The sequence below is a fragment of the Triticum aestivum genome, chromosome 2B (assembly GCF_018294505.1).
Source record: "Triticum aestivum cultivar Chinese Spring chromosome 2B, IWGSC CS RefSeq v2.1, whole genome shotgun sequence".
NCBI lineage: Eukaryota > Viridiplantae > Streptophyta > Magnoliopsida > Poales > Poaceae > Triticum > Triticum aestivum.
The window spans coordinates 699,622,794-699,686,637 of NC_057798.1; the positions used below are offsets into that span (position 1 = coordinate 699,622,794).

Consider the following 63,844-nt stretch of genomic DNA (forward strand, 5'->3'; position numbering starts at 1 on the left):
GATTTGTGACGGAACACTCTACACTAGTAGAAAAGGGCCTAATGTGAAGCTCATTAGTCCCGGTTTGTAACTGAACCGGCACTAATGTGACCATTACTGGCGGTTCCAACGGCTAGGCGGGCTGCTTTCTTTAGTACCGGTTCGTGGCGAACCTTTACTACCGGTTCGTGCAACGAACCGGTACTAAAGGGGTGGTGGCAGGCTGATGTCAGGCCGGGGCCCCACGAGCCCTTTAGTCCCGGTTTGTGACACAAACCGGGACTAAAGGTCTAACCTATAATCCCGGTTTGTGTCACAAACCGGGACTAAAGGGGTTTAACCTTTAGTCCCGGTTGGAGACACAAACCGGGACTAAAGGGCAATTTTCAAACTCTACCCCCCGGTGTATCGCCTTTTCAGTTTTGAAAAAAACAAAAGAAAATGATAAAAACTTTAAAAATTAAAATACTTCGAGATGTAGTTATGTTCCTACATCTACTAGTTAGAAAAATTAAAAAACTTAAATTTGGACATGTTTTGCCAAAAAGTGTGATGAAAAAGTAAAACGACCATATCTTTTGCATACGATGTCGAAAAAAACGTATAATATATCAAAATGTTCATCACGAAAATCCGCATCCAATTTTGATGGCCATAGGCTATTTTGCAAATTTTTAGAATCATCAAATTGTAAAAGGAAAAAAAGATATGCTCAAATTTCAGTTTTTTTGAATTTTGGTCAAACTGTGGTCAAACTACTTATTCAAAAATATTAGTGTTACTAAATAATTATTTCAGTTTTTCGAATTTTGGATAAATCTGGTCAAACTATGGTCGAACTACTTATTCAAGAAATATTAGTGTTAGTAAATAATTATTGTTTTTTAGAATAATAGTTTCATACTCAAATGGTGAAACGTGTGACTTCATGCTCAAGCTAAACTCCTGAGAGTTAATAGGATTGACAGCTTACTATTGTCAGGAAAACAACAAGTGCAGACTTGGAAACTAGTGGGATTAGAACTCGAAAGTTAATCGTGCTCAGGCTGGAGTAGTGAGAGGATGGTTGACCGGCCGAGAAATTAGACGATTTGAAATGAGTGCTCCACACTTGGGCAGTCCCGGTTGGTGTTGCCAACCGGTACTAAAGGTCCCCCATACCACGGCACAGGCTCATGCCGCCTGGTGGGCCTTTAGTGGCGGTTTGTGTTGAACCGAGACTGGGGGGGGGGGGCTTTAGTCTCCATCCTTTAGTGCCGGTTCCAGAACCGGCACTAAAGGCCCTTACCAACCAGGATTAAAGCCCCGTTTTCTACTAGTGCTAGCACTTCTCTCGCACTAAATTGTCCAACAGGTAAGCACGGTGAGGGACGCCATCACCTTCCTGTTTGTCGTATTTATCTCAGACATATTGATCTACCAATCCTTGATGGAACGATCACCTATCCAACAGAAGTGTCAATGTTGTCTGAGGTTGAGACAAGCCTTCATCATGCCCCATAGTCTCATGGTGAACCGACACTTGAATAAGATGTGGTCAAACGATATCTCGATTTGTTACATAGAGGGCAAAACCCACAATTTGGCCATCCACACTTCTCGAGTCTATCCACAGTCCAAATCTGATTTTGAATTGCAAGACAAGTAATTGACCTTGGGAGGTGCCAAAACCTTCCAAATGGCATAGCTCATGGATGAGCGGATTGTGTTGGTGAATTGAGCTTGTTATGCGGAAGTGGGAGAGTAATTCTCGCACCATTCACCTTGAGGGCGATATACCGAGGATAACATCACTTGGAAGCAAGGGTAAAATTGACCTTGGGACACTTCATTTTCGGTCGAAATGATCTACTCCTGCAAAAGAAAACGATTGGAGGGACGGCCCCGCGCGAGACCTGCCTTCTTTCCCCTATAAGAGACCTAAGGGCTGGAGGAGAAAATATCAACATTCACAATATCAATTCAATATCATTAGGTGCATCATGGAATTCATATTGTAGATCTTTAGTACTGTAGATGTTGATATTTTCAGTATAAATTTGATCAAGCTTTACAAAGTTTGACTTAAGGCAGATCTTAAAAGCTGAGTAAAAAGAAACAGCTCGAATATCTTTTTAATAAAATCAAATGGTTCTACACCTGAGAATGCAAAGACGAACATGAGGCTTTATTAACTGGTATGCTGAGGCCGTTTTCACGTGTCACTTTCATTTATTGCCAGTTCAATGCAATTTTCAAACTCCGAAAAAAAACACAGCGGTAGGCATAAAACGGTCAGCATGGTTTCTTATTGTAGTTTTTTTTTGTTGATTGTTTGTCTTTTTCTGTCCGTCATATTCTGTGTTCCTTGGTATTATCTGATTTAAGATGCTTTGGGTGTCTTTTCTTAGGAAAAATATTTTTGTACAACGCCAGGTACATGCATTAAGCAAGGGCAGTTCGACCCTTGTATACAAAAATAAATAAATAAAGAGAACTTTCTTCTGCCATGTTTTCCTACTCGAAACAAAATTGCTGGCCCATCTAATCCAGGGCCAAGCAAACGCAATCGAGGGCCTGATCCGTGCCAAGAATTTCATGGGCGATCGAGACCCGTTCGGCACGTCCGAGGAAGGCGCCGCCATATGGCTCCCGGTTCCTGACGGCACTGCCGCCTGCCGGTGCCTTGCAAGTTGCAACCCCAGCCGCTCCCGTACCCTACGTGAACTCTATCCTTACAGAATTTTGAAGGATTATATTCCATCTATGTGTCCGTGCGTACGCGACGTGAACTCTGAACACTTTTGGCATAATATATACATAAGCGACGCGGATGTCACGAACCTGCAGCACCAGCCCGTCGCCCTTCGCCCTTCGCTCGATCTCCTACCTATTCCGATGGGAAACACCATCGGTTCTTCTTCTTCTCCGGTGAAGCAGGATGTGCCCGAGACGTGGTCGACGAGTTTTACCGAGGGCGACACCGCGGCACACAATTTCGAGGTCACGGGCTTCTCGCTGCTCGACGGCATGGGCGCCGGGAACTTCATCTCGTCGAGCACGTTCTGCGTTGGAGGCTGCGAGTGGGACATCACGTTCTACCCCGACGGGTTGAAGGAGGACGGAGGCGCCCACGCCTCCGCTTATCTGCGTCTATGCAATGGAGAACTAGGGTTGCAGACCAACTACACCCTGAGTTTATTGGGCAAGGATGGCCAAGTGCTTGTGCATGGGAGCATAGAACATACCTTCCAGTCCGCAGGTATTTTTTGGGGCTTCGAGCACTTTGTCCAGAAGTCCAAGCTGCGACGGCTGCTATCCGACAACGAGGACTGTGTAACGATCAGGTGTGTTTTGACTGTCATGAGGAAGCATGACACTTTGACCATCCCGGCCCCGCCGTCGAATCTGCAAGAGGATTTTGCAAGGATGTTGAAGGACGAGGAAGGCGTGGATGTAACGTTCATCGTGGGTGACAAATCGTTCCGTGCTCATAGACACGTGCTGGCGGCACGATCACCGGCCTTCAGGGCAGAGCTTTTGGACCCGACGAAGGAGGACCCTACAAAACCCGTCAAGGTTGATGACATGGACCCCGTCATCTTCGAGGCGCTTCTTTATTTCATGTACACGGATACGCTCCCACATGGTTGTGATCTTGAGAAAAACGCAACGCTGCAACATTTGTTCGTTGTCGGAGTTCGATATGGCCTGGACAGGCTAGCGACGATGTGCGAAGGAAAACTATGCCAAAACATAAACGAGCAAACAGTGGCAACCACCTTAACTTTGGCAGAGTGGTATGACCGCGTCCTTCTCAAAAATGCTTGCATCGCATTTGTGTCGTCGCAGGATGTGCTCGACGCCATGAAGGAGACCAATGGATTCAAGCACCTCATGACACGCTATCCGGGGGTGATGGTGGATATTTTGAAACAGAATCTGCCGTCGTCAATAGGGGTACGTGTAATTTATGGTAGAATTGTCTTTAAATAAATTTATGTTAGAACTTACTGGAACATAATCGCAGTCGGCCAATGTTTCTCATTATTTTGACCAATATTTCCTCATGATGGTTTGCACTATGAATTCTACAAACATCCGTATCCATCATCTTTCGCCTAGTTTTTCAATCTGCACCACATGGTTTGGACTTTGAGATGAATCAACATACCATTTGTGCTCTGTTATTACTACTTTCTCTGTTTTGTGTTTGCATTTTAGAGATGTATATAACTGTTTTTATGCGCTGATACTGGCACCCAAGGGCGTGTGATCAGACCAGGCATATGCAGTGCCAGTGGGAACAATTTAATCTCATCCGAGAAATTTTAAGATGCAATTTGATCTCAACTGTCAAGATAAATTGAGATATATATGCTACTACATGCTTGAAAATAAAATATTATTCTATGTGTGCATATATATTATAAGTTGAAATATGATTCCAATGCTCCTTATCACGTCCTACAGTTTTAGAAGGAAAATATATGTGCATCATAGAGACACTTCAAGTTGAATATCTTATATTTATATTCTTGTACTTATTCCGTGTACTACAGAATTATTCAAATATAAATATTTTATGGCTATATTTTTAGAATTAGTATGCCTATCTAAAAATTTTGGTAATAGATTGATAATATATTTATTTACTTACAAAAACACACCTACTCTTATATGTGTATTAATGCCATTCTCTTGTTCTAAATTACTCAAGTGTTTCTACAACATATATTTCTTAAGTATTTTATACCAACAATCTTTGTTCGTACTGGTATATATTTTACATGCCAACATTGAAAATTGTTATACGCAACCAAATATGGAAGATAGAGAGAGCATTAATTGATATTGCTATATCTTCCCTTATTTGATGCTAGATTTTATTAGTGATATATAGTTTGTTTCCTGGTTTGCAATGTAGGATGTTCATATTAGCCCTACACCACCATAGATATCGTTTTACCCCCAAGAGGTAAGAGTAATATTAGACGTTAAATGACCCATATCTATTTTGGACCATGTTAAAATAGCTCAATCTGGCCTTATTGTGCTTTGAAGTTTACAACATTCTTTTTACAATTTACAATATCACATATCTTGATTCTTGTCAGGTTCGCAAGCAGGTCGTACGGATGCAGCGAGGCAGGACTCCTATATCACGCAACATGAAGCGACGTGCCTCGCGAGTACGCCATGCGGTTTTGCCCTCGGTTTGCGTCCTGGCGCTGGCCTGCGGTTTTGCCCTCGGTTTGCGTCCTGGCGCTGGCCTCGGTTGGCTTCTGTTTCCACATCCACAGCGGCTCCTAACAAGCCAACCCATGCTTGGCTTCTTGTAGTGGCAAATATCTAGGGTGAAAACGAAGGGTCGTCTGAAAGAACCAACGTACAACAATGTCTCCAAGTATTGGAGAGCTCACCAACGTTTTCAGAAGACAAAGTCCAGTTGCTCTGGTCATCTGATATACGAGGCTTTGTATCTAGTTTTACTACCATATACTCTTACATAAAGGAATGAAGGGAGTAATGCTTTCTTTGTATAAAGCTCACCAGATTGGAATTTTTGTTGAGCGTCATATTCTAGACCAAATTCCATTATATTTAACTTGTGCTATCAACGTTCCATGGACTATTACTTACGAAATAGTTATCGTATGTTTCTTACATCATTTGGTTGTCAAACGAGAGAAATTGATCGACTTAGGTTAGTCCTCGAGTTGTGATGTTGCGAAAAAGGTCCAAATTTCATGATTGCATCGATTTAGTATTTTCAAAGCAACATTGTTCTAGTTAGTTTGTTGTGTTGTTAGATACTTGTTTGCACTTGCAGTTGCACCATGTGTTTGTGTGAGAAAACCTTCATAATTTTTTAGAAATACAGTACAAATGCAGACGTTCACATACACACACGTACACTCATCCACATGGACATGCACATGCACGCCCTATACCTGTGAGGACCTCCAAGAGACAGAGCCGCCAAATTTGGCATGCACTTGGGCATCATCTTCATCTAAAGGATTGGGTGAGCTTTGCTGCGTCGTTGATGTTGTTGGATTTTCATAAATTTTCTGCTCCATGTGTTTCAGAATATAAGGTGTATTAGTCTTTGAAAAGTCAAACCTGTTTTAGTTTGACCAATTTTATAGATAAATGTATCAATATTCATAATACCAATCGGTATTGTTAGATTTGTCGCGAAATGATTTTACGTATGTTATTTATTTAATATTGCGGATGTTGATGTTTTCAGCTCTGAACTTGGTTAGTGTTAAATAAATTTGACTATTTTAAGAAACTAACATGCCTTATATCTTGAAACTGAGGAGTATTTGGTTTGGTGAGTGGGGGATATGATGAAGTGTGTTTTCTTTTTATTTATAGTGTTGTATTTCTTTCCCTTTTGCCAGGTGATTCAGTGTTATGTGCTAATCAATCCATATTTATCTGGGGACATTTTTAGGTTGGTGGTTGCATGTATTATATTGGTGTTACAGTATCGCATATTGATGTTATTATAGGCTGGTTGTTGTCGATTGATTTAATAATTCATTGACCCTGTCAAAATGGTGAAACAAATTCCAAATTGAATACCCCATTTGAATGGGAGAGGTCCAAAATTAGGGAGCATAACAAATTAGCTAATTTTTCTAAAACAACAAATTTTCTATTAATTTACAAAAATAATACACGGTTTAGATATATTCCACAAATAATACAGCGTCATCTTTGGGCAAGACAACTGGAACTAATCGCTTACTGGTAGATGATTAGTGTCGAGTCGTCCTCCCAGAAGATGACAGGACTGTCGGCTGAACAAGGGACAGGACTGTCGGATGAACAAGGGCTTCCAGTCGCCCTCCAAGAAGAAGATTAGCTCCAGTCATCCTCTCTGAAAATGATTGGAACATAACCGTGTTCCGGGGAACCCTTTCCCGCCAAACCTGCCTTTCCCGTCATCTTCTTTCCTGCCATCGTCTTTCCCGCCAACCCTTATGTTCCCGCCAACTTCTTTCCTGCCACCCTTCTGTTCCCGCCATCTTATTTCCCGCTACCCCGCATGTTCCTGCCATCTTCTTTCCAGCCATATTTCTCTTCTTGACTTATAAAACCCCCCCTCCCATACAGAAAGGTTGGTAAGCAGTGCATTGTAGTCTCGTCAAGATGTTCCATTATACTCATTATCCTTTCGATCGTAGTTTCCACCCGAGTATGTCAAAATGTCTTCTGAGGTTAGCCAACAATTTTAAGATAGACAATAGGATAGTTCAATGGGACGACCGGACGTACGTGCTGACGAGCCTATGGATGTATTTCACTACCACTACCGGAACAGGGCTCTACGCCGACAGCCAAATATATGCCGACGGCTGCCATCGGCCTAGTCCGAGCTATGCCGACAGCTAGCTCCTGGCCGTCGGCGTACAACGGCCGTCGGGCTATCTGTGTCTACGCCGACAACAGCCGTCAGCATATATAGGCTGTCGGCTTATCCCAGACTACGCCTACAGCTGCCGTCGGCATATATAAGCCGTCGGCATAGATGCGGGCCCGCTGACACGGCCGGCTAACAACGTCAAATCTATGCCGACGGCCGTGACGGTGGTCATCGGCATAGATACGGGTAACACGTCACCGATCCAGAGCGCACCGACCAGGAGCTATGCTGACGGCAGCTGTCGTCATAGCCGACACGTCATCGATCCGCGCCGCTGTCCATCTGCCCTCGCCGCACCTATGCCGACGGCTTTGCCGTCGGCATAGTTTTTTTCTTTTTTCTTTTTTCCCATATAGTATTATTATTATTATTAAGCATAGAGTGTGTGTTAATAAGCATACCTATAGATTGTGTTAATAAGCATATAGTATATGTTAATAAGCATACATATAATTTTTTTCTTTTTCTTCACTGTTTTCTTTATTATTTTTATTTAACTAACTTACATACAGTGTTCAACCGCTCCAGGGTTAGGCGGGATGGGGGCCCTGGGGGGGGGGTAGCAATGCCACCGGAGCGTCGTATTGGGCCCTCATATATGCGGGATGGTGTTGTGGCATGTCCAAAGAGGCGACACGCATCTCCGGGGTGTGCCCCCCGTCACGGACGGCGCCGCCGCCGGCACCTGGAGGGGGGAAACTGCCGCGTCGGGTCTACACGGAGTGGATTTAGCTGTGGGTTTGGCCCGGATGTTGCTCCCCGGTGTCCCTCTGGGCCGACCCGACACAACCGGGTGGAGAGGTCCACTGGTCAAAGCCCGTCCGTGCAAAGTCAAAGGGCTAGATCTCGACGTCAAACGCTACAGGGTTAGGCGGGACGGGGGCCCTGGGGGTAGCAATGCTACCGGAGCATCGTACCGGGCCCTCATACATGCGAGGTGGTGGTGTGGCATGTCCGAAGAGGCGACACGCGTCTCTGGGGCGTGGCCCCCCTCACGGACGGTGCCGCGGCCGGCACCGGGAGGGAGGAAATGGACGCATCGGGTCTACACAGAGTGGATGTAGCTGTGGGTTTGGCCCGGATGTTGCTCCCGGGTGTCCCTATGGGCCGAACTAACACAACCGGCAGGAGAGGTCCACTGGTCAAAGCCCGTCTGTGGGAAGTCAAAGGGCTAGATCTCGTGGTCAACCGCTCCAGGGTTAGGCGGGATGGGGGCCCTGGGGGGTAGCAATGCCACTGGAGTGTCGTACCGGGCCCTCATACATGCGGGATGGTGTTGTGCCATGTCCGAAGAGGCGACACGCATCTCCGGGGTGTGCCCCCCGTCACGGACGGCGCCGCCGCCGGCACCTGGAGGGGGGAAACTGCCGCGTCGGGTCTACACGGAGTGGATTTAGCCGTGGGTTTGGCCCGGATGTTGCTCCCCGGTGTCCCTCTGGGCCGACCCGACACAACCGGGTGGAGAGGTCCACTGCTCAAAGCCCGTCCGTGGGAAGTCAAAGGGCTATATCTCGTGGTCAACCGCTCAGGGGTTAGGCGGGACGGGGGCCCTGGGGGGGGGGGTAGCAATGCCACCGGAGCGTCGTACCGGGCCCTCATACATGCGGGATTGTATTGTGGCATGTCCGAAGAGGCGACACGCATCTCCCGGGCGTGGCCCCCCTCACGGACGGCGCCGCGGCCGGCACCGGGAGGGGGGAAACGGACGCGTCGGGTCTACACGGAGTGGATGTAGCTGTGGGTTTGGCCCGGATGTTGCTTCCGGGTGTCCCTCTTGGCCGAACTAACACAACCAGCTGGAGAGGTCCACTGGTCAAAGCCCGTCCGTGGGAAGTCAAAGGGCTAGATCTCGTGGTCAACCGCTCCAGGGTTAGGCGGGACGGGGGCCCTGGGGGGTAGCAATGCCACCGGAGCATCATACCGGGCCCTCATACATGCGGGATGGTGTTGTGGCATGTCCGAAGAGGCGACACGCATCTCCGGGGTGTGCACCCCGTCACGGACGGCGCCGCCGCCGGCACCTGGAGGGGGGAAACTGCCGCGTCGGGTCTACACGGAGTGGATTTAGCTATGGGTTTGGCTCGGATGTTGCTCCGCAGTGTCCCTCTGGGCCGACCCGACACAACCGGGTGGAAAGGTCCACTGGCAAAGCCCGTCCGTGCAAAGTCAAAGGGCTAGATCCCGTGGTCAAACGCTACAGGGTTAGGCGGGACGGGGGCCCTGGGGGGTAGCAATGCCACCGGAGCGTCGTACCGGTGCCTCATACATGCGAGGTGGTGGTGTGGCATGTCCGAAGAGGCGACACGCGTCTCCGGGACGTGGCCCCCCTCACGGACGGGGCCGCGGCCGGCACCGGGAGGGGGGAAACAGACGCGTCGGGTCTACACGGAGTGGATGTAGCTGTGGGTTTGGCCCGGATGTTGCTCCCGGGTGTCCCTATGGGCCGAACTAACACAACCAGCTGGAGAGGTCCACTGGTCAAAGCCCGTCCATGGGAAGTCAAAGGGCTAGATCTCGTGGTCAACCGCTCCAGGGTTAGGCGGGACGGGGCCCCTGGGGGGTAGCAATGCCATCGGAGCGTCGTACCGGGCCCTCATACATGCGGGATGGTGTTGTGGCATACAACCCTCTCATGGGGCCTTGGGGTGGGGATGAGATGACCCTCATCTGGAAGCCGGTGCGCGATGTCGTCAGACAAGTATCCCGCCTTCCTCAACTTTTTGATTTGGCCCTCCATGACGGAGGAGACCATCCATCTACCTCCCGCTTCGGACATGATTGGATAAGGTCGAGGTGGGAAGTGCGGACTTGGGCATTGGAGCTCGAGTGCGCAGGGACGGATAAGCAAAGGAGGAAGAAGGCGTAAATGGAAAGGGTAGATCCTTATCCCCTTATATGGGCGGCCGAAACTACGAGCCCCCACCGGCCTAATAAAATTTGCTTATCTCCCAAGCACCGCGGTTAATGGCGCGGTTGGGTTACCCACGCCCGTATTGATGAGAATCCCGGAATAAGGGGACACGATTTCTGCTTTGACAAGACGTGCCAAGGAAACCGCCTCGCTAAACGCGCTGAGGTGGAACAGTAAAATGATTCGAATAAAGGCCTGGCCGCGGTGTGATGTCACGCTGTGGAATACGTCAGCAGATTGGATTTGTGCAAATATTATTCTCTCTACGGTGGTATGTGGAACTTATTTTGCAGAGCCGGACACTATCCTTGTGTTCAACATCTTCTATGAAGTATTCGGAGGAGAAACCCGCCTTGCAATGCCCAAGACAATTTGCGTGCTGGACTCGTCGTCATTGAAGCCTGGTTCAGGGGCTACTGAGGGAGTCCTGGATTAGGGGTGTCTGGATGGCCGGACTATGACCTTTGGCCGGACTCCCGGACTATGAAGATACAAGATTGAAGACTTCGTCCCGTGTCCGGATGGGACTTTCTTTGGCGTGGAAGGCAAGCTTGGCGATACGATATGAAGATCTCCTCCCATTGTAACCGACTCTGTGTAATCCTAGCCCTCTCTGGTGTCTATATAAACCGGAGAGTTTTAGTCCATAGGACGAACAACAATCATACCATAGGCTACCTTATAAGGTTTAGCCTCTCTAATCTCGTGGTAGATCAACTCTTGTACTACCCATACCATCAATAATAATCAAGCAGGAGTAGGGTTTTACCTCCACCAAAAGGGGCCCGAACCTGGGTAAAAACATCGTGTCCCTTGTCTCCTGTTACCATCCGCCTAGACGCACAGTTCGGGCGCCCTACACGAGATCCGCCGGTTTTGACACCGACACATTTGATGATATATATTTATATATATGCGGTTCTATGTGAAAACCTATTTATATATATGCATAACGTGTATAATATGTAGTATCGTAAAATACCACCAAACAAAAAAGAATTAAATGGAAAATACAAAATTAATGAAAAATAAAAAATAAAATCAAACCCCCCCAAACATTTAGTACCGGTTGGTGTTACAACCGGTACTAATGGTCTACCAGCACCCAGGCCTGACTCGTGCCACATGGTGACACTTTAGCGCCGGTTTGTGCCGAACCGGTAGTAAGGGGGGGGGGCTTTAGTCTCCACTCTTTAGTGCCGGTTGTAGAACCGGCACTAAAGACCTTTACGAACCGGTGCTAAAGCCCGGTTCTGCACTAGTGTTAATACCAATACCACTAATTCATTATTTTGATCCGGAGAAGTAGAGATATCATGGATCAAATACCAATGCCACTAATTCATTCTTTCTTTATATAATTTTTTTTTGCGAAAAATTTCACTATTATATGTTTATTCTTGCATATTATAACAAAGCGCATTTTTTCTTCTAAGCAAATCGGTCGTTTCCAGCGAGGCAGGCCCGCTCGATGCACTTCATGGCTATCACATATTTTTCTTCTAAGCATCTCTTTAATCTCGTTCATCCAATCTACACAACCGTGCTTCGATTCGCCATAAGCTGTACACGAAAAATATGCACCTCGATGTTCTGATTCCATTCAGGTTATCGGATAAAGTTTCGTTCCCTCTATTTGAAACTTTCGTCGTCGTTTGCCGTCGGCTCCGCGCACAGGAACGACGTTGTCGCCACGCACTTGGACGCCGGCATCACTCTCCTCGACGTCTGCAATGCCATCACCGTCCGTGTCGACCACCTCCGCTGCCACCCATCCCCGTCCCCATCTGACCTCGTCTCATCGTCACCCTCGACCTTGTCCTCACACCGCCGGGCGCAGCCCGCCCTCTCTGACCGCGGTGCTCTGGGGGGGCGCTCCCTCCCCTGACCCTCCGTCCTCGCTCCATCGGGCGCGGGCCGCCATCGCCGACTGCGACGGCCGTGCCGCCCCGGGGACCTTTCCCTCCGCTGGCCCCCGTCCCCGCTCTGCTTGGCACATGCCACGCTTGCCGACCGTGATGGCCGTGCCAGGGCCACTCCCTCCCCTGCACTGTCAGCGCTCCCTTCCATCCCGTTCGTCGAACCGCCCCGTGGCTGCCGCTCACCCCTTTTCCTTGTCGTCCGCCGACTTTGCCATGGGAAACATCATCTCTTTCTGGGGAGAGGGGTGGTCGATGTGCCTGACGGAGGCCGCCACCGGTGCACACAATTTCAAGGTGACAAACTACTCGTAGCACAACGGCACAGGCGCCCTCAACCATGTAAGCTCGAAGACGTTCAGTGTCGGTGGCTATAACTGGTGCATCGATTTCTACCCTGACACGTACGTTGGCCACGCGTTCGCCCAACTGTCTCTCAAAGAAAGGGTGGAGCAACCGGGCGTCAAGGTGAAGTTCACGCTTAGTTTTCTGGGGAACGATGGCAAGGCGTACAAAGGCACGGAGCCTGTGGCGGCAACACGAGCTATTCTGTTCAAGGATGGTGCTGGGACTTTTCGTGGTTGGGAAGATCCGCTGACTATTGAGAAGTGCATGCTGCAGGACGACGACTGCTTCACCATCAGGTGTGATCTGACCGTCCTGAAAAATAGGGTTGCATAAATGATGTACCAAGCAGCAGACCGAGTCGATTGGAGTGATGGTCTAGTTAGATGCTTTCGAATTTGCTTGTAGGAGATGGCTTTATGAACTTCGATAATCTTATGCATTCAATCTGTCTATGTTTCTTCGGATCACTACTTTTGTATCCCTATAGTTTATGGCATCTCGATCCTCAAACCGTCCGCCTCCGATACGAACCACACGGTCTAGGCGTATTATGTCATCCAATACAGTCCTCCATCCATCCGTTGATTAGTCTGAAAGTCCGTTTACTCGCAAATTTGAAGCAAGCGGGGGTGGGGGGGGGGGGGGGCTCGAGATCACAATCGTCGCATTCATGCCGCGACCTCTCTTTGGAGCCAACAATGAAGTGTTGCACCGGCCGAGAGCGCCGCCTGTGCCATGCCCCATCGTACGCGCCTTCTCACAGTGAATCGTCTTTTAGCTACACCGGAGATTGATTCCAAAATAAATTAGTAGAGCATGAGTCAATTTTGTAGCTCAGGTTGAAAATGAGCCGAGTTTGCGCCAATGTTAGCTCTCGCATGATTTTGGTTGACATAGTATACATTATACAACCTATGCTTTGCAATATATTGATGTTTTTCTAGTTGATTGTTTGTGTCTTTTCTCTCTCCGCCGTACTCCATGTTCGTTGATAATTATCACATGGACTGTGCTAACCACCAGTCGACTGGTGGTTAGCAACAGATCCGCACGACCTTCGATCGATCGTTCCGTTTGTCCCGCTGCGTCGTTCCTCCCGCTTCCATTGATTTTTTTCCTTCTCTCAAAGACCGTAGTAAATTGCTAGTGAATTTTTCTGGTTTTTCGCTGCATAATATGAAAAGAAAATAAAAGTGCTTGAAAGAGGATTCAAACCCAGGTCTATGTGATACCTATCGAGCCTAATAACCAAATAAGCCACCTTTTGTTGTTGTCTATTTTAGAATGACAATGTTATTTGAACCTTTCTTATTTCTGCCATATCAAAAGAAAAAATAAAGTTTGGCTTGGTAACTTTGGCAATGACCAGCGTGATAACTATGGTCTGAGTAACATGATAACTATACCATGATAAGGCTGATAGCTACAGTACGAGAAGGATAAAAACATGGAAAAGTATGGTAATTTAACATAGAAGTTACCTGTGAAATGTTTCAAAAACTTTTTTCCCTTGAATGAAAGACACCATGGTATTTAAACGTAAAATATTAGTTATCAAGTCTGCGATGATACATCATCATGTTATTTACACAGAAATTATCTAGTGTATGTGTTTCAACAAAAAAGTTTCAGGTCAAAAGTTACAGTGGCGTTTGTATGGGAGTTATCAATTTTGTATGTTTCTATTACCATGTTATTTACACAGAAATTAGCGGGGCATTACCCCCCCTCGCCACAGTCGCCATATTACCAGGATCGGGTACATAAGTTATCAAGTCTGCGATGTCTGAATTATCATGTTATTTGCATAAGAGTTATCGTGGTATGGTTCAACAACTCCTCCCACCCCTACCCCCACCGACAAAGTTACCAGAACTGGGTACATAATTTATCATGTCTATGATGTGTGATTTATCATGTTATTTGCATGGAAGTTATCGTGGTATGTTTCAACGACTCCCCCCACCCCTATCCCCACCGACAAAGTTACCAGGACTGGGTACATAATTTATCATATCTACGATGTATGAGTTATCATGTTATTTGCATAAAAGTTATCAGGACAGTGATGCGTAAACTATCATCATATTTACACAGAAGTTATTGAGAGTATATTTCATCACAACCCCTCCCTCCGGCGGAGGGAAAAGTTATCATGTTTGCGGTGCGTAAATTATTGGGGGTATATTTCAGCACCCCTTCTCGCCAAAGTTACCAGGACCGGGGTGCATAAGTTATCGGGTCTCTGATGTCTGAGTTACCATGTTGTTCACATCAGAGTAACTGGGGATATTTCATCAACATCACTTCCCTCAAAGTTATCAGGAAATTATCGGGGGGGGGGGGGGGGGGTACTTTTACACGGGTATTTATGCGTGAGTGATCAAGTTCTATGATGCGTGTATTGCCAGGTTATTTATTTGGAAGTTACGGGAGTACTACAGTATTGTATGTAAGTTATCATTTCTATGGTGCGTAAGCTACCATGATATTTACACAGAAGATATCGAGGTATGTCTCAATAATTTTTCCCAAGTGTAAGTTACCACAGACCATCATACACCTGTTAAAAACATATATACTCCATTGAAAAATTCAACATGGTAATTTTACCATAAGCAAGTGTGATAAATATATCATTAGCACCCTGATAACTATAGAATTAGCACCATAATAATTACATAAGAGTCGTGTTGGTAATCTGAACAGTGGAAGATTCAATGAAAGACCCTACATCAACTGTTGTAGAACAAAAAATGTGAGCCATGATGGCAAAGGGAGTGGTGACGGACGCACTCGTCGACAACGTGGTCTGATGGGGCACGCCATGAAGCTTCAGAATTCTGTTTGTGAATGCACCTATGCGCACCTTGACACCCATGTTGTATCTTGTCTGAACCTTCCTTTTTGTCTGTCTGATCTTGCTAAGAAATCTGCAATCACTTCAAGTCCATTATCCTGCTTTGACAAAAGTCTGAAACTAGTAGCAACATGTTTAAGCTTCAGATTTGAGAGTCAAGTCAGGAGTGTGCCAGAAATATATGGAGGGGACAAGTGTTAAACAACAATCACCCTCGTCCAAGAAATTCCATGGAGAAAATTTCGAGTAGTTACCAGTTGCAACCTACTCCCTCTGTCTCATAATGTAAGACATTTTTTGACACTACACTAGAGTCAAAAAGTCTTACATTATGGAACGGAGGAAGCAGCTCACAAGATGATGCGCGTTAACGGTACTAAAGCAATATAAAAGTAGTTAACCACCAGCAAAAAGGCAAAGCTATTAGTCCGACTGAAAGAGGACCAGGAGCAGGAGATCAACAAGGAGAGAAGGGAGGAAACAAACGACAACAATGGCGAGTGTCGAAGGAGACGTGAAGCTGTTGGGCCAATGGCTGAGCCCATTCATTGCACGTGTGCGCATGGCGCTGGACGCCAAGGGCGTGGGCTACAAGTATGTCGAGCAAGACCTGGCTGCCAAGATTTGACAAGTACTTGTTCACACCGTCTACATTCTCATTCTTCCATAATAGATCAGGTAATAACCGACCATACATGAGCTTCAGTGAATGTAGAACTAAAGCCAGTAAAAATATCACTACAATCTTTCCTTTCCCGAAGGCAATGGCATGCAGTCCAGCCAAGATCCCAAAATACAAAAAACAGAAGTGGAGCAAAAACAACATGTTTCCATTAATCACTGTCAAACTCATTTCTACCAAGTGATAGTCCAGCGCCGTCTCATTTCTAGACAAAAGTGCAATTCAGAAAGCCGGCCCGCATTTCACCAAAAAACACACACATAATTCACCCAAAATTTGAGATGATACGATATGGAGCCTACAATAATCTAGTCTTTACATAGGCATAACAATGTGCATGCGGGGGCAGGTACAGAAACGAATAAACCATGCCAGCAGCAGTGATTTTGAATATTGAAGAGGGGCAAGATGGGAAGCATTAGTGATTACCAGGAACTTGTGGTAGACGAACGCCCTGGGCTCCCACGAGACGAACTCCGTCCACTGCGCACCCCACTCGCCCGGCCCCTCGCGGACAACAACAGAGACAACCGTTGGGATCAGATCAGCTAGCACCGGATCGAAGAAAATATGGAGAGAGACTAGTGCATCGGAAACCACTCACACACTCACCTCAGGTCGCGGCGGGCGCGCGCGGGGCGGGAGGAGTCGCCGGATTCAGATGCGGTCTCGTCGTCGCCGGATGACTCGGTCTCAGCGCCGGTGGTTGGGAGCGTGGGGGGAGACGGGGAGCGGGCCGGCCAGGCGGACGGGATGGTCGTGCTCCTGGAGGAGGCCTTCGAAGAGTGCTCGGACGGCGGCGGCTTCTTCCGCGGCGGCCGGGTTGGGAGGACGCTGTGTGGGGATTCGAAGAAGAGAGACGGACGAAGCAGTTTTTTCACTAGGCGGTGGCAAGGCTTGTAAATATTAGTGAACTACATGTTTCGGTGCGCGATGGTCGTACGATCTATAACGGACGGCATCCAGAGCGTTCGGATCTGTTGCAAAAATCCAGCCGACTGGAAATTAGCTTTGTCGTTATCACATTAATAATATGCTTTGGTTCTCTTTTCTTAGAAAAGTAATAATTTTGTAGAACGCCAGGTAATGCATTAGGCAAGAGCAATTCGACCCTTTTGTATAGAGAAAGTTTCTGGCCATGTTTTCTTTTGGAGACAAAATTGCTGGCCCATCTGGAATGCAGGGAGAGTGAGCACACACAATCGACGGCCTGGTCCGTGGCAAGAATTTTCATGGCACGACCCTCTCGGCACATCCGACCAAGGCGCCGGCGTTGGCTCCTGGTTCTGACGGCACTGCGCGAACTGAATTCTTAACACTTTTGGTCCAATCCCAGCCGCTCCGGTACCCTACGCGAACTCTGTCTTTACAGAATTGCACCAGATAATATATCAGGAAACCATCTTTGAAGGATTATATTCCATCTTCTTCCATGCGTACGCGAACTGAACTCTTAACACTTTTGGCATAGGTACCCTGTTCCTGCTGAATACATAAGCGAGGCGTATGTCACGAACCTGCAGCGCCAGCCCGTTGCCCTTGGCTCGATCTCCCACCTTTTGCCATGGGAAACACCTTCGGCTCTTCTCCGGCTAAGCAGTGCGTGCCGGAGACGTGGTCGACGAGTTCTACGGAGGGCGACACCGTGGCGCACAGTTTCCAGGTCGCGGGCTTCTCTCTGCTTGACGGCATGGGCGCCGGCAACTTGGTCTCGTCAAGCACGTTCAGAGTCGGCGACTGCGACTGGGACATCACCTTCTACCCAGAATCCCAGATGGGTGGAAGGTGGACGGAGGTGCCCACGCTTCTGCCTTCTTGCGTCTGTCGGTCTGTGCAAAGGAGAGCCAGGGTTGCAGACCAGCTACACCCTGAGTTTATTGGGCAAGAACGGCCAAGTGTTTGGGCATATCTTCAAATCCACAGGTACCTTTTGGGGGTATGAGCGCTTCGTCAAGAAGTCCAAGCTGCAACGGCTAGTATCCCGCAACAACGACTGTGTGACGATTAGGTGTGTTTTGACTGTCATGACTCATGAGGAAGCATCGCACCGAAGAGGTTCGCGCCTTCACCATCCCAACCCCACCATCTAATCTGCACGAAGATTTTGGAAGGATGTTGAAGGACGAGGACGGCGTGGATGTAGCGTTCGTCGTGGGTGACAAATTGTTCCGTGCTCATCGACACATTCTGGCGGCACGGTCGCCGGCCTTCAAGGTAGAGCTTTTGGACCCGATGACAAAGGAGGACCCTACAAAACCCGTCAATGTTCATGACATGACGTCCGACATCTTCGAGGCACTTCTTCATTTCATGTACACTGATACACTCCCACATGGTAGCGATCTTGAGAAAACCGGGATATTGTGGCGTTTGTTGGCAGTTGGAGATCGATATGGACTGGACAAGCTGGTGACGATTTGCGAAGGGAAGCTATGCCAAAACATAAACGAGCAAACTTTCGCGACCACCCTAACTTTAGCAGAGCAGCATGATCACGTGCGACTGAAAAATGCTTGCATCACATTTGTGTCATCGCAGGATGTGCTCGACGTCGTCAAGGAAACCGATGGATTCAAGAACCTCATGAGAAGCTGTCCGTGGGCCCTGGTGGATATCTTAAAACAGAAGCTGTCTTCACCGGGGGTATGCGTAATTTATGCTAGAATTTTCTCAGAATAAATTTCTTTCAAAACTAAGTTGAACATAACAAAAAATTATCGCATTCGGTGTCTGTTTTTATTTTCTGAGCCTCTCCCACGATGGTTTGCACTATGAATTCTCATTCTAAAAACATCCATATCCATCATCGTTTGCCGGGTTAGTTTTATCTGGACAACATGGTTTGGATTTTGGACTTTGGGCTGAATTAGCATAGCATATATATCTGCTCTGTTTTCATGCGCTGATACTGGTACCCAAGAGCGTATTGTCACAGGAGATGCCTAGATGGTTTTCTCAACCTGACATTATTGTTCTTTACACAGTTTTCAACTTCTTTTTACAGTTTGTTACAACTTTGCGTATCTTGTTTCCTGTCTTTGGGTTTGCAATCAGGTCGCACGGAGCCAGCCGGATAGGACACCCAGATCACGCAATAAGAAGCGGTGGGCCTCGCGAGTTCGCCGTGCAGTTTTGCCCTCCGTCTGCGTCCTGGCGCTGACCCCCTTTGCTGGCCTCTATTTTTACATGCACAACGGCCGCTGTTTTACAAAGGATGGGACCGAGGCAATCCGTGCTTGGCTCCTCGGGCTCCGCTCGTACGATCTTGTACTAAATTTGTACTTGCTCAGCTCCGATGTATGATGAGTATGACTGAGCTGGAAGGGGGCCTCGGCACTCGAACCGGGCACCAAATGTTCATCTTTTGTAGCGCAACCAGCGTTCGATCTACAGCCAGCTGCAGAAAGGGTAAAAATAAAATAAAATTCAAAACAGAAGGCCAAAGATTTGGCTCATCCATTAATTAAGAATGAGCCTAGAGTTGCTTTTACAAAAAAAATAATACTAGAATATTATTAAAAGAAAGCTTTACGCCCCACTCTATATATAAAATAAATGACCGCAAGCACAACCAAGCTCCAACAAGGTGCCAGCACACACACACACACAATAACAGAGTACACAATCCGGTCGTAACAAAGAGGGCAGAAAGCAAGGCTAAGGAAGGAGCCACGAAGCTAGTCAGGCTCCGGCGGTGGTGGGGGGAGGGGCGGCACCAAGCGGAGAGCCAAGGCCCTGGCCTGAATCATGAAGTGGGAGCATTAATGGCGCTGTGCTCGGGGCCATGGCTAAGCGGCTTCCACAACTACAAAATATACACAATTTATAGATAGCATCAGAAGGATGCCGCAAGGGAGTAATCTCAATGACTAGCTTGTTGCGACGTCCACCGCGGAAGCTTGTAATTCGTCAAAGAGGTCATAGAAGTTCGTGTACAAATCCTTTACTTTTCAGACATCGGACATGATGTTTCCCAAGTGATTTGCGCCAGCGATGACTAATGTTTAGCTTCGTTTTTTTATGTTGGATAGAATGATGGTTGGTATTGTTGATTTGTGACGGAACACTCTACACTAGTAGAAAAGGGCCTAATGTGAAGCTCATTAGTCCCGGTTTGTAACTGAACCGGCACTAATGTGACCATTACTGGCGGTTCCAACGGCTAGGCGGGCTGCTTTCTTTAGTACCGGTTCGTGGCGAACCTTTACTACCGGTTCGTGCAACGAACCGGTACTAAAGGGGTGGTGGCAGGCTGATGTCAGGCCGGGGCCCCACGAGCCCTTTAGTCCCGGTTTGTGACACAAACCGGGACTAAAGGTCTAACCTATAATCCCGGTTTGTGTCACAAACCGGGACTAAAGGGGTTTAACCTTTAGTCCCGGTTGGAGACACAAACCGGGACTAAAGGGCAATTTTCAAACTCTACCCCCCGGTGTATCGCCTTTTCAGTTTTGAAAAAAACAAAAGAAAATGATAAAAACTTTAAAAATTAAAATACTTCGAGATGTAGTTATGTTCCTACATCTACTAGTTAGAAAAATTAAAAAACTTAAATTTGGACATGTTTTGCCAAAAAATGTGATGAAAAAGTAAAACGACCATATCTTTTGCATACGATGTCGAAAAAAACGTATAATATATCAAAATGTTCATCACGAAAATCCGCATCCAATTTTGATGGCCATAGGCTATTTTGCAAATTTTTAGAATCATCAAATTGTAAAAGGAAAAAAAGATATGCTCAAATTTCAGTTTTTTTGAATTTTGGTCAAACTGTGGTCAAACTACTTATTCAAAAATATTAGTGTTACTAAATAATTATTTCAGTTTTTCGAATTTTGGATAAATCTGGTCAAACTATGGTCGAACTACTTATTCAAGAAATATTAGTGTTAGTAAATAATTATTGTTTTTTAGAATAATAGTTTCATACTCAAATGGTGAAACGTGTGACTTCATGCTCAAGCTAAACTCCTGAGAGTTAATAGGATTGACAGCTTACTATTGTCAGGAAAACAACAAGTGCAGACTTGGAAACTAGTGGGATTAGAACTCGAAAGTTAATCGTGCTCAGGCTGGAGTAGTGAGAGGATGGTTGACCGGCCGAGAAATTAGACGATTTGAAATGAGTGCTCCACACTTGGGCAGTCCCGGTTGGTGTTGCCAACCGGTACTAAAGGTCCCCCATACCACGGCACAGGCTCATGCCGCCTGGTGGGCCTTTAGTGGCGGTTTGTGTTGAACCGGGACTGGGGGGGGGGGGGGGCTTTAGTCTCCATCCTTTAGTGCCGGTTCCAGAACCGGCACTAAAGGCCCTTACCAACCAGGATTAAAGCCCCGTTTTCTACTAGTGCTAGCACTTCTCTCGCACTAAATTGTCCAACAGGTAAGCACGGTGAGGGACGCCATCACCTTCCTGTTTGTCGTATTTATCTCAGACATATTGATCTACCAATCCTTGATGGAACGATCACCTATCCAACAGAAGTGTCAATGTTGTCTGAGGTTGAGACAAGCCTTCATCATGCCCCATAGTCTCATGGTGAACCGACACTTGAATAAGATGTGGTCAAACGATATCTCGATTTGTTACATAGAGGGCAAAACCCACAATTTGGCCATCCACACTTCTCGAGTCTATCCACAGTCCAAATCTGATTTTGAATTGCAAGACAAGTAATTGACCTTGGGAGGTGCCAAAACCTTCCAAATGGCATAGCTCATGGATGAGCGGATTGTGTTGGTGAATTGAGCTTGTTATGCGGAAGTGGGAGAGTAATTCTCGCACCATTCACCTTGAGGGCGATATACCGAGGATAACATCACTTGGAAGCAAGGGTAAAATTGACCTTGGGACACTTCATTTTCGGTCGAAATGATCTACTCCTGCAAAAGAAAACGATTGGAGGGACGGCCCCGCGCGAGACCTGCCTTCTTTCCCCTATAAGAGACCTAAGGGCTGGAGGAGAAAATATCAACATTCACAATATCAATTCAATATCATTAGGTGCATCATGGAATTCATATTGTAGATCTTTAGTACTGTAGATGTTGATATTTTCAGTATAAATTTGATCAAGCTTTACAAAGTTTGACTTAAGGCAGATCTTAAAAGCTGAGTAAAAAGAAACAGCTCGAATATCTTTTTAATAAAATCAAATGGTTCTACACCTGAGAATGCAAAGACGAACATGAGGCTTTATTAACTGGTATGCTGAGGCCGTTTTCACGTGTCACTTTCATTTATTGCCAGTTCAATGCAATTTTCAAACTCCGAAAAAAAACACAGCGGTAGGCATAAAACGGTCAGCATGGTTTCTTATTGTAGTTTTTTTTTGTTGATTGTTTGTCTTTTTTCTGTCCGTCATATTCTGTGTTCCTTGGTATTATCTGATTTAAGATGCTTTGGGTGTCTTTTCTTAGGAAAAATATTTTTGTACAACGCCAGGTACATGCATTAAGCAAGGGCAGTTCGACCCTTGTATACAAAAATAAATAAATAAAGAGAACTTTCTTCTGCCATGTTTTCCTACTCGAAACAAAATTGCTGGCCCATCTAATCCAGGGCCAAGCAAACGCAATCGAGGGCCTGATCCGTGCCAAGAATTTCATGGGCGATCGAGACCCGTTCGGCACGTCCGAGGAAGGCGCCGCCATATGGCTCCCGGTTCCTGACGGCACTGCCGCCTGCCGGTGCCTTGCAAGTTGCAACCCCAGCCGCTCCCGTACCCTACGTGAACTCTATCCTTACAGAATTTTGAAGGATTATATTCCATCTATGTGTCCGTGCGTACGCGACGTGAACTCTGAACACTTTTGGCATAATATATACATAAGCGACGCGGATGTCACGAACCTGCAGCACCAGCCCGTCGCCCTTCGCCCTTCGCTCGATCTCCTACCTATTCCGATGGGAAACACCATCGGTTCTTCTTCTTCTCCGGTGAAGCAGGATGTGCCCGAGACGTGGTCGACGAGTTTTACCGAGGGCGACACCGCGGCACACAATTTCGAGGTCACGGGCTTCTCGCTGCTCGACGGCATGGGCGCCGGGAACTTCATCTCGTCGAGCACGTTCTGCGTTGGAGGCTGCGAGTGGGACATCACGTTCTACCCCGACGGGTTGAAGGAGGACGGAGGCGCCCACGCCTCCGCTTATCTGCGTCTATGCAATGGAGAACTAGGGTTGCAGACCAACTACACCCTGAGTTTATTGGGCAAGGATGGCCAAGTGCTTGTGCATGGGAGCATAGAACATACCTTCCAGTCCGCAGGTATTTTTTGGGGCTTCGAGCACTTTGTCCAGAAGTCCAAGCTGCGACGGCTGCTATCCGACAACGAGGACTGTGTAACGATCAGGTGTGTTTTGACTGTCATGAGGAAGCATGACACTTTGACCATCCCGGCCCCGCCGTCGAATCTGCAAGAGGATTTTGCAAGGATGTTGAAGGACGAGGAAGGCGTGGATGTAACGTTCATCGTGGGTGACAAATCGTTCCGTGCTCATAGACACGTGCTGGCGGCACGATCACCGGCCTTCAGGGCAGAGCTTTTGGACCCGACGAAGGAGGACCCTACAAAACCCGTCAAGGTTGATGACATGGACCCCGTCATCTTCGAGGCGCTTCTTTATTTCATGTACACGGATACGCTCCCACATGGTTGTGATCTTGAGAAAAACGCAACGCTGCAACATTTGTTCGTTGTCGGAGTTCGATATGGCCTGGACAGGCTAGCGACGATGTGCGAAGGAAAACTATGCCAAAACATAAACGAGCAAACAGTGGCAACCACCTTAACTTTGGCAGAGTGGTATGACCGCGCCCTTCTCAAAAATGCTTGCATCGCATTTGTGTCGTCGCAGGATGTGCTCGACGCCATGAAGGAGACCAATGGATTCAAGCACCTCATGACACGCTATCCGGGGGTGATGGTGGATATTTTGAAACAAAATCTGCCGTCATCAATAGGGGTACGTGTAATTTATGGTAGAATTGTCTTTAAATAAATTTATGTTAGAACTTACTGGAACATAATTGCAGTCGGCCAATGTTTCTCATTATTTTGACCAATATTTCCTCATGATGGTTTGCACTATGAATTCTACAAACATCCGTATCCATCATCTTTCGCCTAGTTTTTCAATCTGCACCACATGGTTTGGACTTTGAGATGAATCAACATACCATTTGTGCTCTGTTATTACTACTTTCTCTGTTTTGTGTTTGCATTTTAGAGATGTATATAACTGTTTTTATGCGCTGATACTGGCACCCAAGGGCGTGTGATCAGACCAGGCATATGCAGTGCCAGTGGGAACAATTTAATCTCATCCGAGAAATTTTAAGATGCAATTTGATCTCAACTGTCAAGATAAATTGAGATATATATGCTACTACATGCTTGAAAATAAAATATTATTCTATGTGTGCATATATATTATAAGTTGAAATATGATTCCAATGCTCCTTATCACGTCCTACAGTTTTAGAAGGAAAATATATGTGCATCATAGAGACACTTCAAGTTGAATATCTTATATTTATATTCTTGTACTTATTCCGTGTACTACAGAATTATTCAAATATAAATATTTTATGGCTATATTTTTAGAATTAGTATGCCTATCTAAAAATTTTGGTAATAGATTGATAATATATTTATTTACTTACAAAAACACACCTACTCTTATATGTGTATTAATGCCATTCTCTTGTTCTAAATTACTCAAGTGTTTCTACAACATATATTTCTTAAGTATTTTATACCAACAATCTTTGTTCGTACTGGTATATATTTTACATGCCAACATTGAAAATTGTTATACGCAACCAAATATGGAAGATAGAGAGAGCATTAATTGATATTGCTATATCTTCCCTTATTTGATGCTAGATTTTATTAGTGATATATAGTTTGTTTCCTGGTTTGCAATGTAGGATGTTCATATTAGCCCTACACCGCCATAGATATCGTTTTACCCCCAAGAGGTAAGAGTAATATTAGACGTTAAATGACCCATATCTATTTTGGACCATGTTAAAATAGCTCAATCTGGCCTTATTGTGCTTTGAAGTTTACAACATTCTTTTTACAATTTACAATATCACATATCTTGATTCTTGTCAGGTTCGCAAGCAGGTCGTACGGATGCAGCGAGGCAGGACTCCTATATCACGCAACATCAAGCGACGTGCCTCGCGAGTACGCCATGCGGTTTTGCCCTCGGTTTGCGTCCTGGCGCTGGCCTGCGGTTTTGCCCTCAGATTGCGTCCTGGCGCTGGCCTCGGTTGGCTTCTGTCAGCGACTTGATGGACGATGCGGGATACGTCGTGTCAGCGACTTGATGGACAACCATGGAGCATGGAATATGGACCTAGTTCGAAGCATTTTTTTGCCTGCTGATACGGAGGTGATAGCAACAATCAAAACCTCTCCTAGGTTGGGGGAGGATATGCTGGCATGGGCACCAGAGCGCAGCGGGTACTTCACTGTAAGGAGCGCGTATCGACTTGCACTTGAGGATCTCCTCCGATTCTCTTCAGTCGCGGTGAGCAGGGCACCAGACGGGCGACGAGCCGTCTGGACTTTTATTTGGAGGTGCCCCGCTCCTTCTAAGGTTCGAAGCTTTACTTGGCGGCTGCTCACGGATTGTCTGCCCACTTGGGTTAATAAGCGTCGCCGAGGTCTCGAGGTGTCTGACAAATGCCCTCTCTGTGCCTTGGAGCCGGAGGACACGTTCCATGCCTTTTGCAGGTGCCCGTTGGCGGTCGCGCTCTGGCAAACAATGGCGAATACCGGACGTTGCCTCCTTTCGCCAGACGGGAACGGAGTGGCTTGCCCAATGCCTTTGCGATCAGCCGGATATGGAGAGGATGGATCTCATGATGACATTGTGGCGATGTTGGTACGTTTGCAACGAGCTGGTGCACCACAAGAAGCCGCCGTCGATCGAAGTGTCCAAACGCTTCCTCACCAGCTACGCCGACTCATTGGTGGGGCTTCAGAACACTCCGGAGGCGGACCCCAGCAAGGGGAAGCAGGTGGTGGATACGCTTGCCCCGAAACGGCTCATACAGCAAGCCGCTTGTGCCGCTGCACTAGTCCAAGCCAGCCATGGGGTGGGCAAAGCTCAACGTTGATGGCTCCTTCAGCGCCACGGGTGGAGAGGCCGGAGCGGGCATGATCCTTCGCAGCTATACCGGTGATATCATCTTCTCTTCCTGCAGGGAACTGCGGACGTGCTCTGACCCCCTTGAGGCCGAGCTGCATGCATGCATGGAGGGGCTCAACCTGGCGCTGCAGTGGACTCCGTTGCCTATTGTGATGGAAACAGACTATTCGGTAGCACTACATGTAATATTAGCACCGGTGCCAGACAAATCTCGTTTTGCTATGATCGTTGACCAGGTTAGACGATTGATGTCAGGAGGAAGAGAGGTAAAGCTAGTTCATGTACGTAGAGAGCAGAATGGTGTGAGCCACTATCTTGCGAACTACGGTAGAGTCCATAAACGTACGGTTGTATGGCTTGGATCGGGACCGGAGGAGGTCCCAGATTTGTGTAAGGCCGAGGCCCTTTATGTGTGAGAAATGAAACTTTATTTCACCCGCAAAAAAAAGAAAAGAACTTGGCTGCCAAAGTATATTTCGCACAGCCCCACCCCACGCTTCTGGCCCAAATAGCTACAAGATCTGATCTACAAATCATAAGTTCACGAATAATCCTACACCTAGGAAGGAGTAAATTGCAAAAAAAACACCACAATTGCGAACCCTAATTCAAAAAACCATCACGTTTCGTTTTTTTTCAAAAACCCACCGGTATTGTGCTGACAGTTTGCGGAAAACACTAATTGCTTGTATTAGAGCGTTTGACGCTGGAACTGACAATTGAGTCCCACTATAAGCGATGATGTGGCAATAAAAACAAACGGTGTTTGACTGAACTATTAGACTGATGGAGGGCCCACCCGTCATCCTCTCTCCCCCATCCTTTCTTCATCCTCCGGCTAAGGGATGCACAGAGGCCGTGCTCGCCACTGCTCGACCACGGGCGCCGCCCCTCCCCGCGTGCCTCCGTGATGTAGGTTGCCGCCCCATCCCGGCGCTCCTCCCCACCGCCAGTGGACAGCCAGATCTGGTGCATCGCAGCCATCTGGGCACGTCGCCGCCCGTGCCGATCCACCCATGGCGCCGCCCGCGCTGATCCACCCAAGCCCCAGGAACCCTAGCTTCTACACTCCAAACCCTAGTCTATCCTCCCTCCAACGTCGCCTCTCTCTTCCTCCCTATCCTCTGCCGCCGCTCAAGCTCGCGCACAGAGCGCTGCCATGGCCACGAGTCATCAACCACCATGGCGAACGACCTCGAACAACCCCGCCTCGTTGCCTGAAAACCTCAACTCGATGCACTACTTTGAAAAGCCACGCAAATAGAACGGAGGAGGCCCGACGGCGACGAGTTCGTTGTCTTCCTCCGGCTCGGCCGTCGCCGCGTCTCCTTCAAATTCGCTGGCTCCACCGCACCCCGACGACTTCCGTTCGCCTGGTACGCTATGAGACATCTCTGGTGAGCCTTTGGACAGCGCAGACACGACTGGCGGCGTCCATTCTATACGACAGCTTCGGCCGCATCTCGCAGCTGACACGAAGCTGCTCGTCAGGCTAATGCACAGTCTTGAGGCACCGGGCTCATGCGCATCTCGCCGGAGTCCGTTCGTTTTGGCCATCAAGAAGGCCAAGGCAGCCACGGCGGCGCCGCCGTGAGGAACCTGCTGCCGCCGCACGAACAGGTAAGTACGTAATAACCCACAAGTATAGGGATCGCAAACAGTTTTCGAGGGTAGAGTATTTAACCCAAATTTATTGATTCGACACAAGGGGAGCCAAAGAATATTCTCAAGTATTAGCAGTTGAGTTGTCAATTCAACCACACCTGGATAACTTAGTATCTGTAGCAAGGTATTTAGTAGCAAAGTAGTATGATAGTAACGGTAAGAGGAGCAAAAGTAACGATATCAGTTTTGTAGTAGTTGTAAGAGTAGCAACAGTAAAGTAAATAAGCAAAGCACAATATGTGAAAAGCTCGTAGGCATTGAATCAATGATGGATAATTATGTCGGATGCGATTTCTCATGTAATAGTTATAACATAGGGTGACACAGAACTAGCTCCAATTCATCAATGTAATGTAGGCATGTATTCCGAATATAGTCATACGTGCTTATGGAAAAGAACTTGCATGACATCTTTTGTCCTACCCTCCCGTGGCAGCGAGGTCCTAATGTAAACTAAGGGATATTAAGGCCTCCTTTTAATAGTGTACAAGACCAAAGCATTAGCACTTAGTGAATACATGAACTCCTCAAACTACGGTCATCACCGAGAAGTATCCCGATTATTGTCACTTCGGAGTTGTCGGATCATAACACATGATAGGTGACTATAGACTTGCAAGATAGGATCAAGAACTCACATATATTTATGAAAACATAATAGGTTCAGATCTAAAATCATGGCACTCGGGCCCTAGTGACAAGCATTAAGAATAGCAAAGTTATAGCAACATCAATCTCAGAACATAGTGGATACTAGGGATCAAACCCTAACAAAACTAACTTGATTACATGGTAAATCTCATCCAACCCATCACGTCTAGCAAGCCTACGATGAAATTACTCACGCACGGCGGTGAGCATCATGAAATTGGTGATGGAGGATGGTTGATGATGACAACGGCAACGAATCCCCCTCTCCGGAGCCCCGAACGGACTCCAGATCAGCCCTCCCGAGAGAGATTAGGGCTTGGTGGCGGCTCCGTATCGTAAAACGCGATAAAACTTTCTCTCTGATTTTTTTCTCCGCGAAAACAAATATATGGAGTTACAACCATGCTTGCCGCTGAAACGTTCCGTGCAGCTACGACCGGATATGTGCGTTCAACGCCGTTCATGTGCTCACGCTGGGGGAGGCCGAGTGGCGGGAGGTGCCGGTCGAGCCCGGCGACTCGATTACCATGCTTGCCGCTGGTATCGTAAGCGTCGATGGTACGACATACTGGGTTAGGGTCACCAGGGGTGGCGCAGCAAAGATCATGTCGTTTGACCTCAACGACGAGCGTGTCGTCTCCACCACCATACCGTTGCCAGTCCGACGTGATCACTACCGCCTGTCGGAGGTGCATGGAAGTCTGGGATTTGTGGCCTGGCCTAACGTATGGGTTTTGGAGAAAGGACAACGGTGGAGTCACCGGTACAACTTCAAGCAAGATATCCCACGACGGCACTTTGTGTATGGCAAGTACGTCCTAACATATGAACCACTCTTGTATTATATAAGCACATGCCGTCTTTAGGCCGGACACCAACGAGCAATGAGGCGGTGCGTGTTGGCCATTGGGATAAGGGGACACTCATTGCAAACATGGCGCTGTGTGAAGACAGCTCCTACAGAAGTTATGAGGCGTTCACCTATGTGGAGACCACGGAGCCGCTCGGTGTTTACGCAACAAATTAAGCAATTTGTTTCTTAATTTTGTGTTAGTTTCATTGCTCGTTGAGTTCATCTCCGATGGACTGATGTTTTCCTTTATATGAAATAACGAACTATATGTGTCTCAGCAAATAAGACAGCCTAGAGACAATGATGAAAAGGGGTCATGGCCGTGAATTTTGGGATGCCACTGCATTACTCCTCTGTGGTATATATTGCTATACTATTCCTGCTTTCTTTTTTTCTTGTTTCTGCGTATTCCGCATGGTGTTTGCGATTTGGCTATTAAGTTATTTGTGTATTTGAAAAGAACTTGGCTGCCAAAGTATATTTCGCACAGCCCCACCCCACACTTCTGGCCCAAATAGCTACAAGATCTGATCTACAAATAATAATTTCACAAATAATCCTACACCTAAGAAGACTAACATAAATAAAAACTTACATAAGTTTAAATCAAACGATTCTCCCCAATACGTTCTGTTTCTTTTTTTGTTGTTGAACACAATACGTTCTGTTTTTTGGAACGCGGCACGACCGTTTTTGGAACATCTTAGCTAGCGCCAGGAGGAGACGCAGTCAACCAGGTGCGTCCGAGTCGAGGTAGCTAGTCCCGGCGGTCACGACGTTGCATGCGTGCACGTGCGTTTGAAGAGAAGCGGCATCCGTGCACGCGGCACCGGCCGGCCGGAAGGCAGGAAGAAAACAAAAGGACGACGTATAGAAAAGCGCTCTGTTTCGGGTTCCTGTTCGATCGGTATCCCAGCAGCTATCGGATTCCTTATATCAGTTTGGGTACAATACAACCGACGTGTGTATCCATATAAAGACGGCAAGGCGTGCACGCAATGTCCAAATCTCACACATCCGACGCCAACGACGACCCTGAGTTCGATCGATCGTGAGGCGTCGCCCTTGATTCTCCACCTTTAATTTGTCACCGCGGGTTCCCTTGATTCGACATGTCTAGCAGCTCGGCCTCGCCGGCTAACTACGATGAGCACCCAGTGGAGACGTCGTCGTCGTCGAGATCCCTGGCGAACACCGTCACCGTGGCGCACAACTTCGAGATCACTAGTTACTCGCTGCTCGACGGCTTTCATCCCGGCGACTACATTTGCTCGAGAAGGTTCACCGCCGGTGGTTACGACTGGTGTATCAGGTTCTACCCTAACGGACATACAGAGGAGGATGCTTTCTACACCTCGGCCTTCTTGTGTCTATGTCGAGGAGAACCATGGCCGGGCGTAAGAGCCAAGTACACTTTGAGTTTATTGGATAGGGACCGGAATGCAACCATACGAAGAAGCGCCTTAAGACATATCTTTGCGTCGACGGGTTGTTATTATGGCTATAGTAGGTTCTTCTCTAAGAAGCATATCGTCGATGACTGCTTCACAATCAGGTGCGTCTTGACCGTCATCACGCAACACACGGAGGACCGAAGCTTCGTCGTCATCCCCCGGTCGGACCTCCGCGACCACCTGGTAGACATGCTGGAGGGCGGGGAAGGCACGGAGGTGACATGGGCGGCCAATTGTTCCACGCTCATAGATGCATGTTGGCTGCACGATCACTAGTGTTCAAGGCGGAGCTCTTTAGCGGAATGGAGGAGAACGCTACTCGACACATCAAGGTCGACGACATGGAGCCCACCATCTTCCAGGCACTCCTCCACTTCATCTACACGGATACCTTCCCACATGACAGTGGTGTAGACAAGAATGCGCCATTGCAACACTTGTTCGTTGCCGCGGATCGGTATGGCCTGGATAGGCTCACGGCAATGTGTGAACAAATGCTATGCGAGAGCATGACGTGCACACAGTTGCCACCACACTTGCCTTAGCGGAGCAGCACGAGTGCGTGCAACTCAAGCATGCATGCCTTGGATTCCTGTCCTCTCATGGTGTGCTCAGTGACATCCAGCAGACCGATGGATTCAAGCATCTCATATCCAGCTGCCCTTCAGTTGTAGGGGACATCATAAACAACATCACCGTCGCTAGTGGTGGTAGGGATGCCAAAAGAGCTCGAGTCGAAGCCACTCACAGCGACTCATCTTCTAGCTACACCGGAGATTTACTCCAAAATAAATTTGTAGAGCATGAGTCTATATAATTTGCAGCTCAACTGAAAATGAACCCGAGTTTGCACCAATGTTAGCTCGCTTGATTTTGGTCGACATAGCATAATTTATGTATAGCAGAACATACAAGACCTATGATTTGCAATATATTGATGTTTTTCTTTTGCGAATTGCAATATATTGATTCAACTATCATTTCCATAATTTTATTGTATCAAGCTTGTATATGCCTAGAACACACAGCCTATTCCGTTTACATAAATTATAACCTTTTAACTTGAGCATGAGTAGGTCAAGTCATTTTTCGAAAGTGAACATGCTATTTTTTATTGGCCCGAAATCCACTCAACGCCATTACAGTTAAATGTGAGCCAACTCTAAAGCCCGTCCTCTTATTCGTGTCAAATAGAGCTTACTTGTTTGATAGCCTAAGATCGCCCAGACTTCACTGTTTTGCACCCCGGCCGAAGCCCTAACTAGGTGTACACGTGATACCGGAAGCCCGAAGGCAGCACGTACGTACGTACCTAGCTCGCGAGACGATTCTCCTAGCTCGCGGGTGTGGTCAGAAGAGTTGGTGATGGAGCCTCTACAAGGATATGGGACCATAACTGGATCCCACGAGATAGTTACAAGAGACCGATTGCTTCATTGGTTGCAGCCCCACCACTGATGGTTGCCGATCTCATTGACACAACCACGGCTTCTTGGAGAGAGGACTTGATCCGAACAGTTTTCACTACATTTGATGCGGAAGCAATTTTGAAGATTCCTCTCTGTACAAGAAGGATAGCTGACTTCTGGTATTGGGGCAAAGAATCTCGTGGAAACTTTTCTGTCGGGTCGGCCTACCGCATGTTGGTTCGGACCAAATATGATAGAGAGGGCTGGCTGGAAGAGCGAGAGGAACCATCTTCAAGCGAGGGGGACAGCAGTGAATGGAGAGCCATCTGGAAGGTAGATGTACCAAGCAAAATCAAGGTTTTTCTGTGGCGACTTGCTCGACGCTCAATACCATCGAGTGATGTGTTACACAGGAGGAATATGGCGACAACAGGGCGTGCAGGCTGTGTGGGGTGCCGGACTCCTGGAGACATGCGCTGCTGAATTGTCACATGGCACGCTTCACTTGGGCACTTTCCTCTGAGGTCATCGTGGACGAGCTGAGCTCTCAACAACAAGAGTGCCCAAAGATGTGGTTATTTGCAATGATGAGAGCTCTGAAATCTGAAGATTTTGTCAGGTTTTCAGTTTCACTTTGGGCCGTGTGGGGAGCAAGGAGGAAAGCATTGTATGAAGGCCTTTTTAAACCACCCCAGGCGACGCATGATTTCATAGGCTCGTATATATCTGATTTCCAGGTAATATCCACAACGAGAGCAGGGACAGGAGGTGGATCCGTTCGTCACCCAGCTTGGATTGCTCCTCCTGATGGTTTTGCGAAGGTGGACGTGGATGCAGCTGTGGGCAATCGCAGCCGGTTTGGAGCTGTGTCGGCTATATGCAGAGACCACGTCGGCAATTTCCTGGGAGCGTGAGCGATCATATTCAAACATATCAAAGATCCCACGACGTTAGAAGCAATGGCAGTACGGAAAGGCCTTGATCTAGCAGCTGATCTAAGCATCACAAAGGCACATGTTGCTACAGATTGCAAGGTTGTCGCTAGTGAGATTGGCAGGAGAAGTACTGCGGCATACGGACCGGTGGTTAGAGAAATTGAGTTGTAGGTATCCTCTTTCATTTCATGTAATATAGTCCATCAGTCTAGGAGCTCAAATTTCGATGCTCATAACTTAGCAAAGCATGCTTTAACTCTTAACGTTGGCCGCCATGTTTGGTTAGGCCAGCGAGTAGGCATTCCTTTCGTCCCTGAAAACATTGTGACGACGTAATAAAGCTTTGCGAGGTTGCCTCAAAAAAAACTTGGTATCCTAGTAGTATATTAATTGGTTCTCCTTGAGAAAATAGCTTACATATATGGGAGTGCAAGGTTTCTTTCAAGCTTTCTATATACGTATACATACGTAAACGAGACCCGCTCACCTGTTGCCCTTGTCGTCCGCCGACTTTGCCATGGGAAACATCATCTCTTTCTCGGGAGAGGGGTGGTCGACGTGCCTGACGGAGGCCGCCACCGGTGCACACAATTTCAAGGTGACAAACTACTCGCAGCTCGACGGAATCGGCGCCCTCAACCATGTAAGCTCGAAGACGTTCAGCGTCGGTGGCTATAACTGGTGCATCGATTTCTACCCTGACACGTATGTTGGCCACGCGTTCGCCCAACTGTCTCTTAAAAGAAGGGTGGAGCAACCGGGCGTGAAGGTGAAGTTCATGCTTAGTTTTCTGGGGAACGATGGCAAGGTGTACAAAGGCATGGAGCCTGTGGCGGCAACACGAGCTATTCTGTTCAAGGATGGTATTGGGATTCTTCTTGGTTGGGAAGATCCACTGATTACTGAGAAGTGCAAGTTGCAGGACGACGGCTGCTTCACCATCAGGTGTGATCTAACCGTCTTGAAAACAAGTGTTGCATAAATGATGTGCCCAGCAGCAGACCGAGTCGACTGGAGTGATGGTCTAGTTAGTTGCTTATCAATTTGCTTGTAGAACATGGCTTTATGGACTATTATAATCGCACCCAAGAGGTGTGCGCCTTCACCATCCCAACCCCGCCGTCAAATCTGCACAAAGATTTTGGAAGGATGTTGAAGGACGAGGACGGCGCAAATGTCACCTTCATCGTAGGTGACAAATCATTCCGTGCTCATAGTCACGTTATGGCGGCACGGTCGTCGGCCTTCAGGGCAAAGCTTTTGGACCTGATGACAAAGGAGGACCCTACAAAACCCGTCAACGTTCATGACATGACGTCCGGCATCTTTGAGGCACTTCTTCATTTCATGTACGCCGATACACTCCCATATGGTAGCGATTTTGAAAAAAACAGGGTATTGTGGCATTTGTTTGTTGTCGGAGATCGATATGGACTGGAGAGGCTAGTGACGATTTGCGAAGTCCAAGCTGCAACGGTTGGTATCCCGCAACAACGACTGTGTGACGAGTAGGTGTGTTTTGACTGTCATGAGGAAGCATCGCACCGGAGAGGTTCACACCTTCGCCATCCCAACCCCACCGTCAAATCTACACGAAGATTTTGGAAAGATGTTGAAGGACAAGGATGTTGGCGCAGCCCTAGAACTACCTCTCTCTCACACTTGCTCAGACGTAGGTGGAAGGAAAGGGACACAGATATTTCCGGCGCACATACGCCCCGCCGCACGAACGGCGCCTCGGCCGCACGAACAACCTAATTTCTTATTGAGCACGAATTCTGGCTCGGCACATACCGCAGCCACTCCCACACGAAAGACTACCAGAGACTACATCTCTCCTAGCTCCTCACCCTTGGCCTCGCAGCCGAGTACACTTTATATAGCACACCCACGCACACAGGCCAGTGGCCACACACACCTAACTCACGCACGCATGCACCACAGCGGCCACTACCGCATGACCCGGCCACCACGTTGGCACTAACCACCTAGAACTAACTCCTTGAATCACTCCATGAGGACGCCAACAAATGGGCTGTTTGTTTCATAAGTCCCAGGACTTTTTTAAGTCTCAACTTATAAGTCACAAGTCACTGCCTGTTTGTTTACATCGACTTATAAGTTCCGAGTCCCTGCCTGTTTGTTTACAGGGACTTATAAGTTGACAATCATTTTTCATACAAACGAATTACAGAGGGGAATTGAGAAGTTGCTGGTACGACCACGTCCACGTCCAACCGGAGGAAGGCCATGACCGGCCGACTGGTCAAAGAGAAGTTGCTGGTACGAGCCCAACTCCGGGAAGACGTCTGTGTTGTTGTTGAGATCCAAGAAACTCATTCCCCTCCCGAGATTTCCACCGGCGGATGAGCCTTCGGGTGCCTCCTGAGACGAGGGGAATTGAGAGAAGAAGGGGATCTCGTCTTCCTCGTCGGCCATGGCGGCGGCTGTTGAAGCTGCCGGCGGCGGCGGCAGCGATTGGTGCGACGCGAGCGAGGCGACGAGGGGAACCGAGGGGGCGATGCGGTACGAGGCGAACGAGCGGCGTGGGGCGATGCGGTACGCGAGGCGAGGAGGGGATCGAGCGGTGCGGGTCCAGATAAGTCCCAATAAGCTCCTCCCTGAGGAGCTTATTTGATAAGTCCGTAATCACCCCAATAAGTCCCAATAAGTCCCTCCTGTTTGGTTTGGATGGGACTTATAGGGACTTTTTTAAGTCCCTAAACCCATAAGTCCCTGAAAACAAACACCCTCTAACTCACCCATGCATGACCCAGCCGCTGCTCTCGGCCACACGCTGCTGCTTGGCTCCGGCCGCACGCACGCAGGGCTCATTCACCGTGGGCACGGTGCGGCACCAGCGTCCGGACTCGACCAACACGCGCACACGTGCTGATCATCATTGTGACGTGGGTTATTTCTAACAGAGGACGTCGTGGATGTAGCGTTCGTCGTGGGTGACAAATTGTTACGTGCTCATCGACACATTCTGGCGGCACGATCGCCGGCCTTCAAGGCAGAGCTTTTGGACCCGATGACAAAGAAGGACCCTACAAATCCCGTCAATGTTCATGACATGACGTTCGACATCTTCGAGGCACTTCTTCATTTCATGTACACTAATACACTCCCACATGGTAGCGATCTTCAGAAAAACGGGATATTGTGGCGTTTGTTGGCTGTTGGAGATCGATATGGACTGGACAGACTGGTGACGATTTGCGGAGGGAAGCTATGCCAAAACATAAACGAGCAAACAATCGCGACCACCCTAACTTTAGCGGAGCAGCATGATCGCGTGCGACTGAAAAGTGCTTGCCTCGCATTTGTGTCGTCGCAGGATGTGCTCGACGTCGTCAAGGAAACCGATGGATTCAAGCACCTCATGAGAAGCTGTCCGTGGGCCCTGATGGATATCTTAAAACAGAAGCTGTCTTCACCGGGGGTATGCGTAATTTATGCTAGAATTTTCTCTGAATAAATTTCTTTCAAAACTAAGTTGAACATAACAAAAAAATTGTCGCACTCAGTATCTGTTTTATTTTCTGAGCCTCTCCCAAGATGGGTTGCACTATGTATTCTAGAAACATCCATATCCATCATCACTTGCCGGGTTAGCTTCATCTGGACAACATGGTTTGGACTTTGGGCTGAATTAGCATAGCATATATATCTGCTCTGTTTTCATGCGCTGATACTGGTACCCAAGGGCGTATGATCACAGTAGATGCCTAGATGGTTTTCTCAACCTGACCTTATTGTGCTTTACACAGTTTTCAACTTCTTCTTACAGTTTATTACTACAACTTTACATATATTGTTTCCTGTCTTTGGGTTTGCAATCAGGTCACACGGAGCCAGCCGGGTAGGGCCCCAGATCACGCAACAAGAAGGGAACAAGGCAGCCTTACCCTCCGTCTGCGTCCTGGCGCTGACCCGCTTTGTTGGCCTCTATTTTTACATGCACAACGGCCGCTGTTTTACAAAGGATGGGAACGAGGCAAGCCGTGCTTGGCTCCTCGGGCTCCGCTCATACTGTCTTGTACGAAATTTGTATATGCTCAGCTCTGATGTATGATGAGTATGACACTCCAACCGGGCACCAAATGTTCATCTTTTGTAGCACAAACCAGCGTTCGGTCTACAGCCAGCTGCAGAAAGGGTAAAACTTTTTTTTTCAAAACAGAAGGCAAAATATTTGGCCCATCAATTAATTAAGAATGAGCTTAGAGTTGCTTTACAAAAGCGAAAGAATATTATTTAAAAAACCTATATGCCCCACTCTATGTATAAACTAAACGACCGCAAGCACATCGAAGCTCCAACAAGGTGCCAGCGCGCACACACAAGACCAGAGTACAGAATCCGATCTTAACAAAGAGGGTAGAAAACAAGGCAAAGGAAGGAGCCACGAAGCTAGTCAGGCTCCGTCGGTGGCGGGGGAGTTGCGCCACCAAGCGAGGAGCCAAGGCCCTGAATCATGAAGTGAGAGCATTAATGGCGCCGTGCTCCGGGCCACCGCTAAGCGGCTTCAACAACTAAAAAATCCACATAATTTATAGATAGCATCAGAAGGATGCCACAGAAAAGTAATCCTAATAACTAGCTTGTTGCCGACCGTCCACCGCGCAAGCTTGTAATTCGTCAAAGAGGTTAGTGAAGTTCGTGTACAAAGCCTTTACTCTCTGGACATGATGTTTCCCAAGTGCTTTGTGCTGGCGATAACCATAGTTTAAAAAATGAACCAGAAATCGAAACGGAAAGGTTGTCGGTTCAGGTTTTTACCGGTCGGACCGCCGGTTCACCGATTCGATTGTCGGTTCTTTAAGCAATAAAATAATACATATTGAGTAACATATGTGCTACTATAGTGTGAAACAATGGTCAAATAAAATTATTTTCATGTAGTTGATAACAAAATAGCATAGCTGAGTTGGTTATTGGGCCGGGGGCAGGTCCCTAGTACTGCTCACATGACCTGGGATCAAATTTCACTTCTCCAAATTTCTATTAAAATATTTTCTCGGTTCATCTGGTTTTTCATCGGTTTTCCAAAAAACCATCCGGTTTGATCGGTTTTCTCTGGTCTGATTGCAGAAAGGTCTTATTAGCTTAAAAACCGTTGAGGCCGCCGGTTCCCGTTTTTTCCGGTTCGACCACCGGTCCGGTCGGTTTTTTAAACTATGGCGATAACTAAAGTTTAGCGTTGTTTTTTATGTTGGATAGAATAATGGTTGCTAGTGTGGATTTGCCACAGAACACCCTAGCATTTCTCTCACACTAAATTGTCCAGCAAGTAAGCACGGTGAGGGACGCCACCGCCTTCCTGTTTGTCGTATTTGTCTCAGACATATTGATCTACCAATCCTTCATGGAACGCTCACCTATCCAACAGAAGCGTCAATGTTGTCTGAGGTTGAGCCAAGCCTTCATCATGCCCCATAGTCTCATGGTGAACCGACACTTGAAGAAGAGGTGGTCAGACAATTCCTCGATTTGCTTACATAGAGGGAAAAACCCATAATTTGGCCATCCACACTTCTTGAGTCTGTCCTTAGTCCAAATCCGATTTTGAATTGCAAGACAAGTAATTGACTTTGGGAGGTGCCAAAACCTTCCAGACGGCATAGCTCATGGATGAGCCGATTGTGTTGGCGAATTGAGCTTTTTATGCGAAAGTGGCAGAGTAATTCTCATGCCATTCACCTTGAGGGCGACACCGAGAATAACATCACTTGGAAGCAAGGGTAAAATGACCTTGGGACACTCTGTTTTTGATCGAATTGATCTACTCCCGCAAAAGAAAATGACTGGAGTGACGGCCCCGCACAAGACCTGCCTTATTTCCCCTACGCGAGACCTAAGGGCTGGAGGAGAGAATATCAACATTCACAATATCAATTCAATATCATTAGGTGCATCATGCAATTCATATTGTGGATCTTTATAGTATTGTAGACGTTGATATTTTTAGTATAAATTTGATCAAACTTTACAAAAATTGACTTAAGGCAAATCTTAAACAATTTAGCTACTTTTCAGTCAGCTGAAAAATGAATTTTGGGTCAGTCGAATTTGTGGCCATTGGATATTTCTGTAAGATTCATGCTGCGTTTTTTTTCCTGACCTGTGTTGTCTGTTGTGTGGGCATCTTTTTTTTTACTGACCCCTTATTTGGGTCAGTCGATTTCTTTTCTGGGCCGAAGCCCATTAACTGTGCATTACAACCCTCCTCTCTCTTTCTTGATTTTTAATACTTTTTTATTTTTATGTGCCTTTTCTTTTGTTTTCTGATTCTCTTTGTTAGTTGGTTTTATTTCTATTTTGTGGATATTTTTTGATTTACTTCTGTTTTCTGTTTCTATGGGTTTTTCTTTTCCCCATTTTCTTTCCTTTATTGGTTATTTTTGTTTTTGTGGGTTTTGGGCTAAGTGTAATTATATATATAAAATACGATATAATATGTGCCCAAATTTCATGATTATATGTACACTAAAAATGCGCAACTTCTATGCAAATAGTTTGCAAAATAATTCATTATTTTTTTATTTTCTGTTCCTTTCTTCTATAATGGGAAACCAATGACACTAATTCATTGTTTCTTAGAAAACTTCACTATTTTAATTTTGTTTAAGTTTTTATTTCATTTTCTTTATTCTTCAAGTGTAATACCAATACCTCTAAGTCATTCCTACCTAGATTTTTTTGTGAAATTCCACTGTTTGTGCTTATTTTTGCATATTATAAAAAAGTGCAATTTCTATTCAAACTGTGTGCAAATGTTATCATTATTGTTTTTTTACTTTTCTTTTTTCTTAAACGGTTACACTAGTAGAAAAAGGGTCAAATGTTAAGCACATTAGTGTCGGTTTGATTTTGAGCCGGCACTAATGTGTCCATTAGTGCTGGTTCCAACGGCTAGCCGGCCGCTCTCATTAGTACTGGTTCATGGCGAACCTTTAGCACCGGTTCATGCCACGAACCGGTACTAAAGTGAGTGGTGGCAGGATGTTGTCAGTCTGGGGTCCCTCCAGCACCTTTAGTACCGGTTTGTGTTACGAACCGGTACTAAAGGTCGTACTACATAAACCCTTCGTCCACCCGAGCTTTCTCTGTTCTTCCCCTCTCTTCCTCGAGCTCATCACATATTTTGCCCAAAATTCGTCAAGATTTGAAGGCCCCCATCCATTCAAATGATCACAAAGGTTACCAACTTTGTCCTTTCATCTCTCATTGCTAGATTAGCTCTTGCAATGCTTTGTATAGTGATTAATTTGTGAGTTTAGTAATTTGGGAGGAATTATATGTGCTAGTATTTGATTTATATATAATTGAGGTCAAAAATACGTTCTGTTTTTTGGAACGCGGCACGACCGTTTTTGGAACATCTTAGCTAGCGCCAGGAGGAGACGCAGTCAACCAGGTGCGTCCGAGTCGAGGTAGCTAGTCCCGGCGGTCACGACGTTGCATGCGTGCACGTGCGTTTGAAGAGAAGCGGCATCCGTGCACGCGGCACCGGCCGGCCGGAAGGCAGGAAGAAAACAAAAGGACGACGTATAGAAAAGCGCTCTGTTTCGGGTTCCTGTTCGATCGGTATCCCAGCAGCTATCGGATTCCTTATATCAGTTTGGGTACAATACAACCGACGTGTGTATCCATATAAAGACGGCAAGGCGTGCACGCAATGTCCAAATCTCACACATCCGACGCCAACGACGACCCTGAGTTCGATCGATCGTGAGGCGTCGCCCTTGATTCTCCACCTTTAATTTGTCACCGCGGGTTCCCTTGATTCGACATGTCTAGCAGCTCGGCCTCGCCGGCTAACTACGATGAGCACCCAGTGGAGACGTCGTCGTCGTCGAGATCCCTGGCGAACACCGTCACCGTGGCGCACAACTTCGAGATCACTAGTTACTCGCTGCTCGACGGCTTTCATCCCGGCGACTACATTTGCTCGAGAAGGTTCACCGCCGGTGGTTACGACTGGTGTATCAGGTTCTACCCTAACGGACATACAGAGGAGGATGCTTTCTACACCTCGGCCTTCTTGTGTCTATGTCGAGGAGAACCATGGCCGGGCGTAAGAGCCAAGTACACTTTGAGTTTATTGGATAGGGACCGGAATGCAACCATACGAAGAAGCGCCTTAAGACATATCTTTGCGTCGACGGGTTGTTATTATGGCTATAGTAGGTTCTTCTCTAAGAAGCATATCGTCGATGACTGCTTCACAATCAGGTGCGTCTTGACCGTCATCACGCAACACACGGAGGACCGAAGCTTCGTCGTCATCCCCCGGTCGGACCTCCGCGACCACCTGGTAGACATGCTGGAGGGCGGGGAAGGCACGGAGGTGACATGGGCGGCCAATTGTTCCACGCTCATAGATGCATGTTGGCTGCACGATCACTAGTGTTCAAGGCGGAGCTCTTTAGCGGAATGGAGGAGAACGCTACTCGACACATCAAGGTCGACGACATGGAGCCCACCATCTTCCAGGCACTCCTCCACTTCATCTACACGGATACCTTCCCACATGACAGTGGTGTAGACAAGAATGCGCCATTGCAACACTTGTTCGTTGCCGCGGATCGGTATGGCCTGGATAGGCTCACGGCAATGTGTGAACAAATGCTATGCGAGAGCATGACGTGCACACAGTTGCCACCACACTTGCCTTAGCGGAGCAGCACGAGTGCGTGCAACTCAAGCATGCATGCCTTGGATTCCTGTCCTCTCATGGTGTGCTCAGTGACATCCAGCAGACCGATGGATTCAAGCATCTCATATCCAGCTGCCCTTCAGTTGTAGGGGACATCATAAACAACATCACCGTCGCTAGTGGTGGTAGGGATGCCAAAAGAGCTCGAGTCGAAGCCACTCACAGCGACTCATCTTCTAGCTACACCGGAGATTTACTCCAAAATAAATTTGTAGAGCATGAGTCTATATAATTTGCAGCTCAACTGAAAATGAACCCGAGTTTGCACCAATGTTAGCTCGCTTGATTTTGGTCGACATAGCATAATTTATGTATAGCAGAACATACAAGACCTATGATTTGCAATATATTGATGTTTTTCTTTTGCGAATTGCAATATATTGATTCAACTATCATTTCCATAATTTTATTGTATCAAGCTTGTATATGCCTAGAACACACAGCCTATTCCGTTTACATAAATTATAACCTTTTAACTTGAGCATGAGTAGGTCAAGTCATTTTTCGAAAGTGAACATGCTATTTTTTATTGGCCCGAAATCCACTCAACGCCATTACAGTTAAATGTGAGCCAACTCTAAAGCCCGTCCTCTTATTCGTGTCAAATAGAGCTTACTTGTTTGATAGCCTAAGATCGCCCAGACTTCACTGTTTTGCACCCCGGCCGAAGCCCTAACTAGGTGTACACGTGATACCGGAAGCCCGAAGGCAGCACGTACGTACGTACCTAGCTCGCGAGACGATTCTCCTAGCTCGCGGGTGTGGTCAGAAGAGTTGGTGATGGAGCCTCTACAAGGATATGGGACCATAACTGGATCCCACGAGATAGTTACAAGAGACCGATTGCTTCATTGGTTGCAGCCCCACCACTGATGGTTGCCGATCTCATTGACACAACCACGGCTTCTTGGAGAGAGGACTTGATCCGAACAGTTTTCACTACATTTGATGCGGAAGCAATTTTGAAGATTCCTCTCTGTACAAGAAGGATAGCTGACTTCTGGTATTGGGGCAAAGAATCTCGTGGAAACTTTTCTGTCGGGTCGGCCTACCGCATGTTGGTTCGGACCAAATATGATAGAGAGGGCTGGCTGGAAGAGCGAGAGGAACCATCTTCAAGCGAGGGGGACAGCAGTGAATGGAGAGCCATCTGGAAGGTAGATGTACCAAGCAAAATCAAGGTTTTTCTGTGGCGACTTGCTCGACGCTCAATACCATCGAGTGATGTGTTACACAGGAGGAATATGGCGACAACAGGGCGTGCAGGCTGTGTGGGGTGCCGGACTCCTGGAGACATGCGCTGCTGAATTGTCACATGGCACGCTTCACTTGGGCACTTTCCTCTGAGGTCATCGTGGACGAGCTGAGCTCTCAACAACAAGAGTGCCCAAAGATGTGGTTATTTGCAATGATGAGAGCTCTGAAATCTGAAGATTTTGTCAGGTTTTCAGTTTCACTTTGGGCCGTGTGGGGAGCAAGGAGGAAAGCATTGTATGAAGGCCTTTTTAAACCACCCCAGGCGACGCATGATTTCATAGGCTCGTATATATCTGATTTCCAGGTAATATCCACAACGAGAGCAGGGACAGGAGGTGGATCCGTTCGTCACCCAGCTTGGATTGCTCCTCCTGATGGTTTTGCGAAGGTGGACGTGGATGCAGCTGTGGGCAATCGCAGCCGGTTTGGAGCTGTGTCGGCTATATGCAGAGACCACGTCGGCAATTTCCTGGGAGCGTGAGCGATCATATTCAAACATATCAAAGATCCCACGACGTTAGAAGCAATGGCAGTACGGAAAGGCCTTGATCTAGCAGCTGATCTAAGCATCACAAAGGCACATGTTGCTACAGATTGCAAGGTTGTCGCTAGTGAGATTGGCAGGAGAAGTACTGCGGCATACGGACCGGTGGTTAGAGAAATTGAGTTGTAGGTATCCTCTTTCATTTCATGTAATATAGTCCATCAGTCTAGGAGCTCAAATTTCGATGCTCATAACTTAGCAAAGCATGCTTTAACTCTTAACGTTGGCCGCCATGTTTGGTTAGGCCAGCGAGTAGGCATTCCTTTCGTCCCTGAAAACATTGTGACGACGTAATAAAGCTTTGCGAGGTTGCCTCAAAAAAAACTTGGTATCCTAGTAGTATATTAATTGGTTCTCCTTGAGAAAATAGCTTACATATATGGGAGTGCAAGGTTTCTTTCAAGCTTTCTATATACGTATACATACGTAAACGAGACCCGCTCACCTGTTGCCCTTGTCGTCCGCCGACTTTGCCATGGGAAACATCATCTCTTTCTCGGGAGAGGGGTGGTCGACGTGCCTGACGGAGGCCGCCACCGGTGCACACAATTTCAAGGTGACAAACTACTCGCAGCTCGACGGAATCGGCGCCCTCAACCATGTAAGCTCGAAGACGTTCAGCGTCGGTGGCTATAACTGGTGCATCGATTTCTACCCTGACACGTATGTTGGCCACGCGTTCGCCCAACTGTCTCTTAAAAGAAGGGTGGAGCAACCGGGCGTGAAGGTGAAGTTCATGCTTAGTTTTCTGGGGAACGATGGCAAGGTGTACAAAGGCATGGAGCCTGTGGCGGCAACACGAGCTATTCTGTTCAAGGATGGTATTGGGATTCTTCTTGGTTGGGAAGATCCACTGATTACTGAGAAGTGCAAGTTGCAGGACGACGGCTGCTTCACCATCAGGTGTGATCTAACCGTCTTGAAAACAAGTGTTGCATAAATGATGTGCCCAGCAGCAGACCGAGTCGACTGGAGTGATGGTCTAGTTAGTTGCTTATCAATTTGCTTGTAGAACATGGCTTTATGGACTATTATAATCGCACCCAAGAGGTGTGCGCCTTCACCATCCCAACCCCGCCGTCAAATCTGCACAAAGATTTTGGAAGGATGTTGAAGGACGAGGACGGCGCAAATGTCACCTTCATCGTAGGTGACAAATCATTCCGTGCTCATAGTCACGTTATGGCGGCACGGTCGTCGGCCTTCAGGGCAAAGCTTTTGGACCTGATGACAAAGGAGGACCCTACAAAACCCGTCAACGTTCATGACATGACGTCCGGCATCTTTGAGGCACTTCTTCATTTCATGTACGCCGATACACTCCCATATGGTAGCGATTTTGAAAAAAAACAGGGTATTGTGGCATTTGTTTGTTGTCGGAGATCGATATGGACTGGAGAGGCTAGTGACGATTTGCGAAGTCCAAGCTGCAACGGTTGGTATCCCGCAACAACGACTGTGTGACGAGTAGGTGTGTTTTGACTGTCATGAGGAAGCATCGCACCGGAGAGGTTCACACCTTCGCCATCCCAACCCCACCGTCAAATCTACACGAAGATTTTGGAAAGATGTTGAAGGACAAGGATGTTGGCGCAGCCCTAGAACTACCTCTCTCTCACACTTGCTCAGACGTAGGTGGAAGGAAAGGGACACAGATATTTCCGGCGCACATACGCCCCGCCGCACGAACGGCGCCTCGGCCGCACGAACAACCTAATTTCTTATTGAGCACGAATTCTGGCTCGGCACATACCGCAGCCACTCCCACACGAAAGACTACCAGAGACTACATCTCTCCTAGCTCCTCACCCTTGGCCTCGCAGCCGAGTACACTTTATATAGCACACCCACGCACACAGGCCAGTGGCCACACACACCTAACTCACGCACGCATGCACCACAGCGGCCACTACCGCATGACCCGGCCACCACGTTGGCACTAACCACCTAGAACTAACTCCTTGAATCACTCCATGAGGACGCCAACAAATGGGCTGTTTGTTTCATAAGTCCCAGGACTTTTTTAAGTCTCAACTTATAAGTCACAAGTCACTGCCTGTTTGTTTACATCGACTTATAAGTTCCGAGTCCCTGCCTGTTTGTTTACAGGGACTTATAAGTTGACAATCATTTTTCATACAAACGAATTACAGAGGGGAATTGAGAAGTTGCTGGTACGACCACGTCCACGTCCAACCGGAGGAAGGCCATGACCGGCCGACTGGTCAAAGAGAAGTTGCTGGTACGAGCCCAACTCCGGGAAGACGTCTGTGTTGTTGTTGAGATCCAAGAAACTCATTCCCCTCCCGAGATTTCCACCGGCGGATGAGCCTTCGGGTGCCTCCTGAGACGAGGGGAATTGAGAGAAGAAGGGGATCTCGTCTTCCTCGTCGGCCATGGCGGCGGCTGTTGAAGCTGCCGGCGGCGGCGGCAGCGATTGGTGCGACGCGAGCGAGGCGACGAGGGGAACCGAGGGGGCGATGCGGTACGAGGCGAACGAGCGGCGTGGGGCGATGCGGTACGCGAGGCGAGGAGGGGATCGAGCGGTGCGGGTCCAGATAAGTCCCAATAAGCTCCTCCCTGAGGAGCTTATTTGATAAGTCCGTAATCACCCCAATAAGTCCCAATAAGTCCCTCCTGTTTGGTTTGGATGGGACTTATAGGGACTTTTTTAAGTCCCTAAACCCATAAGTCCCTGAAAACAAACACCCTCTAACTCACCCATGCATGACCCAGCCGCTGCTCTCGGCCACACGCTGCTGCTTGGCTCCGGCCGCACGCACGCAGGGCTCATTCACCGTGGGCACGGTGCGGCACCAGCGTCCGGACTCGACCAACACGCGCACACGTGCTGATCATCATTGTGACGTGGGTTATTTCTAACAGAGGACGTCGTGGATGTAGCGTTCGTCGTGGGTGACAAATTGTTACGTGCTCATCGACACATTCTGGCGGCACGATCGCCGGCCTTCAAGGCAGAGCTTTTGGACCCGATGACAAAGAAGGACCCTACAAATCCCGTCAATGTTCATGACATGACGTTCGACATCTTCGAGGCACTTCTTCATTTCATGTACACTAATACACTCCCACATGGTAGCGATCTTCAGAAAAACGGGATATTGTGGCGTTTGTTGGCTGTTGGAGATCGATATGGACTGGACAGACTGGTGACGATTTGCGGAGGGAAGCTATGCCAAAACATAAACGAGCAAACAATCGCGACCACCCTAACTTTAGCGGAGCAGCATGATCGCGTGCGACTGAAAAGTGCTTGCCTCGCATTTGTGTCGTCGCAGGATGTGCTCGACGTCGTCAAGGAAACCGATGGATTCAAGCACCTCATGAGAAGCTGTCCGTGGGCCCTGATGGATATCTTAAAACAGAAGCTGTCTTCACCGGGGGTATGCGTAATTTATGCTAGAATTTTCTCTGAATAAATTTCTTTCAAAACTAAGTTGAACATAACAAAAAAATTGTCGCACTCAGTATCTGTTTTATTTTCTGAGCCTCTCCCAAGATGGGTTGCACTATGTATTCTAGAAACATCCATATCCATCATCACTTGCCGGGTTAGCTTCATCTGGACAACATGGTTTGGACTTTGGGCTGAATTAGCATAGCATATATATCTGCTCTGTTTTCATGCGCTGATACTGGTACCCAAGGGCGTATGATCACAGTAGATGCCTAGATGGTTTTCTCAACCTGACCTTATTGTGCTTTACACAGTTTTCAACTTCTTCTTACAGTTTATTACTACAACTTTACATATATTGTTTCCTGTCTTTGGGTTTGCAATCAGGTCACACGGAGCCAGCCGGGTAGGGCCCCAGATCACGCAACAAGAAGGGAACAAGGCAGCCTTACCCTCCGTCTGCGTCCTGGCGCTGACCCGCTTTGTTGGCCTCTATTTTTACATGCACAACGGCCGCTGTTTTACAAAGGATGGGAACGAGGCAAGCCGTGCTTGGCTCCTCGGGCTCCGCTCATACTGTCTTGTACGAAATTTGTATATGCTCAGCTCTGATGTATGATGAGTATGACACTCCAACCGGGCACCAAATGTTCATCTTTTGTAGCACAAACCAGCGTTCGGTCTACAGCCAGCTGCAGAAAGGGTAAAACTTTTTTTTCAAAACAGAAGGCAAAATATTTGGCCCATCAATTAATTAAGAATGAGCTTAGAGTTGCTTTACAAAAGCGAAAGAATATTATTTAAAAAACCTATATGCCCCACTCTATGTATAAACTAAACGACCGCAAGCACATCGAAGCTCCAACAAGGTGCCAGCGCGCACACACAAGACCAGAGTACAGAATCCGATCTTAACAAAGAGGGTAGAAAACAAGGCAAAGGAAGGAGCCACGAAGCTAGTCAGGCTCCGTCGGTGGCGGGGGAGTTGCGCCACCAAGCGAGGAGCCAAGGCCCTGAATCATGAAGTGAGAGCATTAATGGCGCCGTGCTCCGGGCCACCGCTAAGCGGCTTCAACAACTAAAAAATCCACATAATTTATAGATAGCATCAGAAGGATGCCACAGAAAAGTAATCCTAATAACTAGCTTGTTGCCGACCGTCCACCGCGCAAGCTTGTAATTCGTCAAAGAGGTTAGTGAAGTTCGTGTACAAAGCCTTTACTCTCTGGACATGATGTTTCCCAAGTGCTTTGTGCTGGCGATAACCATAGTTTAAAAAATGAACCAGAAATCGAAACGGAAAGGTTGTCGGTTCAGGTTTTTACCGGTCGGACCGCCGGTTCACCGATTCGATTGTCGGTTCTTTAAGCAATAAAATAATACATATTGAGTAACATATGTGCTACTATAGTGTGAAACAATGGTCAAATAAAATTATTTTCATGTAGTTGATAACAAAATAGCATAGCTGAGTTGGTTATTGGGCCGGGGGCAGGTCCCTAGTACTGCTCACATGACCTGGGATCAAATTTCACTTCTCCAAATTTCTATTAAAATATTTTCTCGGTTCATCTGGTTTTTCATCGGTTTTCCAAAAAACCATCCGGTTTGATCGGTTTTCTCTGGTCTGATTGCAGAAAGGTCTTATTAGCTTAAAAACCGTTGAGGCCGCCGGTTCCCGTTTTTTCCGGTTCGACCACCGGTCCGGTCGGTTTTTTAAACTATGGCGATAACTAAAGTTTAGCGTTGTTTTTTATGTTGGATAGAATAATGGTTGCTAGTGTGGATTTGCCACAGAACACCCTAGCATTTCTCTCACACTAAATTGTCCAGCAAGTAAGCACGGTGAGGGACGCCACCGCCTTCCTGTTTGTCGTATTTGTCTCAGACATATTGATCTACCAATCCTTCATGGAACGCTCACCTATCCAACAGAAGCGTCAATGTTGTCTGAGGTTGAGCCAAGCCTTCATCATGCCCCATAGTCTCATGGTGAACCGACACTTGAAGAAGAGGTGGTCAGACAATTCCTCGATTTGCTTACATAGAGGGAAAAACCCATAATTTGGCCATCCACACTTCTTGAGTCTGTCCTTAGTCCAAATCCGATTTTGAATTGCAAGACAAGTAATTGACTTTGGGAGGTGCCAAAACCTTCCAGACGGCATAGCTCATGGATGAGCCGATTGTGTTGGCGAATTGAGCTTTTTATGCGAAAGTGGCAGAGTAATTCTCATGCCATTCACCTTGAGGGCGACACCGAGAATAACATCACTTGGAAGCAAGGGTAAAATGACCTTGGGACACTCTGTTTTTGATCGAATTGATCTACTCCCGCAAAAGAAAATGACTGGAGTGACGGCCCCGCACAAGACCTGCCTTATTTCCCCTACGCGAGACCTAAGGGCTGGAGGAGAGAATATCAACATTCACAATATCAATTCAATATCATTAGGTGCATCATGCAATTCATATTGTGGATCTTTATAGTATTGTAGACGTTGATATTTTTAGTATAAATTTGATCAAACTTTACAAAAATTGACTTAAGGCAAATCTTAAACAATTTAGCTACTTTTCAGTCAGCTGAAAAATGAATTTTGGGTCAGTCGAATTTGTGGCCATTGGATATTTCTGTAAGATTCATGCTGCGTTTTTTTTCCTGACCTGTGTTGTCTGTTGTGTGGGCATCTTTTTTTTTACTGACCCCTTATTTGGGTCAGTCGATTTCTTTTCTGGGCCGAAGCCCATTAACTGTGCATTACAACCCTCCTCTCTCTTTCTTGATTTTTAATACTTTTTTATTTTTATGTGCCTTTTCTTTTGTTTTTCTGATTCTCTTTGTTAGTTGGTTTTATTTCTATTTTGTGGATATTTTTTGATTTACTTCTGTTTTCTGTTTCTATGGGTTTTTCTTTTCCCCATTTTCTTTCCTTTATTGGTTATTTTTGTTTTTGTGGGTTTTGGGCTAAGTGTAATTATATATATAAAATACGATATAATATGTGCCCAAATTTCATGATTATATGTACACTAAAAATGCGCAACTTCTATGCAAATAGTTTGCAAAATAATTCATTATTTTTTTATTTTCTGTTCCTTTCTTCTATAATGGGAAACCAATGACACTAATTCATTGTTTCTTAGAAAACTTCACTATTTTAATTTTGTTTAAGTTTTTATTTCATTTTCTTTATTCTTCAAGTGTAATACCAATACCTCTAAGTCATTCCTACCTAGATTTTTTTTGTGAAATTCCACTGTTTGTGCTTATTTTTGCATATTATAAAAAAGTGCAATTTCTATTCAAACTGTGTGCAAATGTTATCATTATTGTTTTTTTACTTTTCTTTTTTCTTAAACGGTTACACTAGTAGAAAAAGGGTCAAATGTTAAGCACATTAGTGTCGGTTTGATTTTGAGCCGGCACTAATGTGTCCATTAGTGCTGGTTCCAACGGCTAGCCGGCCGCTCTCATTAGTACTGGTTCATGGCGAACCTTTAGCACCGGTTCATGCCACGAACCGGTACTAAAGTGAGTGGTGGCAGGATGTTGTCAGTCTGGGGTCCCTCCAGCACCTTTAGTACCGGTTTGTGTTACGAACCGGTACTAAAGGTCGTACTACATAAACCCTTCGTCCACCCGAGCTTTCTCTGTTCTTCCCCTCTCTTCCTCGAGCTCATCACATATTTTGCCCAAAATTCGTCAAGATTTGAAGGCCCCCATCCATTCAAATGATCACAAAGGTTAACAACTTTGTCCTTTCATCTCTCATTGCTAGATTAGCTCTTGCAATGCTTTGTATAGTGATTAATTTGTGAGTTTAGTAATTTGGGAGGAATTATATGTGCTAGTATTTGATTTATATATAATTGAGGTCAAAAATAACACTTAGTTTGCATATGTAGGTGTGGTTTACTTAGTGCCTTCTAAATCTCCGTCGTAACCACCGTCGATCGCTTGCACCGTCCCGTTGCCGACACCACCTTGTGGTGAGGCTCTTGTTCATGAATGTTTTACATTACCAAATTGATGTTTGTGTGATTTGGATATATAGTTACTCGTATAATCATCTTACCCGTACGTTGTTTGTTATACATAGTGCCATGGTTTTGATATCCGTCCCCATCGGCCCTCGTCCTTGTTATGATTCGGATGTGGTATATGATCTTTTAAAACTAGTTGTTGCATTTCGTGTTTATGACAAATTATGCCCATCAAGTTAACATACATATTTTTTACCTAGGAGGTATGTGAACCGGAAATTCCAACCGACCCTATTGTCGAGAGGTTAAATTTAGTTGGAAGAGAAAACAAGTATTTGAAAGAAAAATTAAAAAGAATTTAGGGGGAGAAGATGGAATTGGAGTTGCATGTTGCCGATGTCGTCGATGATCACAAGATCAAGATGGAGAAAATGCGTTTGAATATTAGAAAGATTAGAAAATATGCCATGGATAGTGAGGCTTGGTATCATTATGTTGTTGGATCAATTGTTACCTTAGTTGCAATCTTGATCGCATTTGCTGTTGCATTTAAATGCTTTACCTAGAGAGTTATTTGTTTGTTGCATTTAAGTGTTGTATGAACTATATATATGTATGAACTTGTATTAATTTGGTCTTTTTGGTGTTGTGTAATGAAGATGAGCCGACAATGGATGTATGATGACCGATGCTCTCCCGAGTTCATTAATGGCGTGCATACTTTTCTGCTTGCCGCTGAGGCAAACAAGCGGACGAATGGTTTTATGCCTTGTCCATGTGCTAGCTGTAAGAATGGTTACAATTATTCTACGTCAAGAACCATTCACGTCCATCTATTTGAGTCCGGTTTCATGCCCCACTATAATGTTTAGACCAAGCACGGAGAAAGAGGGGTTATGATGGAAGACAATTAAGAAGAAGAGGACGACGACAGCTATCCTGGCCATGGGTTCCCTGAATACGATGATACAACAATGGGGGAAGAAGCTGAGCCGGTAATGCGGGAAGAAGCTGAAAAAGAGGCAAAGAGAAACTTGGCAAGTGATTTGGAGAAGAAGAAGTTGCAGCGCATGTTAGAGGATCACAAGAAATTATTGTACCTGAATTGCGAAGCTGACAAAAAAAAGTTGGGCACCACACTGGAATTGCTGCAATGGAAAGCAAAGAATGGTGTATCTGACAAGGGGTTTGGAAAGTTGCTGGTAATGATAAATAATATGCTTCCAAAGGACAACGAATTGCCCGAGAGTACGTATGAAGCAAAGAAGGTTGTTTTCCCTCTAGGGTTAGAGGTGAAGAAGATACATGCATGCGCTAATGACTGCATTCTCTACCGCGGTGAGTACGAGGATTTGAACGCTTGCCTGGTATGCGGTGCATTGCGTTATAAGTTCAGTCGCGATGACCCTGGTGATGTCGAGGGCGAGCGCCCCAAGAATAAGATTCCTGCCAAGGTGTTGTGGTATGCTCCTATAATACCATGGTTGAAACGTTTGTTCCAAAACAAAGAGCATGCGAAGGCGATGCGATGGCACGGAGAAGCCCGTAAGAAAGACGGAAAGTTGAGAGTACCCGCTGACGGGTCGCAGTGGAGAAAAATCGAGAGAAAGTACAGGGAGGAGTTTGCAGGTGACCCAAGGAACGTATGATTTGGTCTAAGCGCAGATGGCATTAATCCTTTTGGGGAGCAAAGCAGCAACCATAGCATGTGGCCTGTGACTCTATGTTTGTATAACCTTCCTCTTTGGTTGTGCATGAAGCGGAAGTTCATTATGATGCCAGTGCTCATCCAAGGCCCTAAGCAACCCGGCAACGACATTGATGTGTACCTAAGACCATTAGTTGAAGAACTATTACAGCCGTGGAATGGAAAAGGTGTACGTTGTTGGAAATATGCCCTAGAGGCAATAATAAAAGCATTATTATTATATTTCCTTGTTCATGATAATTGTCTTTATTCATGCTATAATTGTGTTATCCGGAAATCGTGATACATGTGTGAATAACAGACACCGACATGTCCCTAGTGAGCCTCTAGTTGACTAGCTCGTTGATCAACAGATAGTCATGGTTTCCTGACTATGGACACTGGATGTCATTGATAACGAGATCACATCATTAGGAGAATGATGTGATGGACAAGACCCAATCCTAAACATAGCACAAGATCGTATAGTTCATTTGCTAGAGTTTTCCAATGTCAAGTATCTTTTCCTTAGACCATGAGATCGTGTAACTCCTGGATACCGTAGGAGTGCTTTGGGTATGCCAAACGTCACAACGTAACTGGGTGACTATAAAGGTAGACTACGGGTATCTCCGAAAGTGTCTGTTGGGTGACATGGATCAAGACTGGGATTTGTCACTCCGTATGACGGAGAGGTATCACTGGGCCCACTCGGTAATGCATCATCATAATGAGCTCAGAGTGACCAAGTGTCTGGTCACGGGATCATGCATTACGGTACGAGTAAAGTGACTTGCCGGTAACGAGATTGAACGAGGTATTGGGATACCGACGATCGAATCTCGGGCAAGTAACATATCGATAGACAAAGGGAATAGCGTACGGGGTTGATAGAATCCTCGACATCGTGGTTCATCCGATGAGATCATCGTGGAGCATGTGGGAGCCAACATGGGTATCCAGATCCCGCTGTTGGTTATTGACCGGAGAGTCGTCTCGGTCATGTCTGCTTGTCTCCCGAACCCGTAGGGTCTACACACTTAAGTTTCAGTTACGCTATGGTTGTAGGGATATGTATATGCAGTAACCCGAATGTTGTTCGGAGTCCCGGATGAGATCCCGGACGTCACGAGGAGTTCCGGAATGGTCCGGAGGTAAAGATTTATATATGGGAAGTCCTGTTTCGGGCATCGGGACAAGTTTCGGGGTTATCGGTATTGTACCGGGACCACCGGAAGGGTCCCGGGGGTCCACCTGTCCCGGGGGGGGCACATGGGCTGTAAGGGGGTGTGCCTTGGCCTAATGGGCCAAGGGCACCAGCCCCACATAGGCCCATGCGCCTAGGGTTTGAAGGGGGGAAGAGTCCTAGGAGGGGAAGGCACCTCCTAGGTGCCTTGGGGGGGAGGGAAACCTCCCCTTGGCCGCCGGCCATAGGAGATTGGATCTCCTAGGCTGCGCACCAACCCCCCTTGGCCCTCCTATATATAGTGGGGGAGAGGAGGGACTTCATACCTGAACGCCTTGGCCCTTGGTTGCCTCCTTCTCCCTCCCCAACACCTCCTCCACCTCCATAGTGCTTAGCGAAGCTCTGCCGGAGTACTGCAGCTCCATCAACACCACGCCGTCGTGCTGCTGCTGGTGCCATCTCCCTCAACCTCTCCTCCCTCCCTTGCTGGATCAAGAAGGAGGAGACGTAGCTGTTCCGTACGTGTGTTGAACGCGGAGGTGCCGTCCGTTCGGCGCTGGTCATCGGTGATTTGGATCACGTCGAGTACGACTACATCATCACCGTTCTTTTGAACGCTTCCGCTCGTGATCTACAAAGGTATGTAGATGCATCTAATCACTCATTGCTAGATGAACTCCTAGATGATCTTGGTGAAACGAGAAGGAAAATTTTTGTTTTCTGCAACGTTCCCCATCAGTGGCATCATGAGCTAGGTCTATGCGTAGTTCTTCTTGCGCCAGTAGAACACAATTTGTTGTGGGCGTAGATTTGTCAACTTTCTTGCCGTTACTAGTCCTTTCTTGCTTCAGCGGTATTGTGGGATGAAGCGGCCCGGACTAACCTTACACGTACGCTTACGTGAGACCGGTTCCACCGACTAACATGCACTAGTTGCATAAGGTGGCTGGCGGGTGTCTGTCTCTCCTACTTTAGTTGGAGCGGAATCGATGAACAGGGTCCTTATGAAGGGTAAATAGAAGTTGACAAATCACGTTGTGGCTTTAACGTAGGTAAGAAAACGTTCTTGCTAGAACCCTAATTCAGCCACGTAAAACTTGCAACAACAATTAGAGGACGTCTAACTTGTTTTTGCAGCAAGTGGTTTGTGATATGATATGGCCAAAGTTGTGATGAATGATGAATGATCTATATGTGATGTATGAGATGTTCATGCTATTGTAATAGGAATCACGACTTGCATGTCGATGAGTATGACAACCGGCAGGAGCCATAGGAGTTGTCTTTATTCTTTTATATGACCTGCGTGTCATCAAGAAACGCCATGTAAATTACTTTACTTTATTGCTAAACGCGTTAGCCATAGTAGTAGAAGTAATAGTTGGCGAGCAACTTCATGGAGACACGATGATGGAGATCATGATGATGGAGATCATGGTGTCAAGCCGGTGACAAGATGATCATGGAGCCCCAAGATGGAGATCAAAGGAGCTATGTGATATTGGCCATATCATGTCACGTTTATTATTTGATTGCATGTGATGTTTATCATGTTTTGCATCTTGTTTACTTAGAACGACGGTAGTAAATAAGATGATCCCTCACAATAAATTCAAGAAGTGTTCCCCCTAACTGTGCACCGTTGCGACAGTTCGCTGTTTCAAAACACCACGTGATGATCGGGTGTTTTATTCAGACGTTCACATACAACGGGTGTAAGACAGATTTACACATGCAAACACTTAGGTTGACTTGATGATCCTAGCATGTACAGACATGGCCTCGGAACACAAAAGACCGAAAGGTCGAGCATGAGTCGTATAGAAGATACGATCAACATGAAGATGTTCACCGATGTTGACTAGTCCGTCTCACGTGATGATCAGACACGGTCTAGTTTAACTCGGATCATGTAATACTTAGATGACTAGAGGGATGTCTAATCTAAGTGGGAGTTCACTAATAATTTGATTAGTTGAACTTAATTATCATGAACTTAGTCTAAAATCTTTGCAATATGTCTTGTAGATCAAATGGCCAACGTAGTCCTCAACTTCAACGCGTTCCTAGAGAAAACTAAGCTGAAAGACGATGGCAGCAACTATACGGACTGGGTCCGGAACCTGAGGATCATCCTCATAGCTGCCAAGAAAGATTATGTCCTACAAGCACCGCTTGGTGACGCACCCGTTCTCCCTGCATAACAAGACGTTATGAACGCTTGGCAGGCACGTTCCGATGACTACTCCCTCGTTCAGTGCGGCATGCTTTACAGCCTAGAGCCGGGGCTCCAAAAACGTTTTGAGAGACATGGAGCATATGAGATGTTCGAAGAGCTGAAAATGGTTTTCCAAGCTCATGCCCGGGTCGAGAGATATGATGTCTCCGACAAATTCTTTAGCTGTAAGATGGAGGAAAACAATTCTGTCAGTGAGCACATACTCACTATGTCTGGGTTGCATAACCGCTTGACTCAGCTGGGAGTTAATCTCCCGGATGATGCGGTCATTGACAGAATCCTCCAGTCGCTTCCACCAAGCTACAAGAGCTTTGTGATGAACTTCAATATGCAGGGGATGGAAAAGGCCATTCCTGAAGTATTTGCTATGCTGAAATCAGCAGAGGTAGAAGTCAGGAAGGAACATCAAGTGTTGATGGTCAATAAAACCACTAAGTTCAAGAAAGGCAAGGGTAAAAAGAACTTCAAGAAGGACGGCAAGGAGGTTGCCGCGCCCGGCAAGCAAGCTGCCGGGAAGAAGCCAAAGAATGGACCCAAGCCCGAGACTGAGTGCTTTTATTGCAAGGGAAGCGGTCACTGGAAGCGGAACTGCCCTAAGTACTTAGCGGATAAGAAGGCCGGCAAAACAAAAGGTATATGTGATATACATGTAATTGATGTGTACCTTACTAGTGCCCGTAGTGGCTCCTGGGTATTTGATACCGGTGCAGTTGCTCACATTTGTAACTCAAAGCAGGGGCTGCGGAATAAACGGAAACTGGCAAAGGACGAGGTGACGATGCGCGTCGGGAATGGTTCCAAGGTCAATGTGATCGCCGTCGGCACGCTACCTCTGCATCTCCCTTCGGGATTAGTTTTAAACCTTAATAATTGTCATTTAGTGCCAGCTTTGAGCATGAACATTGTATCGGGATCTCGTTTAATTCTAGATGGCTACTCTTTTAAATCTGAGAATAATGGTTGTTCCATTTTTATGAGAGATATGTTTTATGGTCATGCTCCTATGGTGAATGGTTTATTCTTTATGAATCTCGAACGTGATGCTACACATGTTCATAATGTGAGTACCAAAAGAAGTAAGGTTAATAATGATAGTCCCATATACTTGTGGCACTGCCGCCTTGGTCACATAGGTGTCAAACGCATGAAGAAGCTCCATGCTGATGGACTTTTAGAGTCTCTTGATTATGAATCATTTGACACGTGCGAACCATGCCTTATGGGTAAAATGACCAAGACTCCGTTCTCAGGAACAATGGAGCGAGCAACCGACTTATTGGAAATCATACATACCGATGTGTGCGGTCCAATGAGTGTTGAGGCTCGCGGTGGCTATCGTTATGTTCTCACTCTCACTGATGATTTAAGTAGGTATGGGTATATCTACTTAATGAAACACAAGTCTGAAACCTTTGAAAAGTTCAAGGAATTTCAGAGTGAGGTTGAAAATCAACGTGACAGGAAAATCAAGTTTCTGCGATCAGATCGTGGAGGAGAATACTTGAGTCACGAGTTTGGGGCACACTTAAGAAAATGTGGAATAGTTTCACAACTCACGCCGCCTGGAACACCTCAGCGTAATGGTGTGTCCGAACGTCGTAATCGCACTCTGTTAGATATGGTGCGATCTATGATGTCTCTTACCGATTTACCGCTTTCTTTTTGGGGCTATGCTTTAGAGACTGCCGCATTCACTTTAAATAGGGCTCCGTCGAAATCCGTTGAGACGACACCGTATGAATTGTGGTTTGGGAAGAAACCTAAGCTGTCGTTTCTAAAAGTTTGGGGATGCGATGCTTATGTCAAGAAACTACAACCTGAAAAGCTCGAACCCAAATCGGAAAAATGCGTCTTCATAGGATACCCAAAAGAAACTATTGGGTACACCTTCTACCTCAGATCCGAAGGCAAGATCTTTGTTGCCAAGAATGGGTCCTTTCTGGAGAAAGAGTTTCTCTCGAAAGAAGTAAGTGGGAGGAAAGTAGAGCTTGATGAAGTATCACCTCTTGAACCGGAAAATGGCACAACTCAAGAAAATGTTCCTGAGGTGCTAGCACCGACTAGAGAGGAAGTTAATGATAATGATCAAGATACTTCTGATCAAGCTCCTACTGAAATTCGAAGGTCCACAAGGACACGTTCCGCACCAGAGTGGTACGGCAACCCTGTCTTGTAAATCATGTTGTTAGACAACGGCGAACCTTCGAACTATGAAGAAGCGATGGCGGGACCGGATTCCGACAAATGGCTGGAAGCCATGAAATCCGAGATAGGATCCATGTATGAAAACAAAGTATGGACTTTGACTGACTTGCCCGTTGAGCGGCGAGCCATAGAAAATAAATGGATCTTTAAGAAGAAGACAGACGCGGATGGTAATGTGACCATCTATAAAGCTCGGCTTGTCGCTAAGGGTTATCGACAAGTTCAAGGGGTTGACTACGATGAGACTTTCTCACCGGTAGCGAAGCTGAAGTCCGTCCGAATCATGTTAGCAATTGCCGCATTCTATGATTACGATATATGGCAAATGGACGTCAAAACGGCATTCCTTAATGGTTTCCTTAAGGAAGAATTGTATATGATACAACCGGAAGGTTTTGTCGATCCTAAGAATGCTGACAAAGTGTGCAAGCTCCAACGCTCGATTTATGGGCTGGTGCAAGCATCTCGGAGTTGGAACATTCGCTTTGATGAGATGATCAAAGCGTTTGGGTTTACACAGACTTATGGAGAAGCCTGCGCTTACAAGAAAGTGAGTGGGAGCTCTGTAGCATTTCTCATATTATATGTAGATGACATACTTTTGATGGGAAATGATATAGAACTCTTGGACAGCATCAAGGCCTACTTGAATAAAAGTTTTTCAATGAAGGACCTTGGAGAAGCTGCTTATATATTAGGCATCAAAATCTATAGAGATAGATCAAGACGCCTCATAGGTCTTTCACAAAGCACATACCTTGATAAGATATTGAAGAAGTTCAATATGGATCAATCCAAGAAGGGGTTCTTGCCTGTGTTGCAAGGTATGAAATTGAGCTCAGCTCAATGTCCAACCACGGGAGAAGATATAGAAGAGATGAGCGTCATCCCCTATGCCTCAGCCATAGGTTCTATTATGTATGCCATGCTGTGTACCAGACCTGATGTAAACCTTGCCGTAAGTTTGGTAGGAAGGTACCAAAGTAATCCCGGCAAGGAACACTGGACAGCGGTCAAGAATATCCTGAAGTACCTGAAAAGGACTAAGGAAATGTTTCTCGTTTATGGAGGTGACGAAGAGCTCGTCGTAAAAGGTTACGTCGACGCTAGCTTCGACATAGATCTGGATGACTCTAAGTCACAAACCGGATACGTGTATATTTTGAATGGTGGGGCAGTAAGCTGGTGCAGTTGCAAGCAAAGCGTCGTGGCGGGATCTACATGTGAAGCGGAGTACATGGCAGCCTCGGAGGTAGCACATGAAGCAATATGGGTGAAGGAGTTCATCACCGACCTAGGAGTCATACCCAATGCGTCGGGGCCGATCAAGCTCTTCTGTGATAACACTGGCGCTATTGCACTTGCCAAGGAGCCCAGGTTTCACAAGAAGACAAGGCACATCAAGCGTCGCTTCAACTCCATTGGTGAAAATGTTCAAGATGGAGACATAGAGATTTGTAAAGTACATACGGACCTGAATGTAGCAGATCCGTTGACTAAACCTCTCCCTAGAGCAAAACATGATCAACACCAGAATTCCATGGGTGTTCGATTCATCACAATGTAACTAGATTATTGACTCTAGTGCAAGTGGGAGACTGTTGGAAATATGCCCTAGAGGCAATAATAAAAGCATTATTATTATATTTCCTTGTTCATGATAATTGTCTTTATTCATGCTATAATTGTGTTATCCGGAAATCGTGATACATGTGTGAATAACAGACACCGACATGTCCCTAGTGAGCCTCTAGTTGACTAACTCGTTGATCAACAGATAGTCATGGTTTCCTGACTATGGACACTGGATGTCATTGATAATGAGATCACATCATTAGGAGAATGATGTGATGGACAAGACCCAATCCTAAACATAGCACAAGATCGTATAGTTCGTTTGCTAGAGTTTTCCAATGTCAAGTATCTTTTCCTTAGACCATGAGATCGTGTAACTCCCGGATACCGTAGGAGTGCTTTGGGTATGCCAAACGTCACAACGTAACTGGGTGACTATAAAGGTAGACTACGGGTATCTCCGAAAGTGTCTGTTGGGTGACATGGATCAAGACTGGGATTTGTCACTCTGTATGACGGAGAGGTATCACTGGGCCCACTCGGTAATGCATCATCATAATGAGCTCAGAGTGACCAAGTGTCTGGTCACGGGATCATGCATTACGGTACGAGTAAAGTGACTTGCCGGTAACGAGATTGAACGAGGTATTGGGATACCGACGATCGAATCTCGGGCAAGTAACATATCGATAGACAAAGGGAATAGTGTACGGGGTTGATAGAATCCTCGACATCGTGGTTCATCCGATGAGATCATCGTGGAGCATGTGGGAGCCAACATGGGTATCCAGATCCCGCTGTTGGTTATTGACCAGAGAGTCGTCTCGGTCATGTCTGCTTGTCTCCCGAACCCGTAGGGTCTACACACTTAAGTTTTAGTTACGCTAGGGTTGTAGGGATATGTATATGCAGTAACTCGAATGTTGTTCGGAGTCCCGGATGAGATCCCGGACGTCACGAGGAGTTCCGGAATGGTCCGGAGGTAAAGATTTATATATGGGAAGTCCTGTTTCGGGCATCGGGACAAGTTTCGGGGTTATCGGTATTGTACCGGGACCACCGGAAGGGTCCCGGGGGTCCACCTGTCCCGGGGGGCCACATGGGCTGTAAGGGGGTGCGCCTTGGCCTAATGGGCCAAGGGCACCAGCCCCACATAGGCCCATGCGCCTAGGGTTTGAAGGGGGGAAGAGTCCTAGGAGGGGAAGGCACCTCCTAGGTGCCTTGGGGGGGAGGGAAACCTCCCCTTGGCCGCCGGCCATAGGAGATTGGATCTCCTAGGCTGCGCACCAACCCCCCTTGGCCCTCCTATATATAGTGGGGGAGAGGAGGGACTTCATACCTGAACGCCTTGGCCCTTGGTTGCCTCCTTCTCCCTCCCCAACACCTCCTCCACCTCCATAGTGCTTAGCGAAGCTCTGCCGGAGTACTGCAGCTCCATCAACACCACACCGTCGTGCTGCTGCTGGTGCCATCTCCCTCAACCTCTCCTCCCTCCCTTGCTGGATCAAGAAGGAGGAGACGTGGCTGTTCCGTACGTGTGTTGAACGCGGAGGTGCCGTCCGTTCGGCGCTGGTCATCGGTGATTTGGATCACGTCGAGTACGACTACATCATCACCGTTCTTTTGAACGCTTCCGCTCGTGATCTACAAAGGTATGTAGATGCATCTAATCACTCGTTGCTAGATGAACTCCTAGATGATCTTGGTGAAACGAGAAGGAAAATTTTTGTTTTCAGCAACGTTCCCCATCATACGTGCGTGGGATGAGCACAAACAAGAAGAATTTGACCTAAAGGCGTTGCCGTTCGTGACCATCAATGATTGGCCTGCTCTCAGTAACCTTTCAGGACAGACAAATAAGGGATACCGCGGATGCATGCACTGTTTGGATGATACCGACAATATATATTTGGATAGTTGTAGGAAGAATGTGTACCTGGGACATCGTCGATTTCTTCAGAGCAGGCATCCCGTAAGAAAGAAAGGCAAGCATTTCAAAGGTGAGGTGGATCACCGGACGAAGCCTCGCCACTGTACTGGTGCTGATGTACATGATATGGTCAAGGATTTGAAGGTAATCTTTGGAAAGGGTCCTGGCGGACAACCTGTTCCGAAGGACACTGATGGACGCGCATCCATGTGGAAGAAGAAATCTATATTTTGGGACCTGCCATATTGGAAAGACCTAGAGGTCCGCTCCACAATCGACGTGATGCACATGACGAAGAATCTTTGCGTGACCCTGCTTGGCTTCTTGAGCGTGTATGGGAAGACAAAAGATACACCAGAGGCACGGGAGGACCAGCAACGTATGCAAGGAAAAGACGACATACATTAGGGTCAGCCCAGCTACGCTCTTACCAAAGAAGAGAAGGAAACCTTTTTTGAATGCCTGCTGTGTATGAAGGTACCGTCTGGCTTCTCGTCAAATATAAAGGGAATAATAAATATGGCAGCAAAAAAGTTCCATAACCTAAAGTCTCATGACTGCCACGTGATTATGACTCAACTGCTTCTGGTTGCATTGAGGCGGCTTCTACCGGAAAACGTTCGATTAGCCATTATGAAGCTATGTGCATTCCTCAATGCAACCTGGCGAGGTGGGACTAAACTTTGCGCCCGTTGCCTGGCAGTGCACCCCTTTATAAACCAGTGCGGCTGCCCTTCGCCCGGCGAGGTGGGACTAAACTTTTGCCCGTTGCCTGGCAGTGCACCCCTTTAGTATCGGGTGGTGGCTCCAACCGGTACTAAAGGGGGGGGGGGGCGCTTCCCGCCGCTTGGCCTGGCCAAAACAAACCTTTAGTACCGGTTGGTGGCTCCAACCGGTACTAAAGGGGTGTTCTATATAAGAAAGCACTTCAAAAAAATTCATTTCTCATCTCTCCCTCTGCTTCTTTCTCCTCTGCCCCATCGCCGCCGCCCCTCGTCGCCGTCCCCGTTGTCATCGTCGTCCCGGCCGTCCCTGCCCCTCGTCGCCGTCGCCGCCCCAGCCGTCCCTGTCCCTGTCGTTCCCGTCGCCGCGGCCTAGCCCGTCGTCGCGCTACTCCCGTTCGTGCCGTCGTCCCCGCCCGGCCCGTCCCCGTCCCCGTCGTCGCCGCCCCGTCCCCATCCCCGTCGTCATCGCCCGTCTCCGTCCCTGTTGCCGCCCCCCGTCGTCGTGCCTCGCCTGTGAGCTCCTGCCCCGGCCGCCATGTCCACACACACACACACACACACATTAGTTTTTTAGTTATAAATTTTAGTTACATAAATTTTTCTGTTTTTAGTTATAGAAATATCTATAGAAATATTAGAAATTTTTCTGTTTTTTAGTTATAGAAATATTAGAAATGTTATAATTTTTTTCTCTTTTTTAGTTATAGAAATGTTTATAGAAATGTTAGCAATTTTTCTGTTTTTTAGTTATAGAAATATTAGAAATGTTATATAAATGTCAGTTATATATATAGAAATGTTAGAAATTTTAGAATTAGTTTTAGTTAGATGAATTAGATTAATGTCAAATTGTTAGAATTTGCATATAGAATTTTAGTTATCACAATCCAATCATTTAAAAAATGTTACTTTTTGCGGGTATATAGTATTTGTTCTCGACGATGCCCGACCCGCATCCTCGCCGTCGACCCGTTTGCGACGACGTCCGGCTGACCCATGTCCGGGACTGGGCTCCGCCGGGCTGGCACTGGGAGGTGCTACCTAGAGGGGCGCGCCGCTTGGTGAGGAAACCGGCCTCGGGTCCTGTCGTCGACCCTGATCTCCTT

General features: G+C 46.9%; 4 protein-coding genes and 3 pseudogenes across 4 annotated transcripts; all 7 read left to right on the top strand.

The window, feature by feature from the left end:
• Positions 1-2,713: 2,713 nt before the first annotated feature.
• Positions 2,714-5,575, top strand: LOC123042154 (BTB/POZ and MATH domain-containing protein 2-like). Its single transcript, XM_044464672.1, has 2 exons — positions 2,714-3,918; positions 5,076-5,575. The coding sequence occupies exons 1-2, from the start codon at positions 2,725-2,727 to the stop codon at positions 5,298-5,300; spliced, it is 1,419 nt and encodes a 472-aa protein (XP_044320607.1). The 5' UTR covers positions 2,714-2,724; the 3' UTR covers positions 5,301-5,575.
• Positions 5,576-17,672: 12,097 nt separating this feature from the next.
• Positions 17,673-18,798, top strand: LOC123039421 (BTB/POZ and MATH domain-containing protein 2-like; annotated as a pseudogene).
• Positions 18,799-22,881: 4,083 nt separating this feature from the next.
• Positions 22,882-24,127, top strand: LOC123039422 (BTB/POZ and MATH domain-containing protein 2). Its single transcript, XM_044462604.1, has one exon. It carries the CDS (start codon positions 22,898-22,900, stop codon positions 24,125-24,127), a length of 1,230 nt encoding a protein of 409 aa, XP_044318539.1. The 5' UTR covers positions 22,882-22,897.
• A 6,447-nt stretch (positions 24,128-30,574) lies between these two features.
• LOC123039423 (BTB/POZ and MATH domain-containing protein 3-like) lies at positions 30,575-31,733 on the top strand (annotated as a pseudogene).
• Positions 31,734-33,777: 2,044 nt separating this feature from the next.
• LOC123039424 (BTB/POZ and MATH domain-containing protein 2-like) lies at positions 33,778-37,129 on the top strand. The gene is made up of 5 exons (XM_044462605.1): positions 33,778-34,231; positions 34,315-34,655; positions 34,723-34,887; positions 36,190-36,655; positions 37,107-37,129. Exons 1-5 carry the CDS (start codon positions 33,778-33,780, stop codon positions 37,127-37,129), a joined length of 1,449 nt encoding a protein of 482 aa, XP_044318540.1.
• A 3,929-nt stretch (positions 37,130-41,058) lies between these two features.
• LOC123039426 (BTB/POZ and MATH domain-containing protein 3-like) lies at positions 41,059-42,217 on the top strand (annotated as a pseudogene).
• A 2,044-nt stretch (positions 42,218-44,261) lies between these two features.
• Positions 44,262-47,614, top strand: LOC123039427 (BTB/POZ and MATH domain-containing protein 2-like). Its single transcript, XM_044462606.1, has 5 exons — positions 44,262-44,715; positions 44,799-45,154; positions 45,208-45,372; positions 46,675-47,140; positions 47,592-47,614. Exons 1-5 carry the CDS (start codon positions 44,262-44,264, stop codon positions 47,612-47,614), a joined length of 1,464 nt encoding a protein of 487 aa, XP_044318541.1.
• Positions 47,615-63,844: the final 16,230 nt, after the last annotated feature.

What these genes read in the sequence shown, in the direction of transcription:
- LOC123042154 (XM_044464672.1), top strand. Translation starts at nt 2,725, where the DNA reads ATGTGTCCGTGCGTACGCGACGTGAACTCTGAACACTTTTGGCATAAT. An exon ending in ATCTGCCGTCGTCAATAGGG is followed by an intron (nt 3,919 to 5,075) that starts GTACGTGTAATT and finishes GATTCTTGTCAG; the next exon opens with GTTCGCAAGCAGGTCGTACG.
- LOC123039422 (XM_044462604.1), top strand. Translation starts at nt 22,898, where the DNA reads ATGTGTCCGTGCGTACGCGACGTGAACTCTGAACACTTTTGGCATAAT.
- LOC123039424 (XM_044462605.1), top strand. Translation starts at nt 33,778, where the DNA reads ATGGGAAACATCATCTCTTTCTCGGGAGAGGGGTGGTCGACGTGCCTG. An exon ending in AGATGTTGAAGGACAAGGAT is followed by an intron (nt 34,888 to 36,189) that starts GTTGGCGCAGCC and finishes TTTCTAACAGAG; the next exon opens with GACGTCGTGGATGTAGCGTT. An exon ending in CAAGCACCTCATGAGAAGCT is followed by an intron (nt 36,656 to 37,106) that starts GTCCGTGGGCCC and finishes GTTTGCAATCAG; the next exon opens with GTCACACGGAGCCAGCCGGG.
- LOC123039427 (XM_044462606.1), top strand. Translation starts at nt 44,262, where the DNA reads ATGGGAAACATCATCTCTTTCTCGGGAGAGGGGTGGTCGACGTGCCTG. An exon ending in AGATGTTGAAGGACAAGGAT is followed by an intron (nt 45,373 to 46,674) that starts GTTGGCGCAGCC and finishes TTTCTAACAGAG; the next exon opens with GACGTCGTGGATGTAGCGTT. An exon ending in CAAGCACCTCATGAGAAGCT is followed by an intron (nt 47,141 to 47,591) that starts GTCCGTGGGCCC and finishes GTTTGCAATCAG; the next exon opens with GTCACACGGAGCCAGCCGGG.